This window comes from Aethalodelphis obliquidens, unplaced genomic scaffold (genome assembly GCF_003676395.1).
Source record: "Aethalodelphis obliquidens isolate GAN/ISIS:26980383/991018 unplaced genomic scaffold, ASM367639v1 scaffold15, whole genome shotgun sequence".
NCBI classification, from domain to species: domain Eukaryota; kingdom Metazoa; phylum Chordata; class Mammalia; order Artiodactyla; family Delphinidae; genus Aethalodelphis; species Aethalodelphis obliquidens.
In genome coordinates, this window is record NW_020837959.1 from 2955071 (window position 1) to 3027159 (window position 72089).

Sequence of the window (72089 nt, forward strand, 5' to 3'; positions counted from 1 at the left end):
CTAAATAGAGCCAAATGGATTTGGTGGCGGAAACGCTGGTCCGCGGCCCCTGGGAAACAGTGCTGAGCCCGCAGCAGCCCAGAGGCCGGCACTCAGCCACCACCGCAGATCCCACCGCGTCAGGGTGTCCTTGTTTCACTTGCACGCACTTGAGAACAGGAAATCAAAAGCAATCCTCCGTGCGGGGCCTCCCACAAGGATCTCAGCTTCCACCGGAGGGAGAGCTGTGCGTTTGAGACAGGCCAGAGAGACAAGGTCACCGGCAACCTGGCACTGAAGCCCTTAGATGCCCTCGGATATGAAATAAGATTCACAGTGGAGTGAATTGCGTGATGAGCTGGTGAAAGAACTGTGTTCTCCTTTTAAAGTCAAACGTGTTATTAAGAGAAGGAATCCAGAGAGAGAGGAGAGGCTGAATTCAAACGTAGTGACCTTTAGTTAGTAGGAGTTTACAGCCAGGTTGAGTTGGGAGGGATAAACACGAGGGAGTGCGGCCCAAAGGCAGGAGAGCCCGCGTGAGGCCTTCTCGGAGCCACCAGTAACGGAGCGGTGACAACTCCAGAGGTTGTCTTTGAAGAAACCCCAGATCTCCCAGTAGCTGACAAGGACCCCGCCCCTCAGGGCTCCTGCTTCCTGACTTCTATCCACGCAGATCTGATGACTTCACGCGCACATCGCTTGGTGCCGTGTAGATAGACTCCACTTCCTGTTAATTGAGAATGTTCTAGAATTGTAAGGAAGCCACTAATGCAGAGGGAAGTGGAGCCTTCTATAAAGGCCAGAAAATATCACCCTGAAAAGGTGAGGAAAGGAGGACAGTTATTTAAACTGCTGGGTCAGAGATTTCAACCCAGCGAGGTGGGACCCCATAGAGACGTACTGGGTGGGAACCTCTGGGGCCCAGCCTAGGGTGTCTATTTCCCTCTTCCACGGGGCCCTGACTGGTGAGCCTCAGGGGTTGGGAAGGACGGCCCTTGGCTATGAAACACCTCAGATCTAGTGAGTGACCTGTGGCCTCTGTTGATGACAGTAAGAATCTTGCGACGATTACGGATCATGAATGAAAAGTCAGAGAAATGCCAGTGTTCTGTATTGGGCGACACCATAAAAGATGAAAACAGTCTTTGTTATGGTGATGAGCCGGTGTTGTCATCCTCCTTATTAAGGTCAGGGGTGCCCTGTGAGCCAGACGGCGGCTTCCAGTTGTGGATGGGAACAGCGGAAGGTCTAGGGCGGGTAGGAACGCACAGCACACGGATGAGTGGAAGAGGCTATAACAAGGAGATCCAAGAGCTGGCTTTGCGCCTAGTTTATTTCCTGGTCATCCCCCCTCGCGCTCCTAAAAGTACCAAGCGTGACAGCGTTTACGCCTTGTGTTTTATAGCACTTTGTACACTCTGTGTTCCCTTTATACCCCCGTCTGCTTTAAACATTTGGGCCTACACACACAGCAGAGGAGGCGTGAGTGTGCAAGGCCACGTCCCAGCGTGGCCAGAGTGGCTCCCATCTTTATGGAGAGAGAAGCACTGAGATCTGGCCTCCTGCCTCCCGAGGGCCAAGGCAGAGGGAAGAGCGCCGAGCAGAACTGGGCTGAGGAGTACAGATGCATCGTGCCTCCACCCAGACCCACGGCGGCTACGGAGGCCGGGCAGTGGGCTCTACCCCCTTCTCATCCTAGCCTTCCGTGCCCTGTCCTAAGACACGTGCGAAGCCCTGTTCTCGTACGGATGAGAGGGCTGTGTGTGCAGGACGGTCCTTGAAGATCCGGTGGCTCGGCTCCTGGGAACACGGGGTCCCCGTCTCCTTCCCTTTGCAGCATCATGGGTGCTCTGCACGTATAGGAAGACAAAGGGGTAGATGAGAGACCCCTGGGGCTGCCCCCAGGCACCGGCCCTCCCCAGGCTCTCCCTCCCTCGGACCCCAGCCTCCCCGCTCAGCTAGACGCGGAGGGGACAACTCAGTCACAGGGAGGGGGGGCGGATACAGCATCAACCCCATGTTAAAACCAGATGGCCTGGCTGGTGACGGCAACAGGCTGGCCATGGGGCTCTGGCCGCTGCCCGGCCTCCCCCGCATGCCTGGGAGTGTCCCCTGTGCATCCCTTGGTGACAGTCACTGAGATGGTCCTAGAGGATTCAATGGCTCTGTGTTTAGCCTGAACGCCATCACTATTCAACCAGAGCAAGGATGCCCGACGCAGAGCCCACACCGCGGGCCCCTCATCCTGGCCGTGTTGGGTGCGTGGTTCCACTTGCCAGACAAGATGTGACTTTACCCCCTCGAAGGTGACGATTCCAGAGAGTCACTCAAAGCTCAGCAGGGACATCGGCGAGGTGGGGAAGGAGGAGGCTGTGGGCTCCCAGGAGGAGTGGAGGGAATTGTGCAGAAGGCCGGCGGCCGTGGAGCGTGACCCCTGGGAAGCTCCTCCCCTCTGTCAAGCTGCTGGTGTTGAAACGTGCTCACAGGACTTTCTACCAAGTTTTGCCGTGACAAAGGCTGTGTCTGTGAAAGCAGCCCTCAACACAGGTCTTGGGAGTCTGGGGCAGGCAGGCTGAGAGAGCAGCCTGTGAATGAGAAAGCTGGGTGTCCAGCTCCCTAATCAGAGGCTGTGGCCCCGGGAGAGGCCCCAGCATCGCTGCCTCGGGGTCCTCATCTGTGAGAGCCAGAGAATACGTGCCCCCTCCTAGGACCACTGTGATGCTTAAATAGCAGAATGACCGTAGCCACACTGTTTGTCTGTCTATGTTTTAATTTTCCTTTGAGTTGGAATGGACACACAACACTCTGCGAGTTTCAGGTGTGCAGCACGACAAGGCCACCTTTGCACGTGTCATGAGATGCTGGCTGCTGCCAGTCTAGTTAGCAGGTCACAGGTGCCTTGTCCTTCAACCTTCCGGGCCTCAGGTTTCCTCCTCCCTCGGGGGCACTAATTATACTCACTTCTCAGGATGCTGGCGACGGTCACATGAGATGTTGGAGCCGAGGGCTTAGCACCGAGCAAGCCCAGCCGCTCTGGTTATTTTTAGTGTTGCCATTATCCCTGTCCTGAGATCCCCTGGTCGCTTCTCATTGGAAGTTCATCTCGCCGGCCTCCCAAAGCAGACCTTTCCTGACCCGCTCTGGTCGTCAGTCAGCCTCTCCCTTCCTCCTGGTTGGCAGCCCAGGGATGTCATCTGTGGGTCTCACCGTCCTTTATTTAGGGCGCTGGCACACTGCAGGGCGTTTCGTCACCGTGCGCTGCGCTGGCAGCCTGGGGCACGCATGTGTCATCACAGATCACGCTCATGTGACCTGGGAACGGTCCATGCCAGCTGGGGGAGTGGGGACAGGATGACCCTATGCGGGTGCACAGGCTGCCAGGGGTCCGGGGACTTATTTTCATCCGAAGTTTTTTTTATCCTCCCTTTATGCATAAAGGAATCCCCTATAGAAAGTCTGAGTTTTTCAACGAGCAAAAACTACTTACATAAAAGTTGAAAGTACCACCCAAATAATGTTTTTTCCTGAAACTTTTGAGAACAAGTTGCCTCTGTGATGTCCTAAGATCCCTGAGCACTGTAGTCTGCGTCTTCTAAACATGCGAATATTCTCCACGTGACCTCAGCAGAGCCGGGAAAACCACACGTAACGGGGTGCATCACCAGTCCCCAGAGGGCACTCACGTTTGCCCTAAAAAGTGGTTGAAAACAAAAGGATCCGCTTCAGAACCTCGTGCTGCATTTAGTCGTCACGTTTCTTTTGTCTTCACCACCCTGAAGGAGCTCCTGGACCTGTCTTTGACTCTGGTGACCTTGACTGTGAGGGTTACCGGCGTTGTGGAGACTCTGGGGCTGCCTGCTGCCCCCTCGTGATGCTGGCAGCTCCTCCAGAGGCTAGCAGGAAGGACACAGGAGGGATGGTGACGGTCACTGACTGCCTGATGAGACGGTGTCTGCTGGCATCTTCACTCCTCTTCCCCTTCGTGACTAATACGAGTCGGGTGGGAACCACCTGAAAACTGTGCATAAGGGGCTTCCCCGGTGGTTGAGAGTCCGCCTGCCGATGCAGGGGACACGGGTTCGTGCCCCGGTCCGGGAAGATCCCATGTGCTGCGGAGTGGCTGGGCCCGTGAGCCGTGGCCGCTGAGCCTGCGCGTCCGGAGCCTGTGCTCCGCAAACGGGAGAGGCCACAGCAGTGAGAGGCCCGCGTACCGCAAACAAACAAAAAACAAACAAACAAACAAAAAACAAACGGTGCATAACCTGCTTCTTGTCCAACATTTACTTTGTTCATTTCCATGTTTGCCTCTATTGGTATGAACTCGTGGTTTCCATTTCACTCAATGGAGTATAATCTTTTATTATCATCACTTATCTTGATGCTCCAATGTGTCCAGCTTTGGGGGAATCTGAGCGTGGAGCCTACGTGCCAGCACTCTTTAGGCACGTACTCACCATCAGCATGAAGACAGGTTGTAGGCGGACCCTGGCCCTTCCCTGCCCTGGCCTCCAAGAAGCACTGGTTCCCCCGAGGGGAGGATGGGGTTTGGAAGCGAGCTCTGGAGTGGGAGCCGGTGTCAGCGGACAAAGCTGATCGGCACGTGCAGGCACCCACAGCTCCATCCGCGTTTGCTTCTACGCATCCTTACTCGTATTGAAGACCCCGAGTTCAAGCTGAGCGTCACAGGCTTGGCGTCACCTTTCGTCCTGAGTTTGTAACTCCCTGACGGTAAGCCTCCCTGGCCGCACTCTCCCACCGCAGCCGCCCCTCCCCTGCACGGGAACCGCCAGCTTCTGTTTGGCCTTCCGCCAGACTGCACCCCGACGTGGGCTTTCTGCCCACCTGTCAGCACCCTGTCTGGATTGCCCCCCACCTGTAAGCTCTCCTGGTGCCTGCCGCTCCCGCATGGATACACCCTCCATCCTGCTCAGTACCCAGGGTTCCAGCACCCGTGTGTGCCCCTCGTCTCGTCCCGCTGGGGTCTGCTGCCAAGGGTGCACCAACCCCCAAGGCTGCCCTTGGTCCCATTTCTCCCCCACCTCTCGCCCCAGTCCCCGTCTTGCTGGACCCTGGCACCGAGGCTGCACCACAGCCCCAGGGACCCCCCTACACCCGGCTCAGGCTCCAGTGAGCCTCACCAGGTGCCACCTTGCCCTCCTGCTCCTCTGTAGATCCTTCCACCCAGCATGGACATCCACCTGGCTCCAACCCACCGAGTGGCTTTAGGATTGAATTGATGGAGAAGGGAAGGGTACGGAAGAAACGAGAGACTCCCAAAACTGTTTTGGTAGTTTCAGCTCATTTCTAGAACAGTGTTACTAAAAACGCACCCTAAAAATTCACCTTGTTATGCTCTAGGTATTAATAGGCATGAAGCTTGGTAAGGATGAGACATCTCGTCACCCAGATCTGCCTGTCGGTCAGAAATGCCTCTGCTGGTGTAACTGGGGTGGGTGGGCAATGCCATGGGTCATGGATAGAAGCGCGGTGACCTCACCAGGAGCCTCCATGTGAAGAGTACATGCATCTGCAATCGGATGTACTCTTGTTGGATGGAGTCCCCTTGCTTCTTTCTAACCACTCCTGTTGACCCATTAGGTGTCTCTGGACATCCATCCGGGCAGGTGGAGGCAGTGTGACAGCTCTCACCCCAGGGTGGTCAGGGCCCAGGGCGATGCTCTCAAGATTCTTCCCGTGGCCTTGAGAAACGACTTGTCTAGAGGCTGGACCCTCTGAGCTGGGTGTGCTCCCTCTGGCTCGGATTTTGCATCTGCTAAAGACTTCAATATGCAGTAACTTGTTTAGTGAGTGCAGTGTTTACTCAGGAAATGCCAACCAGCCAGCAAAAAGGTTCCTGAGCCCAGTACCTATTAGCAAAGGGGCCTCATGCAGCCAGGGAGGGGAAACAGCCGTGGGAAAGGGACGGCTTCTCACGAGAGATTCGCTGAGGCATGGTTGCCTCTTTCTCTTCTCGAGTCACGTAAGTTCTCGACTTTTCCCACCTCATCTGTAGATGTTGACAGTTATTTAAGAGGGTATTTTCAGGGAGAACTTCCCTTAGATAAAACATTTATTATGTGATAAAGTAAGCATGTTCAAATCAAGTGGGAAATGACACTTTCATTTAATAGATAATGCTAGGACATCAGCTAATATTTGTAAAACACAGCAAAGCAACAAATAAACAGACAAAACTTAGATTCTTACCTCAAAGAAACTGCAAAAAATCCAGATGGATTAAAGAGTCAAATATAAAAAAGAAAAATATGAAGATCTAAACTAAAATACAGGTAGAAATATAACTAACCTTGGAAGGACGTTTTTCTAAGCGTGAATCAGTGGAAGAAACTACAGAAGGAATAGTCACAGATTTGACTTTGTAAAAATGAAATACAAAAGTTTACATGGACAAAACCCAAGAGCAGGAGTGAAACGAAAAGACAAACACAGACACAGGGTAAATATCTACAGCATTTTGGGCAAATGGTTCATGGCCTTCATTTGGGCAGATCTGTTGCCAGTCAGTAAAAAAAAAGATAATCGTTCCCAAAGAGAAAATTTCCAAGGCTAAGAACAACACAAATACAATAGGAAATGGCTTAAATGAACTTTGATCAACTACAGAAGGAGAGACAGATATTCCAAATTGATATGTCAGTCCTGGTGTAAGTAGAGTCTCAATTTGACATAGTTTGTTGTGACATATTCTGGTGTTACTTACAAACGAGGCTGAGAAAAAGTTGCAAGGAAACGATATGAAAGAAAAACTCTCAGATTTTGTCAGGAGTTTTGCCAACCCCCTAGCAGGCAGGGCGTGGTAACGCAGGAACCCCACCAACGAAATCTGAATTACATTTTGTTTCATGACCATACACAAGCTATTCTTGGGTAAAACGTATCATAAATTTTTCCAACTAGTTTGCTACCGTAAGTGTTCACTCCCTATCAAATAATCCATCTAATAAAAAAAGAATAAAAATGACAGTAGCTAACATTTACTGAGTGCATTCCAGGCACAGTGTAATATATACAGAATTTTATTCAACCATCACAATAAGTCTATGTCTTAGGCTTTATTATTATTATTATCCTCATTTTATAAATGAGGAAATGAAGCGTTGGTGCCCCAGATTTCATATATCAGTTAGTGTCAAAGACAAAATTCAAATCTAAGTTCCAAGTGCCCCCAAATCAGCGCCTTAATGTTACTCATCATCATCATCACCACCACCACCATCACCTTCTTCATCACCATCCCACCATCATCGCCATCACCTTCATCACCATCATCACCTTCATCACCATCATCATTACCTTCATCACCATCATCACCTTCATCATCATCATCAACATCATCATCATCACCACCATCTTCATCATCACCATCACCTTCATCACCACCACCGTCATCATCATCACCACCATCTTCATCATCACCATCACCTTCATCATCATCATCATCAACATCATCAATATCACCATCATCACCACCACCGTCATCATCATCATCATTACCTTCATCGTCATCATCATCTTCACCGTCATCATCACCACAGTTCTGGACCCAGTTCACATCGTCCCTGTATCCCAAATGCCCCCACCCCCGATCTTTGATATCCCCCCACTTTGGCTATTGAAAGATATTTTTCTCTGAAGGTGCATATCCAATGTTCCATCCCTACAAACCTTTTCTGTGGTTCCACATCCTCGATGTCAAGTGAATGATGTCTCCTCATTGGCCCTTGTATCAGTTCCCTAGGCCTGCTTAACAAAGTACCACAAACTGGTTAGCTTAACAGAAATGAATTCTCTCATAGTTCTGGAGGCCGGAAGTCCAGAATTAAGGTGTTAGCAGGGTTGGTTTCTTCTGGAGGATTCAGAGTGCGAGTTTGCCCCCGCCCATCTCCTAGCTTCTGCTGGCAATCCTTAGTGTTCTTTGGACCGTAGACACACCACTTAGTCTCGGCTGCCATCACGTGGAATTCTCCCTGTGCCTCTGCTTTTTCTTCTTATAAGGACCCCAGTCATTGGATCCACCCTAAGCCTGTATGACCTCATCTCAAAGTTACATCTGCAAAGACCCTTTTCCCATATAAGGTCACATTCTGAGATTCTGGATAGACATGAATTTTGGGGGGACTCTATTCCACCGAGCACAGGTCCCACTCAAATGTGGGGACTTCCATTATATCGGATCCTGCCCTGGATCCAAATACCCATGAACAGACCCATGATGGTACATCAAGAAATGCTCACTAATCAAAGGCAAAATGGAAAAAGATGACCAATCCTAGAGCTTTAGACAGAATGATTGATTGACTGATGGATCAGAGTAGCTTTTCTAACTATGCTCTCTTGGCAAGGACGGTTCTTTATTCTGAGATTACGTCCTGTTTGTCACATTAAAATTTTTTTTGAAATAAAAAGATTTTAGTATTTATCAGGAAGGGGGGTAGGGAATTGTCCTCATTCTGAAAACTGTCCTTCACTGGCAGCTCTAAATCTTCCTCTTATTCTTCTTTTTCTTTCTGGGCCTGTGAAACCCGAGTCAGGGAGCCGCAGCTTCGTAATAATTATTTGTATGTCTTTCTCCCTTCGCTTGATGAGAGCTCCTTGAAAGTGGGACTGGGATGTTATTTACTTTTATTTCTTCACTGTTCCACCTTTGTCTAGCTCATCATATCCACTGAGGGAAGGAATAGATGATGAGCAGGTATAGGAAGTGGGGAGGGGACGAGAGGACAGCCCCCTCTGGGTAGGACCAGTGGATGCTGGGCTGTTGGTCGGGACACAGTGCAGCGTGTGGCTTTGATCCAGTTTCTCCAGAGCCAGCAACTTGGGTCTGGCTGGTCACGACTGGCTCTCTGGTGGGAACTTTCATCTTCAGTAAAGTGCTCGGGTGACATTGCCTGGGTGCTGTTCTCCACCACGTGGGCCACCACGGGGCATCCAGCAGGAGCAAAATCACGACTACATGATGGTCATTTGTGCCAAAAAGTATTTTTCCTAAAAAGGTGAGTTTTTTTTAAGTACCTTTTTTAAGAAACCGTTGGTTGTACAAATAACTGTCATGTGGCCCTGGTCACCTTTAGGATGAATATTTCTCTCTTTCTTGACATTGGAAAGTAAGAGGGGAAAGAGAATGAGTGGAGGCTGAGTTAGCCTACCTGGAGGGGTAGGTACACCAGGGAACGGAAGTTCCACTGCGGCTGGTGGGGTTCCGGGGAGTGCTGGTCTGCAGCCGGGGGTGTACACACCTGGAGGAGGGGAGATGCTTCTGTGTCGGTGCGTGGTGCATCTTTTCGGAGAAAGGCTTTCAGAAGAGAAAGATTTTCCTGTTTTATAGCTTCTTTAACTTTTGAAACTTCCTCCTCTTTTCAGAGGCTCACTGGGAAATCTCAGACTCCTGTCCCCAGAGTGAGCCGTCTTCTGCCCTGTCTACCCCGAAGGCGCTGGGATACAGTTTCTAAAGCTCAAGATCATTCTTCTCATGAAAAAAACCACTTACATGCGACATAGAGAAAGCGCAAAATGCAGACAACCAAAAAGAAGGAAAAAACGACCCATAATTCCCCTGCCAGAGATAATCAGTTAAAACTCTGCTGGTCTGTATTCCAGAACTCTCGTTCACATTCTGCTTATTTTCCCAAAAAGACAATCGTACTTGGCCTGATTTCTTCTCACCACGTAACACCGTTTGAGGAATATCTTTTCTGTCAGCAAATAACTATGTCCACTCTTCCGGTGGCTCAGCGATGTTCAGTTGTCGAATATATCCTTATTTATTTAAGTGCTTCCCTATGATTATATCTGACTATTTTAATTAGCTCTGTAGGATCTCTCTTTTAAATCTTTGGTACACTCTTGACCTTTGTATTTGTGAGATATATATATATATATATATATATGTTTATATCTGCTGACTCACTCAGTGACTGTAAATTGTGTGTGTGTGTGTGTGTGTGTGTTTGTGTGTGTGTGTGTGTGTGTTTGTGTGTGTGTGTGTGTGTGCATATATATAATTTCAAAAATTTATAGTTTAGACCTGCCTGGAGGTCCAGCACTTAAAGCACTGCATGGTATGGATGTGTGGAAGCCATGGGAAGCACACATTGTACACACTTCCTATGTTTGTATCAAATAACTGGGCTACATACTAAAACTGAATGAATTCTGGGATACCTGCTCTTTCCAGACCCACCAAATACTGCGCAAACTACAGTCATGACCAGTGAAACTCAAAACTACAGCGTAGACCTACTAGAGAATGGACTTGAGGATACGGAGAGGGGGAAGGGGAAGCTGGGACGAAGTGAGAGAGTGGCATGGACATATGTACACTCCCAAACGTAAAATAGATAGCTAGTGGGAAGAAGCCGCAGAGCACAGGGAGGTCAGCTTGGTGCTTTGTGACCACCTAGAGGGGTGGGATAGGGAGGGTGGGAGGGAGACACAAGAGGGAGGAGATATGGGAACATATGTATATGTATAGCTGATTCACTTTGTTATAAAGCAGAAACTAACACACCATTGTAAAGCAATTATACTCCAAAAAATATGTTAAACAAAAAAAAAACCCCAAACAAAAAAAACTACAGCGCCCATTTGGGAACAAATAGGGTTGTTATTTGATATCTAAAATGGATTGATCTCTTGAAAAAAAAAAAAGCTGTGTATATTTATTGGATTTCCCACCATTGTCTCTGGAATTTGACTCTTTTGACTACGCCCTGAAAAGGTTAAATGCTAAGGATGTTTCGGAGCCTGGTCTCCTGAGACAGGTGAGGGGTATTCCTGAGCCTTGGCTGTCACTGTTTCAAAGCAGCAACGAGAAATTATGAGTTAGTCATCGAAACTGGATATGTTTATCTGCACCAACATTCACCAGGGACAAATACCAGATCCACTCGTAATTTTTTCCTACTGTTGGAAGGCATTACCAAAATCAAAATTGAGCTGGTGTGAGTGAGTTTGGAGATTATACATATATATATTTGTTTTAAAATGATGTTCTAAAATTATAGCTGAAGTGGATGGGCACTGGTCCCAGAGGACTGCATTCCCTCCTGTGACAGCACTTCTAGAGAGAAAATGTGTTTGCTCTGCTAAGATTTGCTTTTAGGATTTCTGAATTTGTAGCTTGCAAGAGCCCATCCAAAAGATGAACAGTGTTTAATCCAGTCAATCCCAGTAAGCAAATATATACGCTTACGTGTGCAGCATCGTGATATTGCCAACTTAGGCAGGTGCACATCAATACAAAAAGAAAAGCTTTTGTTTACGCTCTTTGATACAGGGTTTAAGATGAGAGAACAAAGAAAATGTACCAAGTTCTACCCCCATCCCCTGAATCTCCCGAGACTCTTTCCTCTGTCCAATTAAATAATTTCATCTTGACTATAAATGCTTTCATAGGGCTTGGTTCTTTTAAAAATACAAACCAAGACTCCGCATTGCAAATCTGAGACTCAGGACCCCGCAGAAAGGCAGCGTTTGGATTTTGACTGGGTGATGGCCTCCAGCATGGGCCGTGGTTCATAGGCTTGTCCAACCCTTGGATGGTGGACTCCACGGCCACCTGAGGACATATTCGATGACAAATGCTCTGCTTGTTCATTCATTCTGGTTGTCATGACAGCCATTTTTTCTTGTAGGCATTTCTTACAAAGATGGGACAGTGGGAAGGAGGGGGCAGAGGCAGAAGAAGGAAGATGTCAAGTAGGAAATAAACACTCAGGGGTTCAGTGAAACAGCGACAGGGAAGGGGGGCTACATAATATAAGAGGCAGCTCATCTCACAGAGACGCACTCCACGTTGTGGGTTCTTCTCAACTGTGGTTTTTACGTGGGGCAGGTTTTTCAGATCAAAACTAGCACAGACAGGACCGAATGGCCAAAGGAGTTTTACCACTTTCGGCATCACCAGCGGACCGACCGACTTCTTGTCCTGTCATCTGGTTTGGCAGAAGTCTCTCCAGATCCCCTTTAGCCCCCACGGTTTAAGAGAAAATGCAGAAGAGAAATTTTGAGTACATGGGAAGCAACCATCTCATTTCACCCCTTTGGGATTTTGGAGAAGTCCAGTGTACCCTGCGTGACTGTGGAGGCCTCCATGGTCACCTCCACTTCCTTCTTTTTGGTTTTGCACCTTTCCCGCCCTGTCCCACTGAGGATTCTTCTGTCTGATGCCCCGGTGGCTCTCTCCTCTCCCCACCAGGAGCTTTTGCAAGTTTTCTCTCTGATAAAACTTCCGGGCTGCTGATTCCTCCAGAGAATTTCAGATGGACAGCACAGTCCACATAAAGCCACTTGTTATTCATAAGGCCCAGACCCTGCCCTAAGCATTGCATTCTATTTCTCATCTTTTTCACAAAAACCACTGTATGTATCCCCCTGTTATAAAGAGGAAAGTCCTAGAGAGGTCAAAATTTACCCCAGTGACTTTTACATGGGGGCAGCCAAGATGCCAACTAAGACGGTAGACTCCAGACCTCTGTCTTAACCTGAACAGTTCCCATGCGTGAGCAGGTCTTCGACCTGTTGTGAGAAGTTAGTTCCCAGAAACAAGCCTGAAGGCCCCAGGGCGCCTCTCAGGAACCGACCTGGGATCCAAGGGTGTCAGGCTGTAGCCAGCAAGGGATTCTGCAAGTGGACTTCGGAGAGGACTGCCCAGGAGGCTCATTGTAGGAGGGCTTGTGATGCTCAGGTAATCCTAATACAGCTTTGCATACTCTCTTTGGAACGACTTTGGTTCCCATCCATTTACTCGCCATCCACGGTTTTCTCCTGTATCCATCGCTGCTTTGGAAAGATCCGTTGCGAAATCCCTCACTTGTCATCTGAAGGCATGCTATTGCTAAATTCAAGAGAAAGAGAAGGAAAAAAGGGAAATGAAGACAACCTTGGTTTAAAATTTAGCTCTTCCCCTGAAACTGGGAACAAGCGTGTTATTTATGTTGAAACTTCAGCCTGGCTTAGCTCACACAACACCATCTATCAAAATTCCTGGCTTGCAGAGTCATTCTGCCAGACTCAATTATGGAGTTAATTCCACCCTAACTGGAAACAGAGGTTTTGGTTCATTTCCTCTCCAGCATCTCTGGGGATGCCTTTGATCCGATTCCAGGGCATCCAAGTTCAAGCCAGTTTAGTCGGAATCAATGGGCATCTTCTGGCTCATCTTCTGTGAATGTAGAAACACACACACACACTCACACTCACATCCACCCCACACCCACACACAGGTACACATACTCACACATGTGCATGCATGCCCCCCCAAAGCACACACATGCACACTCAACCACACTCAAACACAGGTGTGCACGTGCACACACGCACACACGCACACACACACTCAGGCTCCCCTGGAACATCTGGTCGCACGTCTTTAAGAAGGTACATTCTTCTTCCTTCTCAACATTTGCAAGCCATATTATTTGGTTTTTTTTCTCACAAGCTGTTTTCATAGATTGCTGCCTTCATTCTCTCCCTGGTTGCAAAAGGTACATTTCGGAGTGCAGGAACCGACAAGAACAGAACACTGTGTCTTAAGTGAACTCACCACAGACTTTTTACAACATTGCTATCATCAGATCGCTTCCTCAGACTGAAAGAATTCCTGCCAGTTCTGATACGCAACTGAACTGTGGTTTTTACTCCTCTTGCGGAGAACACGAGGGGCAGTCTGACGGAGTGCACATCATTCTGTATCTATATGGTTGCATGTAGAAAATATGTTTGCAGAAATATATACAGTGTAACTCCAATATTCTCATTCATTAGCTTCAAGGTAATATTTGCAAAGTTTTCTACTTTTTGTTCAACTAGCTATGTTTGGTAAAACTGTATGAAAGTATCATTTTTTTGTAGGTGACAGTGATTGAATACCATCAATTTTATATGCCTCATTATTAAAGATAAGCTTCCATGCGTCGGAAATGTCAGATAGAAGGAGAGTCTGACTTTTGACATTATTGTAAGACGTGTGACAATTAGCTTGAGACAAAGCATAAAACTTTAAAAAGTATTCAGTGAATTAAGCTGAATTAAAATAAGAATATATGCAAACTTTCTACACAAGGACACTTATGTTTAATGACAAGCCATTTATATGGCACAAGCAAGCATGTACTTTATTTTTCATTTATTTTTTTGGCCGGGCCGTGAGGTGGGCGGGACCTTAATTCCGTCACCAGCGATCGAACCCGTGACCGCTGCAGTGGAAACACCAAGTCTTAACCACTGGACCGTCAGGGAATTCCCAAGCATGTACTTTAGTAGAATATACAAAAGTACAGTATATTTTGAGCAGATATTCACACTTAGGGAAAGGGCAATATATTTAACTTTATCACGTTCTTGAGATAGTCATAAAATATGACAATGTAGTCACACAAGGCAAAATATACTCCTGAACAGGAAAAGCTCTTTTGTAAGTTTCATATAGTATTTTCATCAGAGACCCAGAAAGATAGATTAAATAAGAACCACAGAAATAGCAGACACATAGTACTATAATTTAACGGGAAAAAACGGTAGTTTCATCTTTCTTGTGTGAAGATGAAGTATTTTGATTTTAAGTGTTACTCCATTTCCAGATTGCATGTGAGTTTTTCTTATAACTGGGAAGGTGTGTAGATTTTTTTTTATTTTTTTTTTTGCAGTACTCAGGCCTCTCACTGCTGTGGCCTCTCCCGTTGTGCAGCACAGGCTCCGGACGCGCAGGCTCAGCGGCCATGGCTCACGGGCCCAGCCGCTCCGCGGCATGTGGGAACTTCCCGGACCGGGGCACGAACCCGCGTCCCCTGCATCGGCAGGCGGACTCTCAACCACTGCGCCACCAGCGAAGCCCCTGTGTAGCCTTTTTAACCCTACTATTCAGCTAGCGGGCTGCTCCCAAGGTCAAGTTGTCTGAGGAAACACCCAGAGCTCACAGTCAATTGTTGGCATGGGTCAGTGGCTAAAGGACACAGGTTACTGATCCCCTGGGACAGAGGGATGCTAGGACTCAGCTTCTAGAACTGTGGTGAACAAACCTGAGATGCACCTTCGTCATTTCATTTCTGAGAAGGAAAGTCAAATTGTCACTTAGCTGGGCATTTTCTGACACTAATTCTGCACATTCACATCCCATGTCTTTGGGCTCCAGGTGGGGTGTTGACGGTCGTAGATTTTGGGTTCTGACCGCTTGAGTTCGAGGTCCTTGTTAGCTGTATGACTTGGGGTGAGTTATTTAGCCCGAAAATTAGTTTCCTCCTGTTGGAGTCCTGACAATCTCTTATCCTTAGGGCTGATGTGGGAGTTGAATGAGAAAACTCCTGTAAAGCTTTTAGCAGTGAGCACATCACCTGTGGAGTATTCGGTCAGTGTTTTCTGGGGAACACTGCCACCGAATTACTTTCCATGCTGGGACTTTTAACCCCATATCTCAGGCCTTTGGCAATAAGGAAACAGTTCGTTTCCGGCTTGGGAGCGAAAACGGTGACTCCAACTTTATGACAGGAAATACAATCCAAACAATACGATTTTTTTCCCCCAGACTCAAGTTTCCTCCTTGAGATCACTGTGGTAGCCTTTGCTGAATCTCTGCTGGCGCGTACAACACTGGTTTCCAAAGGCTGGACCCGTGAGAGCACCCGGTGCGTTCCAGTAATGCCTACTTTTTGAATGTCAGAATTATCTCACCCAAATCATTCAAGCCGGGGCTCCAGCCCACGACTCTATCACTTTCTCTCCAGCGGACACATCCCTAATGAGGTCAAAGGGAGCGTTTGGATGCCAGAACTCATTGGTCTGGCATGAGTGTCATAAATCTCAGAGTGGAAGGGCACATTCAATATTATTATTCTAATCCCTTCACTTTGCAGAGGATGAAACCACGACTGAGCAAGCGGAGGGAGAATAGGTACGGTTGTTTCCCTGAAACTTTGCAGAGTTTAACTACTACGGTCTGAACCTTAGAGGAGCAGGACCGGGTAACAAACTCCTCTTAACAGCTGTAATCTCCTTACCCTGATGTGCCCTTACTGTGAGGGTGGACGTTCACTGAGGAGAAAAGGGAGGAGGAAGCTTCCTTCTCTGTACAGTTGTTCAAATAAAAACATCAAACCCCAAGACGTGGCAGGGTCCCCGTATGCAGGCGCTCCTTGCCATCTTGCGCATCGTCTTGGAGTTTGTCTGACCGGCTCAAGGGCAGGTTGGAGCGCCGCTGCTCTGGTAGCTCCCTGTGCGTGATTTCATACCCACTTTTGCCTTTTGGAGTGTCTGGCTTCCAGTCACCCAGAACCCCGTCTGCGTGTGGCATGATCTTTCTGGCAGGAGTGTAAACAACTTCCCTCTGCTGTGCTGTCGCAAAGCAGCATATATCCAGCCTGGTCCCCCAGCCTCAGTCGTTTGGATTTAGTCTAGGTTAATGTTTTCATGGCGCTCAGATCTGGAAGGCAGCCAACAGAGGAACTATACAACCCATGCCAACAGCAGACGTTCAAGGATGTTTTTTACCTCCTTCTCTCATCAATACTTTAAGGAAGCATTCATTTCATACTTCTTTTTCTTTTTTAAACTTCCTCTGGGAAGGTTAAAAAGGAAAGGTCTTATTAGTGCTTAGCCTCTGAATTCGTTGTTACCTGCACATCCAGACCTCCGATGACATGCCCACAATGCACTTGCCATCTGTGTCAGGAAGATTTTTACAGGTTCCAACATTCAGCTTGGATAAAATGACCAAAATCAGGGAAGCCAGCTGAGGTTTATCCATAGGTGCCTAAAAGAGGCTTCTTGTTTATTCAATAAACATTTAAACCAAAGAAGGTTTAAATGTTTATTGAATAAATGAATGACTGATCTCCATAGCCACCTCGCTGCTGTGATTGGAGACAGACTTAATTCACACTCTGCATGCTTATTTCAAATATCTGTCTGCAGAGAATTTTTCTTTAAATACACATTTTTATCTTGGAATAATTTTAGATTTTCAGAAAAGTGGCATGCATCGTTCGGAGAACTTCCCTAATGTTAATATCCTGTGTAACCATGGCATGTTTGTTAAGACCCTGACATTAACATTGCTGTAATACTCTAGACTTTATCAGCTTTTACCATTTTTTAAACTAATGTTCCTCTTCTCTTCCAGGATTTAATTCAGGATACCATATTTTGTTTAGAAGAGGTTGGGTGTTTTGTTTTTTTTGTTTCCTCCCTCATAAAATTAAACGAGCAAAACTTCCCCCCTAAGAAAATAGCAGTTGATGAGTTTTATTAGGGGTTGGCCGGATTATTCTACAAAGGGCCAGATAGTAAAGTGAGGCTTTGTATCCATGTGCCTTTGCTGTTGCAGCGCAAAAGCAGTCACAGACTATAGGTAAACAAATGAGCATAGCTGTGTTCCAATAAAACTTTATTTGCAAAACATGAGGTGGCCCTATCTGAGTTTCAGGCAACAGTGAGCTATGATTTAACATCCAGCCTGGTGTAATAGTCCCTAAAACCTACCTTATCTCATTGTTGCCGAAGTGTTTAGGGTCCTCCTATGTCCTGGAGCGAGTGGGCCCTGTGCTGAACAGCTAAACAGACCCCTCTCTCCTGTGGTCCAGACTGAAGGTGGCAGAATTCTCTTTACTGAAGGATTCTCTGTCTACTTTTATCTACACCCGGAAATCCTCTCCCATAATAGCAACAGAACAATCATTATACAAATTTAAATGGCCAATTCCTGATTATTGTCATGCCCTAAGGGTATGAGTTAATACCTGCTTGGGCTGGGGGATGCTTTTGAACAAACGGTCTGGTGAATCTAGCTAATCAATTCCATTTAACTGAAATTTATTTCTGTAAAATTCATTTACCTTTCATGTAGTTATGTTTGGAGGTTACTTCTTTGAGAAGCGTGCTATTCATTCTGAGCTGTTAATCTTTCTTTTTTTTTTTTTTTTGAATATATTCTTTGGGGCCCTTTTATTCTTATTCTTTGGAGCACTTTTAGGTTCACAGAAGAATTGAGCTGGAGGTACGGAGCGTCCCCATATGCCCCCTGCTCGCACAAATGCACGGATTCCCCCACTGTGCCCACTGTGATGGCTGGGCCACGGGTGCCCAGATCTTTGCTCACACAGTATTCCGGGTGTGTCTACGAGGGCGTATTGGGTGGGATTACCATTTGAATTGGTAGACTGAGTCAAGCATGTTGCCCTCCCCCATGTTGGTGGGCCTCACCCAATCAGTTGAAGGCCTGAAAAGAACAATGGCTGACCTTCCCCAAGTAAGAGAGAATGCCTCCTGCCTGACTGGTTTTTAATTGGGACATTGGCTTTTCCTGCGTTCAAGCTGGCTGGCCTTTGGAGTGGAACTTACAGCATCTGCTCTCCTGGGTCTCCAGTGTCAACTGCAGATTTTTATAATCATACCTCCATAAACACGGGAGCCAATTCCTTACGATAAATCTCTTTATGCATCCACATCCTATTGGTCTTGTTTCTCTGGAGAACCCCAACTAATACATCCACCATCAACAACCCCCGCCAGAATGGTACAGCTGATGGACCTCCGTTGACACATCATCACCCAGAGTCCATACTTCACAGGCGGGTTCACTCTTGTGTTGTGAACACCAAGAGTTGGGGTTTGGACAAACGTATAATGACATAGAACCATTCACTCCCTTCAAAATCCTCTGCACTCTATGCATTCATCCCTTTCTCTCCGCCTCCTTTCAACCCTGACAACCACGGATCTTTCTAGCGTTTGCCTTTCTCCAGAATTTCATCATTGGAATCGTGCAGTATAGAGCAGTTTCAGATTTTGCTTAGTAATATGCATTTAGGTTTCCTTCAAGTCTTTCTGTACCTTAACAATGCTCTTCTTTTTAGAGCTGAATAATATTCCATTGTCGGGATCTACCAAGTTTATTTATTCATCCTCCTACTGAAGGACATCTTGGTTGCTTCCAAGTTTTGGCGATTATGAATAAAGCTGCTATAAACATCCATGTGCAGGTTTTTGTGTGGACATAAGTTTTCAACTCCTTTGGATAAATACCAAGGAGTGTGATAGCTGGATCATATGGTAAGAGTATGTTTAGTTTTGTAGGAAACCGACAAACTGTTTTCCAAAGTGGACCATTTTGTGTCTCCACCAGCGATGAGCCCCTGTTGCTCCGCGTCTCCACCGGCATTTGGTTTTGTCTATATTCTGGATTTTGGTCACGCTAATAGGTATGTAGTGACATCTCATTATCGTCTTAATTTGCATTTCCCTAATGACCTATGATGTTTATGTATTTTCATATGCTTACTTGCTATCTTCATATATTCTTTGGTGAGGTGTCTGTTCAGATATGTTGTCTATTTTTAAAGCTGGGTTGTTCATTTTCTTATTGTGGAGTTGTAAGAGTTCTTTGCATATTTTGGGTACCATTCCTTGGTCAGATGTGTCATTGGCAAATACTTCCCCGCAATCTTCTGTGGCTTGTCTCTTCCTCTCGACGGTGTCCTTTGCAGAGCAGTGGTTTTTAATTTTAATGAAGTCCAGCTTATTCATTGTTTCTTTCTTGGTACATGTTTTTAGGGATGTCGTCACCAAACCCAAACTCATCTAGATTTGCTCCTAGGTTACCTTCTAGGAGTTTATGGTTTTGCATTTTACACTTATTTCTATCATCTATTTTGAGTTAATTTTTGTGAAGGGTGTAAGGTCTGTGTCTAGACCTCTGTTTTTGCATGTGGATGTCCAGTTGTTTCAACACCATTTGTTGAAGAGACTATCCTTTCTCCACTGATTTGCCTTTGCCTTTGGCTTTATTTGTATGGGTCTATTTCTGAGCTATGTATTCTGTTCATTGATCTATTTTGTCTGTCCTTTTGCCAATACCACACTGTCATAATTGCTGTAGTTCTATAGTAAATCTTGAAGTTGGGTAGTATCAGTGCCCTGACTTTTTTCTTCTTAAATATTGGGATGCTGTTCTGGGTTTATTAATTTTTTAAAATTTTGTAAGATTTTGAGATATGGATTCTTCAGACCTATCTCTTTTTTGTGTGTTATAAGTAAAAATACATATGGCTTTTAATTAATACACATAAATTCCTTGGAAATCGTTACTTCTTTTCTAGGCCCTAAGCCCTCCCTCTATTTTGAGCTTCCTTGGAATTCACTTAGAGCTCGATTTTGTTTCATTTTTCCTGTCAGGGAACCATGTGCACAATGCTGTTATTTGGTTGTTTTAAAAAAGTCTCTGTAAGCTTTTAACGCCCCAGTTAGCATCTGTAGGAGCCATAGTTTGGGGTCTCCATAGCTGTGGAAAATGTATTTTTCAGAGTTACAAGGTGTGGTTTCAGTAAAAAAACAAACAATAGTAAAAAGGAATTTCTAAGAACATTCTTTCACCTATGAGTAATCTCTTTTTATTTTGTGCTTGACCTGTCTAAAAGGAATTGATCCTCCTAGGAATACCCCCAGGTTTCACGGGACCCCGAGGAAATTGCAGTTTATGACAGAGCTAAAAAAAATTGGTGAGCGTTGGTATTACAGAAGAAGGAATTGACAGCTTCGCTTTGTGATTGCAGACTGCTTGATTTCTCCTTCCCCTGCCTTGTCTGTGGAGTTTCTTGGGCCCAGAAATGTGACTGGGAAAATCACGCAGACTAGAGAACGTCATTGCTAGTGGTTTAACACATCCTCGTCTGGAGTAGAGTTTGATAGAGTGATTGGTACAGTCATTATTGGAAAGAAAACTGGAGATTGTCCATTTGGGGATTAATGTTTCATTTTAAATCAGTGATTTTTAGCCTAGTTATTTTTGAACACTTTGGGAATCTCCTGGCGGTTATGGATTGGGTCCCTAGAAAAATACACAGTTACACAAAATTTTGCTTCCAGTTTTTAAGAGATTCAAAGACTGTCTGCACCTCAGAATGTGAGCCCATCTTTTAAAATCTTACTTTTGAACTTATTTGAAGGGTGTATATCATATATACCACATAAATTTTTCTAAGTTGTGTTTCCTGGATGGATACTCTGTTTACTATAACAGTTTTGCTTCAATGCTATAAACCAAGAGTGAGCCAACTGTGGCCCCTGGGTCTGATATGGGCACCCATCTGTTTTTGTAAATAAAGTTTTATTGGAACATGGCCCCGACCATTTGTGTATGCATTGTCTACTGCTGCTTTCATGCTACAAAAGCAACGTGAATAGTTGGGAGCGAGGCTGCGGGGCCTGAAAAGCAGAAATTATTTACTATTTGGACCTTTTTGGAGAAACCTCACTGACTCCTGCTACCAAGAGTGAAATCTTGGGAAATGGAATTTATGGGTTTTCATTTAATTCACATCGATAGTTAGCTATATTTGAAATATTCTCCGAATCACAGGAGCTTAATATTTCTGTAGCAGGATGCTTAACGAGGCTTTCCCTGTTATCTCAGAATCTGGACCAAGCTTCCAAGCTGAGACAATGATCGCTCATCCCCCAGGGTGAGAACAAGACCCCCCCCAGCCTCACCCCTGCTCCACCAGAGACCTGCAGTGGCTCCACTCAACCTTCCCTACACCCCCTGCTCTTGAACACACTGTCTAGTAAATAATGAGTGACGCTCTAAAGGTCGCCATTGTTTCATATTAACGGGGTATCGTGTGTGTTTACCTTCCTCACCTTTCTGCTGAGAGAATCCAATAAGAGTATGTACCGTAGCACCCAACCCTGACTCTTACCCGATGCTGCTGCTTCTACTTCTTGTATAAAAAGTAGAAACTCACTAGGGGAAAACGTAGGGTGGTTCTGAGAGTTGCTTTCACTCTTTTCTTCAGCCAGCATTCATTGGGCGGCTTCCCTGTGCACTACTCTGAAAGTGGCACCAGAAGTAGAAAGACAGATCAGACAGCGGGATGCCGTGCAGCCAGTGGCCGAGCCTGGACCTCCCTTCAATCTTCCATGAGGAAGTACGCTTGAAGTTGAACCTGGGTGTTGACAGGGAGCCCTGTGATGTGGGAGGGGAGAGGGTCCCAGGCTGAGGGGTTTGCCAGCGTATTCGGGGGTGGGGATAGGGGATGCGCACACTGGGACCCAGAGGATGCCCAGGGTACCGGGCGGATGCAAGGAAAGTTTGAGTGTTGTGCTGATCTGAACGGTTCCCCAGAAATTCATGTCCTTCTGGAACTGTGAGCTTGGAAATAGGGTCTTGCTGATGTGATCAAGTTAAGAGGATGTGGATTAGGTTGTGCCCGAATCCAATGACTGCATCCTCGTAAGAAGAGGGAAATTTGGACACAGACACATGAAAGGAAGGTGGCCACGTTTCAATGAGCACCAAGGATGGCTAGCAACCCCCGGAAGCGGGAAGAAGCGAGGAAGGTTCCTCCTCTCCAGGTTTCAAAGGGAGCCCGGCCCTGCCTTCACCTTGACTGTGGACGTCTAGCCTGCAGGACTGAAAGAATACACCTGTGTCCTCGTGACCGCCTACTTTGCGGGACTTTGTGTGGCTGGGCAGCAGCTGCGCCCTCAGGGCCCCGTGTGTCATGGGACGGCTCTCCTAGCGGTGTGCTCGTATGCTCTGATTTGCGTTCTGCGAAGGTCTCCCGCTGCTGGGCGTTGAGGGGCTGTGAGCACAGTAGGAAGAGGCGAGGAGACCTGGCAGCCGGCCACTGCCATGCCCAGGTGGGAGGGCCAGGGGCTCTGTCCACATGGTGGCAGCGGGACAGATGTGCCGTCGAGCCTGCAGACAGGAGCGAGTGGGCTCGCTACGGGCTGGCAGACTGCGGGGGCACAAGCGTGAAGCCAGGAAACGAGGTTGCCAAGGTCATCTGGGGAGTCCTGGGAGAGCTGCGGGTGGGAGCGGGGCTAGTGGAGAGAAGGGGATGGTGATGGCGGTGGAGACAGGTGAGCAGAAGGGAGGGGCTTCCTGGGGTTCTGGCTTTAGATACTGCATAGAGGGAGGTGCCGGTTACTGAGCCGAAAGGCTGGGGTGACCCCAGGATGGAGGAGAGAGAGAGAGAGAGAGAGAAAGCGCGTTTTGCCCTCGACTTGTCAATTTCACGTCTGGAAAAGTCCGGGAGGAGGTGTTGTCACTCCTACCTCACTCACTTCTCCATTTCCACTCTAATTTTTTCTTTTTTTTAGTTTACCTTAGTTACTTTAGATTAACATTTTTCTGTGGTCCATCTTGCTTATTTACTGAGTTATACCCTCTTTTATCATGCTTTGCTTTATTGCACTTCAAAGATATTGCTTTTTTTTTTTTTTTTTTTTCAAATTGAGGCTTTGGGGCAACCTGCATGGAGCAAACCTATTGGCACCATTTTTCAAATAGCATTTGCTCACTTGGTGTCTCTGTGTCCCCTTTTGGTGATTCTTGCGATATTTCAAACTTTTTCATTATTATTATTGTATTTGTTATGGCACTCTGTGGTCAGCGACCTTTGATGGTACTAGTACGCCTCGGGGAAGGCTCAGAAGATGGTTAGCATGTTTTAGCAATAAAGTTTTTTTTTAATTAAAAAAAACAACGTATTTTTTTTTTTTTAGACATAATGTTATTGCACACCTGATAGACTACAGTCTAGTGTAAACATAACTTTAAAATGCCCTGGGGAGCTTCCCTGGTGGCGCAGTGGTTGGGAGTCCGCCTGCCGATGCAGGGGATGCGGGTTCGTGCCCTGGTCCGGGAGGATCCCACATGTCGCGGAGCGGCTGGGCCCGTGAACCATGGCCGTTGAGCCTGCGTGTCCAGAGCCTGTGCTCTGCAAAAGGAGAGGCCACAATAGTGAGAGGCCCGCGTACCGCAAAAAAAAAAAAAAAGAAAAAAAAACAAAGCCCTGGAAACCAAAAAAATTCTTGTTTTATTGTGATGTCCGCTTTATGGCAATGGTCTGGAACCAAACTCCCAGTATTTTGAGGTGTGCCTGTTTTCAGGTTTTGTTTTTCCAGGCTGGGGAACATCTTTTTCTCATTCTTAGCCCTGGAGAAGACAAGCACGTGGTGATATTCATGGAGACATAGCATTGGACGCAGAGCTTCTAGCTTTGGGAGAGGTGGGACCTTTGCCCTCAGAAGATCCCCCCTAAGGTAAGTCGGCAAATCACTCAGTGAAATGGCCCAGCTGCAGAGGGCAGGGCTGATCAGACCTTCGGGTTCAGGCTGTCCAGGGTCCTGCTGGCGCTACGGCATAGCGGCTTCTCTGCACCTCTGCCGGGGCCAGGCCTCACCCTCCTCCAGGCCCTGCCCACATACTCATGCTCACTGTTACTGCTGGGGACCACTGGTCACCTGCTACTGCTCTGTCCTGGATGGGTCAGGGCCTGTATCCCACCAGCATCCCAATTCCTGGGTAGCTTTCCGAACAGGAAGTGGAAATGGCTTCCTCTTTTCTTCACTGTGCATTTTTAGTGCAATGCATAGCTAATTTAATTTAATTTCTTAGTTTCTTATAGTTCTCTGTCTCTAGGAACTTTGGGAAAATTTACCTGAGTCTTGTTTTGGGGGATATTTGAAGGATCTAACCTGCTGTACCCCAATGCCCGCTCCCCTGAGATGTCAGTCCAGCCCCAGTACAAGCCTCATCTGGGGAGCATCCCGTGCTCTGGGCCTTCAAAGGGTGCAAATAAGACGCACTGCTTTCTGTTGCAAAAATCTTAACTTCAGCTTATAGCCTGATAGAGCATCAAAGATGTTTGCCATTTCGTGCTTGAGTACCACTGTATCTCTGGACATCCAACACCTGACCATTCTTCTGGTCAAGACAGGATTTCAGCGAAGGACCTTATCACCAGGACGAACCTTCCTGAGCTCTCCGGGTGCCTACAAATATGTATCAACTCTCTTGTCACAATCAATAGTCTTCTATGTAGAGACAATAAGGAAAATGTATACTTCTTAATGCATTGATTTTCTCCAGCAATTTACTGATCACATAAAATGAAGTCGAGCAAAACGGGCTACATTTGACAATCATTTTTAATGTCTTTGTGCAATCTTCCTTTTTTTTTTTTTTAAAAAAAGGGGGCATATTTTAGTGCTAAAGCATTTTGCGAGTTGCTAGGCACCAGTTCGTATGTTGGTGTAACACAACGCAGAAGTTTTGACAGGACAATTGTCCTCCGGAGGCAATCATTATCCATGTGGAGCAAACAGTCTGGGAATGCCAGAAATCAGGGGGCTTCTCATTTTTTGACCTAGAAGGGCTGATCCAGACTCGTTTATAGACCTGAGCTGGATGAGTTAACATGAGTAGTAAATAGCGTTCAGAAGCATTTAGCCTGCTAGCAATTACATAAGCAAAACCACTGAATCAAAACAAACAAATAAAAATATTGTTTTGGTGTGTGTGGGACCGTACTGCACAATTTGAGCTCCTTGCACTGACCCTATAATTAGTTGTGACTGCCCCTGACGTGGAGGTACCTGGATGGGGTGGGAGGAAATGGTTTCACCAACAGAAAATTGCCATATTTGCAGGACCTAACTTGACCTCATTTCCCAGAGAGGAGCTCATTTGGACAAACTACATCCACCATGTGCAAAATCTGAATTGGCAAATGCAGTGAAACTAACAAAAACGTAACAATCCACGGAGAGAGAAAGTCCAAATCCATTTCACAACATGAAGAGGTGAGAAGAAGCCAGTGGTTGTCAGTGTGAAAAACAATGAACTGGGGAAAAACACATGGGACTCCAGCCCCCTCGCCTCAGCCTCGGTCAGACCGCGTGTCCCTTTTGAATGTGACACGAGCACAGAAATACGAACGTGAAATACGGCAAATTGGTGCCTGTGTTTCTTCCGAACGGCACAGACTTTTTGTTAGGATGGGAATCAGTCTATGAAAAGAAATCAATCTGTCAATATGTTCTTGTTTTTCTCCACCGGCAAGAAACTCAGCTTATTTTGAAAAGCCGAAAGGAACGCAGGCTGCCTTTTAGAATTAAATGCCCCCAGGAAGCTTAGCCTTTGGAGGTCACATTTTCTTAAAAGACAAGGAGAGCTCCTTAGCTTGCCTGGTCATGAGGAGGTGGAGAAAGCAAGCCTGCGTTGATGAGATGAGCTTCCTCTGGTACCTTGGAAACCGCCCTGCTGCCCTCTGTGGAGGGTGGGTCAGGCAGGGGATCCACAGGGGCCCGCGTGGGTGGGAGGGACATAATTCTGCACCAGAAGAGATACCTTGGGGATGCAGGCCAACAGAGGTCAGAGCATCTCCTTAGCTCTCTTTCAAGGAGCTCTGTGATTGATAAATTGACTACTTGAAAATTACCAAGACCCCCTCCCCTGCCCCGAGAGTTTGGGGAGTAGAAACAGGACAGGGTACTCTAACTCCCATGCAGTGGTTTATTGAGAAAAAAATGTAGCCTTCATCTGCCTTCTGTCTGTAATTCCCTCTCCCCATGAGCTCCTTTCCACCCTGGGCTTCTCATCCTGAAGGAAGGAAAAAAAGGATTTATATCAAGTTGTAGGGTATTCTCGCCAAACCTAGTAGATTCAATTGTTCAAAGCGCCTGGGTTTGTGTAAAAAAAAAAAAAAAAAAAAAACCAAACAAACATGAAAAGCAAAACCCTAAAACCTCCAGCAAATTTGAAATACACAGTCAATGAGTGACAATATTTATCTTTTGGAAAAGACCTTTAAATAAAGACTCAGGAAAAACAAAAGAAAAATAATCGTTTGGTATATTTCCCCAACATATTGGCTTTTTAATTGTCAGTGTATGCATTTTTGCTTCCGCCAAGAAATCTGCATCCCTGCTTCATCCTGACAATTGAGCCTCACCAGGCAAGTCTGTTACTATGGCAAACGCTTTTATCGGAAGACGAATGTAAATGAGAGGAACTCACAAAATGTACGGCGAAAACAGAAAGGCAGGAAAACATTCTTCGTTCTTGGGTCCGAGCCTTTGAAAGGAGGCGGCGACAATGAAATATTTAACAATTACTTATTGGGTGAGCAACCTTACTGTAGGAACCGTAGGAGGTACAAGGCAAAAATGGATCTGTTTCCTGGTCTCAAGGACCTTACATTCCATCCGGGAATGCTGATGTAATCACAACAGACAGATGAGCCCCTTAACGTAATACACATGTGATGGACTGAGAAATAAATTATTTAGGCAACGGGTGCTACAGGAACCCAGATAAGGGAGCTACGATGGGCAACGTTTGCTCAAGAAAGGCCTCCTTGGGGAAGGGGTCTGTAGACTTTGTTTTTTAATGGTGGATGGTGTTGGATGGGTCAGAGAGAGTAAGGGTTATGGAAAAGTTCAAATGTATACTTGAGGGTTTAGGGGTTGACTAAAATGGGGAAGCTGTGAAGGAAAAAGTTGGGATCCCAGATTTAAAAGGTAAATGAGTCTACATTCTGGGGGGCTCCTTTTGAAATGCTAAGGGAGTTGGACGTTATCCTATAGGCAAGGAATAGACACTCAAGATATTCGATGGGTTCTGGTTTCCCAGTTCTTTCAAAATAATGACAACTGTTGAATGATGACCCTTGGGCCACCTTCCCCCACTGGGGTCAGGCACGGTGAGTCCTAATTCAGCAGTTCATCAGCTCACCATCCAGTTTTGCTCTAGTTTCTATTCTGAGGTTGGCAAACACTTCCCTGGAGTGTATTGTACTCTCTGTTTCCAGGCTACCCCTCGCGTAGCTCAGCCTCTCCAGAGTTTAGGCTTTCTGCCAACAAGCCCCAATCTGTCCCTAAATCAACACTCGGTGTCTGCTGCAGCATCTCCCCAAAGGTTGCTGCCCCCCTGCTTGAACCTGCTGGTTTCTAGGGTTACAGGCTCATGCCGGGCTCACTGCCGTGGGCAGGGCCGGGCTTCTGGGGGAATGGCTTGCACACTTCACATGCACTTGACCTGCCTTCCAACAATCTTCTGGCTGCTGCCCAGCTCTCCAGACTCACATTTCCAAGTGCTAGAAAGGTCCCAGCTCCATCACCCTTCCCTAACTGGATGCTTAGACCTAGTGGATACACTGTCTCCAGCAGGAATGTTGGCTCAGCTCTTCCCCACTCAACCTATCTCCTAGCTAAGCAGACGTGGGCAAGGAGTAAGATCTACAAAGCAGTGCCCTAGAGCGTTAAAATTGCCATTGTGTAAAATATATCAAAAGAGTAAAAAAAAAAAGGAAGAAAACTAGTTAAGAGAGTTTCAGTGTCCCATGTGGTGAAAAGATCTGGGCTAGGGAGGTGACACTAGACTAGAAAGGAAGGGTTAGATATGAGATAGATGGGAAAATGGACCAGGGTCGGTGACTCCTTGACCCTAAAGAACAAACAGAGGGGAGTCCAAGGTGCCTGAAGAGTTTCTGGTGTGGGAGATGGAGAGGATGAGGGTGCCGTTAGCAGAAATAAGGAAACAGAAGGGACATTTACCATCCCTATTTAGGGATGGGTGGGTTGAATTTAAATACTCAAGTAAAAATGGAAATTTTCCTCAATGTCTTGGAGGGAGAAACGTTGCTAGTGGGTGAATTTGCTAGTGAAGAAAAAAAAAAAGGAACAAACTGGTAAGAGATAAAGGAATTAGCTTAGGGAAATGTTCATATTTAAGAAGAAGTTAGAGAGAGGAAGAGGAAGAAAAGTCAATAAAGAGATAGAGAAGTGAGAGCCAAAGAGGTCACGATTGAACCAAGGCAATTCGGGGTCACAGAAGTCAAATATAGCTCAAAATTTCAAAAGAAATACACTAGTCATGTCACATGATCTTGAGGAGTCGCGGTGAATGGGGAATAAATACATAACTGGGAGAGAGGAATTCACGGCTCCTCATTGGTGCAATTTCTCTCTAGTGGTGGCAACAGAGCCAGACTCAGCTAGCCAGGAAGCCAATAATTATAAATAATTCTAGAAGTTTGCAGCTAGATTTGGGTATGAATAAGCAGTGATCGTTGAGAAATTTGGCAACAACAGGAATGAGGGCTTCTGCACACTGTGGGCGAAGCATTTCCAGAGACTGAAAAGATGCAGGATAAAGAGGTAGTTGTTTAGAAAAGGGGAAGGAGATGGGGTGCAGTTCTCACGCCTCTAAGACGGTTTTGTAAATAAGTTAGAGACAAAATCACTTACCTGGGAGGGGTACGGAGGACTGGGAACTTGAACTGAGGACAAATGATAGGGAGGGTCATTAATAGCTTATGAGTTAAGGAGAAAAGGCAAGAACAAGACATACAGGAAGTCACAGTGCAGTCGTAAGGGCCAATTAAAAGTAGAGAACATGCAGTTTTAGTGAGTTCAAACAGCTCTGTGAGAACAAGGCAGTGGAGCCCAACTGTGGGATGAAGGAAAGCAATGAACCTGACCCAGAGGTCAAGTTCACTGGTAGTCACGGCTGAAGTTCAAGGGCGAAGAAAATCCAGGTTAGTGTAAGTTGAAGTAGTATCATGGGGTTTAGGTCTTCAATATATGAGTCTGAGAGGGACATGGTTCTGTCCCTCCCAGCTTCTTATCCTTTCCTGTTTAGTCTGGGCAAAGGGCAAAGTCCAACTTCAGAGAATCCTACCGCAGTTGCTTCAGTGCATTCCTGAGTGAGGCCGTGGCATCCCTCTAGGAAAGGGGATGCTAGGACACAGTGATGTGGAGGGTGGACACGGCAAGCAAAAGAATCCTTCCTCCAGGGGAGAAGCAGCGACAGACTTGGGCGGGAGCAGTAATGAGGATGAAATGTCACCAGTACAACCCTGAACCTGGTTTATAACCTCGGGAATAAATGGCGACCGAGGATTTGTTTGCACAGCAGAGGGGAGCTTGAGATGTGTGGATATTTACAACTTTCTGAATGTGTAATTCCTTCAGGGACAGCAAAATAACCCACTATTTTCCAACGCTATTAAATATTGATAAGTAGGAGATGGCCTCTCTCTAAAAGCGGAGATTTTTAAAAGGAGATTTCTGCGTCGTGGGCCACAGATTTGAGTGAATCCCTGACCAGTGAGAATGAGAACATTTAAAATGACACTCTTCCCTGGTCCAGCGCTTTTTTCCTATGTATTCTAAGGGCCTAATCTTCCTGTGCTTGTGTCTTCATGCAGCTATGTTGAAATAAGTGGCATTTAGCTGTTCAGCGTGATGAAGTGCTAAACGTGGTTTGTGCCAGTTTTAATTGCCGCTACAGATGACAGCAAGGCTCTGTCCCTTGGCCTGAACTTGGACTGCAGCTTGGCTGTTTCTGCGGTTTGGTCATTCTTGCTACGGCTGCGGATCACTGCAGGATTGACTTGATTGGTATTGACCGTGAAGAGAGCTCCAGGGAACGGTTGGGCTGGACCAAAGTCTAGTTCAGATGTTCAGTTGAGCTACAACCATCGTCTAAATGTATGTTTTAAAATACACATTCCAAACAAAAAAGAACGACGAAGGAGAAAGCATCGTGAAGAAAATCTCTATGGTTTCTTTCTAAGCAAATCAAACGAGGCAGTAGAACGTCAACACTCTTGAGCAGGCGGGTGTTCCTTGAGTGAAGAGCACAGAACTGAGAATCCTCCTTCCTTCCTGCCTTGCTGGAACAAGCATTTATTGACCCATCTTGACCATTTCCTCTCTCTTGAGTAAGCCACCCGAGCTGGTGTGAGCTATGGACGGCCAGGCCTCGCTCACATCTCCCCTGTGTCCACCACCGTGAACTTCCTCTCACTGTCTTCACGGCTCTGACCTCAGTCTCCCCCTTGACCACATCCCTTTAAGCTTTTTCCCATTCACCTTTTCCTTTCCCAGCTCTCATTCACTAACTCAGAATCATCCTCCTTCCTCCCTCTTCCTTGCCAGGTATCCCACCTACAATGGACCCCGGATTCTTGGAACCGAAGATCTGTGTCTTCTAGTCTATGCCCTCTAGAGACACAAAAATGCACTTACGCTGTGCGGGCCACTGGCTTTCCAGGCTCCTCCTTCATACCGTCCGGGGAGCGAGTCTCCACAGCCACGCCTACACCATTCTCTGTTCCTTCACTCCGGTGCTGGCAACGCTATCGATCAAGTTACAGAAGCTCTTGGGAAAACCTGTTGGTAGCACGTTATAAATGCAAAATGACAGCGTTAGCTTATGTGCTCTCTTTTCCTAACTAAACCAAGTCTTGATTCGCTAAGATCTTCTACTTTAGTAGTTAGATCACTTCCGCTTTGGGCAGTGGGGGTAAAATGATAGCAATTCTATAGGGAACTTAGAGGCACGTATTATGGCATCATCAGCAACGTTCTCCAGGGTTCGAGTTCCGTGATCTTGGGTATGAAAAATACATAAGGCCTGTGACGTTCCTCAAGTTCCAAAGCTGTGCAAAATTTCCAGTTTAAATATACAAGATCACAAACTTTTAAATCTTTCTAGAGAGTGCTGCTTTACATCGCTAGTGTGCCCTTGAGATCGGTTGCTGTCATTCACCAGTCTCATGAGTAAGCGTTCGGTGCCAACATAATACACATGGATGGGGGTCATCAGATGGCCCTACGTTGCAGAGAAACTTGGTAAAGCATCAATCAGAGGGTTCTGCACACGAAGACCCACCTGTCTCCACGCTCTCCACCCCACATCCCTGGTTCTCACACAAGGAGTAACCACATACCTGCGCCAGAATGGAATTCTCAGGCACTGAGGGCAGTGCTGTCAAGGGATTCTTGAGGGTCATCACACAGTTTTGGAAATTGGACCCTGAGGGCATCCTGCCCCCCAAAACGATCTTCCGCTCCATCAATTCACTTCCATCTGGGAAGAGGGCAGAGAGGAGCCCAGACAGGGAACGTCAGAGCTTAGAGCCTAGCAGAGAGGTTGAAGATTAAACACGCCATGAAAATGTGATAAATGTAGCAAAGGGTAAACAATGCAATGGAAGTGCCATCACTGAGGTCCCTAAACCAGCTGAAGGGGTCAGAGAAAGCCCTGGCCGGGAAGGGGCTTCTAAGTGGAGGACCCAGGAGTGAACGTAGGTGGCGAGCAGCTGCAGAGACACAGGCCGTAGGTGAAAGTGGCGGTGGCTGGCTCCAGCTGGGACAGTGGTGCTGGCTAAAGAGACCACAGACTTGTGTTATGGTGCATGTGTCCAGCTGAGGTTGTGGCCGTGGGTTTCCTGTGGTACCAAGGTACCCAGTTGTGGGACATCCTCTAGCATCATTCAGTATCTTCAGTACAGGTGCAGATAAGATGGAAATTTGGATTCACTTCCCCCAGATCATTTTCTAGGCAGATCTGACGGATTGAAACCGGGGCAAGGAGTTTAGCCTATTGGGAAGAGAGCAGCTGAAGTTATTGACAAGAGAATATAAGCTGGAAAGTGGGAACGTGAACAGGGAGAGAGATGATGGTGAGGGGAGAAGTGGAGCTGTAACTGGACTGATAGGATGGAGGAGGGTGAAGGGAAGTTGTTCTCAGGGAGTAAAATGTCTCATTTTAGTGGCAGAGCAATTTCAGGGGGTAACAAGTGGAAATGAGTAAAGAAACCACATAGTCAAAGTCCTGATGGCTTGTCTGCACAGACACTGAATCTTATGGGGGCTGTGAGATTTGTTGGTGAGGAAGACTATGAGCCAGTTAGCAAGACCCTCAGCAAAACTCTTCAGAAGAGTCATGGAGGCAAGTCTCAGAGTTGGGGGATGTTCCCATGGCAACTACGTTCCAAGTGCTATCCTGGGGGCTTCAATAGACTAAAAAAAAGACAGATATAGTCCCACCCTCACAGGGCTTCTATTCTTGTGGGAAAAGATGGACAATACTCAACATGCCAATAAAATAAGGAAAACAGGGAAAAGTAGCAGCACTTTCACAGAGAACTTGAATACAGTGATGTGATTGCAAGGGCCTGAAGAGGGACCAGTGAGTCTGAGACCTCTGTGGCACGAAGGAGCTGGAACGGGTGAGGCTCCCATGCAGAGAACTTGCCCATCCCCTGGCGGGCTGGACTGCCCTCCTTAAACCGTGGAAGGCTTGGATTGCTTCAATTTTCTCTTTGATGTAAGGACGTAAGCACTTCCCTGACCAGGATTGCTGGATGCCTCATACTGGCCCAGTGCCCCTTGTTGGCCTGGGTCCCCCACAGGCCGAGGATCCCAGCAGCCAGGCTGGTTTTCACACTCAGTGGAAGCAGAGGGGCATGGCCTCTCTCTCCGTATCATCATCCTTCGTTAAAATGAGGTAGACAACACGCTTGGAATAAAACCAGCCGTTCCAACCTGCGTGACCTGACCACTTACAGATATCTAAAAAGACCCTTCCTGGAAGTTAAAAAATGTGAAGGTGTAGATTTCATTTATCATCCCCTTAAGAGCTATCTTTCTAAAAATGAAATCCAACTTTGTCCCATCCCTCCTGATCATGGGATCAAGTCCCCACCCCATGGCGTGACATCTAAAACTTCCAGGCTGGTCCCATCAATCTTCCAACCACTTCTCCCTGTGCATTCTGACCCCCATGTTTGACTTTTTGTAGATCAAAAATAGTCAAGTTACCAATTTCATATTAGCAACCACATGGTTTTCCCTTCTTGTCTATATTTTTTTCTTTAATAGAAATAAATTTATCTGGGCCAGTGGCTGCCAATTAGACAGATTACATTTTGCAAGTGTGCTCAAATGACTAAGTCTGGCCAATGAGATGCAAGCAGATGTATTGACCGACAGCCTCTAAGAATCTTACTTAAAAGATAGCTTGTTCATGTCCTTTGATATTTCTTTATAGTCCCTCTATCCTGCTGCCTGGAATGCATTTAAGATTGCTGGAGCTCTAGCAACTCTTTTGGAACATGAGGAGAAGGGCTCTACCTTAGACATTATGGAGTGGTAAGCTGGAAGTAGGTGAGTCTCTAAGGTCTCTGGTGGTTAAGCTACCACATCAGCCCTGGACAGATAGAGAATTTTTATTTTTTTAAGTTAATGTTATTTTCAGTGGAACCAACTCCTAACTGACGCATAATGAATTTGAATATTTCTTTATTTGTTTGTTTTCTCCCTAGACTGAGTTTCTCAAAGGCAGGGGCTTTATTTTTAAATCTTTGTGTCCTCAAGCATCCATGAACAAGCACTGAGCATGGCATATATTTTATGCTCAATAATCTTTGTCGAGTAAAATATTTTGTTGTTGTTTTGAACAGAGTGATTCAGGAATAGCTCACGTGAATGAAAGACAATATTTAAGTGTTCAATACTATTTAAGTTAAAGACAAACAGTCTCTCTTGAAGAATACCTGTAAGCAAATAGAAAAATAGATGAAAATGCAAGGCATAGACATTTTTCACACCAGGCGATGTCAGTACATATCAAAGCATAACAATATCTGCTTAGATTTTGTTAAGCTCACCTAATGCAATTCTCTCACTCTGAGACTCAGAGGATTGGGGCCAATGAATAATAAACAAGGGAAATGGTCAACAGACACTTCTGGTGAAAGATGGAGGAATAGGAATGACAATTGGCAAGACACGTGACTCCCTCCAATAATTGACTTTGATGAGGCTTACATGTAAATAAAAGCTACAGACCCAGCCTCGATGGGAATCTATAATGTCTGAGTTTAGGTAATGCCAGCAACCAGTCTTTCCAAAATTGAAAACGTTAGAAACTCTAAAGCTTCCTTCTGTGAATTATGGCTTCCTGTTAACTGCCAGGAACATTACAAACTCTGCACAGAGCAGACTATAAAGTTATTATAAATCAGAAATCAAGCACACAGCTCCTCAGTAACCAAATATTATTGGACGCTGCAGGCTGCACCCAGTTCAGTTCAGTCTACCCATCATGGGCATAATAATGAGATTGTAGCAGCCCCGTCTTCATCCAGTATGAAAAGTTTATTAGTTCAACTAAAACTACCAACATCATCAATTTATGAATCTAAACACACGATTAGAGTGAAGGAGCCCTAGTAGATATTAGGCTCAGTGTCTAAATCAGCAATATTGTACAACCCCAGTGAAGTCGGATGTACAGTAGGGGATCAGTTTTGCTCCTGCAAATGAAATCACTAGCAATCAAATATAATTTAGGAGCACAAAAGACAGATGGCAGGCATGAGAGATCTAATTCCCCTCCTCTGATCAAGGAAGAGACAGGCATTCAATTATTGTTCCATTCACCGGGAAACAACTTGTTAAAGAAAAGCTGTTTGCACTAGTTAAGAGACTGAAATGTAAAGGCGACAGTGTCAGAGTCACACGGCAGAAATGGAAATGGATGGAGTGAGAGAGCCTGAGATTCTGATTTGCTACATTCTCCTTCCTGGCTGGCTGGGCTTGGGTTTGGGCGAGCCATTGGGCTTCTCCTGGGCTCAGTGTTTTCCTGTGTTAAATCAGACAATAATGGTAATAAAGCTATCAACTTGCAGCCCCCCATTGGTTTCCTAGGGCTGCTGTAGCAAAGTACCGATTCTGCAAGTTGGGCAGCTCAAAACAACAGAATTTTGTTGTCCCACAGTCCTGGAGGCTGCAAGTCCAGCATCAAGGTCTCAGCAGCCCCACGTCCCTTTGAATGCGTGAGGGGAGGGTGGAGTGTCCCCGCCTCACCGCGGCGTCCCCCAAGGTCCTTGGTGTTCCCGGCTCATAGAGGCACCTCTCCAGTTGGTGTCCCATCTTCACCTTGTCTGCCTCTGTGTCCCTCTGCATCCTCTCTTCTTCCTATAGAGACGCTTGGATTTAGGTCCAGTATGACCTCATCTTAATTTACCTAATTGCATCTGCAAAGACCCTATTTCCAAATAAGGTCACATCTTGCAGTTCTGGATGGATGTGAATTTGGGGAACACATCGCGTGTGTTGCCCTCAGGAATCCGGGTAGTCACCTGCACATGAGCTGCGAGGACCTTTGCGATACTGGACATTTGTAGCCACCGATTTCTGCCCATCCTTTCGGCCTTGGCAGAGCTGACAGATGGCAAATGTCACCGGGACAAAGCAGTCGGTGGAACGGAGCCTCCCTCAGCGCCCTTCCTTCTTTCTGGAATCTCAGACCCTCCGGTTCTGGCTGCCTTGGTTGCTCTTTGAATGATTTGACACTGATGTTTCGTTTCTGTTTTGGTGCTTTAGTCAGCTTTTTTTTTGCAATACGCGGGCCTCTCACTGTTGTGGCCTCTCCCGTTGCGGAGCACAGGCTCCGGATGCGCAGGCTCAGCGGCCACGGCTCACGGGCCCAGCCGCTCCGCGGCATGAGGCATCTTCCCGGACCGGGGCACGAACCCGCGTCTCCTGCACCGGCAGGCCGACTCTCAACCACTGCGCCACCAGGGAAGCCCTAGTCAGCTTTTATGGTTGTTCTTGGAAAGGTTGTGCTTTCAACAAGCTCCTCTCCTGGCTGGGAGCAGAGTCCTTATCTTTGCAGCCTGTCCTGTCATCTGTCTAACTTGTAGCAGGAGATAAAGAGGTACGTCATTAAGTTTACATACGACATCTCCTCCGGCTACCATAATCTCGGGACTATTTCTAATCTACTAGATCTGGCAAAATAGCGCTGGTACCTTCAAAAGTTTTTTCATCATATTCCACTGTCTGGATGTGCCCCCTTCTCCCAACCAACCCTGTGAAGTCATTAATGTAGATATTACATCCCCATTTCAAATACAGATAAATTATGATGCAGAAAGTTAAATCACCGTGCCAGGGCTTCTATGAATCAATGAAAGAACAAATCACCCACGCTTCCCAACTTCAAGCACCTTGCTGGGGGAGGGGTTGTTAAATGACATCATCAGACGGACATTTCCACAGATCTTAATACAAGTTTTACGTGAAATTAGATATTCACACATTTTTCTCCTGTAGCATTCTACGTCTGTATGTTTCCACTTAGTTTAGGAAGCACATAACAAATTAGATAATATTAGTCTATTTGGTTAACTTTCGGAAGCTCCAGCTTCCATTGGGAATGATCATTTATTCCTCTCCATAATTCAATTGATTTTTGGGCACTTTTCTCTTTTACGGTCTGGGTAACCCAAGTCTTCTGGGCTAATGTTTCTATCTTGAGCCTACCTTTCTTGTGATATTTGTGAATGTAGTCACAGCAAATTGACAGCCAGTCATTTGACCTTTCTGCCTCAGTTATTCAGTTTGCAAAATAGTGATAATTAAGCCTTATTTAGAAAAGAAGAAAGAGAGGGAGGGAGGAAGGGAATACACCAAATATTCAATTTTATCAGATATGCGGAAGCGGTCACATCATGTTAAATGTAAAAAAACTTTATATATACATGATGCTACTATGTGAAAACACCTATAGGGACTAACATGTTAAAAACGGTATGTACTCATCATACGAGTGCATTTTAAAGACAGGAAAAAAAAGGTCTTTGATATTTAATGACACTTTTCCTGTTGTGATCAGAAAAGAATGGTAGTATTCAAAACTGGGCGGATGGACCTCGCGGTTCATGAATGTTGGGTGTGAGCAACATCTCACGTGATCTGTGCCACGGGCGGATTAAGCGGTCCAAACATAGAGGATGAATAGAATCATTAACGCACAAAATCAGGTAACATAGGAGAAAACCCAAACCACACTCCATTTTGGTTATCATATTTTTCTGAAGGATGGGCTGGGACCTTGATTTACACAAGTACTCAGATATTTATTAGTCACCTACTGTATACACAACGTAAGGCCTTTCCTTTCTGGTTTCTTCCTTAGGTTCATGCCTTGATTGATCAAATTCCCTTACCAGCAGACTACTGTTTCTGTTGTTACCTGTCTGCCAAGCTCCTTTATAACCCAAATGAAAAGTTGATAATGTTTTATTTACATTGTGACTTTTTAAGATCGTGTCTGTTTAATTTTACTGAAAGCACACATAGTTTTGTGGTGTACTTCTCCTTTAAATTTTATTCTTAGTGATCGTCTCTCTGTAATGGAGATCCAAATAATGCGTTGGCTTTTTTTTTTTTTTCTTTTTTTAAGAGGGCTGCTTCCTTACTAATAGCCAATGAGCTAGGTTTATCCCCCGTTTTATCGATTTTGTATATTGAATTATGGAATGTGCTAGTAACAAAGATATAAAATGAATGAGAAACATAAAATCCATTGAAGACAATGAGAAAGTTGGACTTTTGGTAGGCACACACTGGTTTTGGATTAACATGCAAATAGTAACCAGGAAAAATTACAGATTCTTATTGAATTCAATACCAAATTGTGTGGTGAGATTTCAGGGCTGTAGAGATTGGGGGGCAAAAATAAAGAACTCTGTGTTTTCTCAGATAAGAATGTCTTACTACTGGGAATAGAATGAAATTGGTATTTAGGTGAAAGCATTTGATTTGGTAGATATTGTGAAGGATAGCGATAAGAATGCAGGTGAAGGAATTTGAGCAATAAAATGGCTTTGAGAAAGATAGTGATGTCTGGGTGTGACAGTACTTGCTTTTAAAGGTCCTCTTTTGAAAATTGTTACAGGAAACCTCTTAGCAGAGAGGTCTAGTCATGATGGACCCCTGCCTACCAGAGTGAGGTGTTAGATTTGCCTGGTTAACACCAGAGAGTGAAGTTTTTTTATTATATCAATATTTTCTGGTAGGTAATACCTGTTTTACTGCAGAGAATTTCAAAAACACATACAAGCATAATGGAGAAAACAGAAGTCACTTGTAATCTTACCATTAGAAAGAAGAACTGGGCTTCCCTGGTGGCGCAGTGGTTGAGAGTCCGCCTGCCGATGCAGGGGACAAGGGTTCGTGCCCCGGTCCGGGAAGATCCCACATGCCGCGGAGCGGCTGCACCCGTGAGCCATGGCCGCTGAGCCTGCGCGTCCGGAGCCTGTGCCCCGCAAAGGGAGGGGACAAAAAAGTGAGAGGCCCGCGTACTAAAAAAAAAAAAAAAAAAAAAAAGTTATAATATTGACAAAACACTGGTGAATTAACAAAGGTGTAAATAAAGCCCAGATGCAACTATCAGGAATGCAGTGGGGAGATATAACCATAGTTGCTGCAAACATTAAAAAGATGATAAAACAAAAAAGAATAACTTCATAACAATACATTTGAACATTTATTTTAAAAGGAAAAAAATCTTAAAAATATATAACTTGCCTGAACTGACTAAAGAGAAAATAGAAAACTTGAATAGTCCTATACATTTAAAGAGATTGAAACAGTAGTAAAAACAAATTTTCCCAAACAGAAACTAGTAGCCTAAATGGTTACACAAGAATGATCTATCAGGCATAACATTTGGAAAATAACAAATATCTCCAATGTTACACAAACATTTCCAGATAGAACATGAAGATATACTTCATTATTTATTTTATGAGCATAGCCAGTGGAACAATCCAGGCTTTGTGGAACCTTTCGCATACCAAATTTTGGAGAATTTTTATAAGAAAATAATATAAAATTATAAATATAGAATTATTTAGCAGGCATTTGATGTTCTGTGCAAGTGAGAATCCCCAAAGCTCTAGCTTCATTACCATCTTGGTAAATCTTCCTTTGAGGCTAATGAAGCTTGGATTGGTACCAGAAGCTGACAAGTATAGTGAGATAAAGAAAAACTGAAAGCCGATCTAATACACAAACACAGATTAGGAAATAACAAAATTGTACTCTGTCTTATCCAACAATATCTTTAGTGAGATACATCATGATAAACTTGGGTTTATTTATCTCATGTGTGCAGAATTGATAAAAATTAGTCAACATAATTTCCATCAAATAGTAATATAATTTCTATTACCAGGTTAGGGAAAAACATACAATTATCTCAATAGACGTAGAAAAAGTATATGATTAAAAAGTTAACATCCATTTGTATTAAAAACCATTTATATATTTTTTAAAAGCATCTCTTAGCCAACTGGAGATAAAATGGAACTTCCATTACTTCATGAACCACATCAAAATATAGCCTTCATATCCTATAATGGAAGAGAATGTAAAAAAAGAATATTTGTATATATATGTAAAACCGAATCACTTTATTGTACAGCTGAAACTAACACATTATAAATCAACTGTATTTCAATAAAAATTAAAAAATAAAAAGTAAAGACCACAGCTGAAAAAAAACTCAACTCTACTATCTAAAAAAAAAAAGCCTTCAGCCAATATAATATCTTTTTTTTTATTCAAACAGAAAGTCACAAAAATTATAATCATCCTCATCAGTTCACTCAGTCCCATGTAACTAATGTTTTTTTCATCTCAGCCAATATAATATTTAATGACATAATTGAAAGCTTTCTTTTAAGACTGAGATCCAGGCAAGGATGTCTGTATTACCACTTTTATTCACTTGTGTATCGAGGGTTTTACATAGTGTAGCAAGGCCAGAAAAATGAGACATAAGAATTGGAAAGGATGAAATGGAAGTGTGATAGTTTCAATTTTCCATTTTATATGATTATGTAAATAGACTATTCAAGGGCTCTACAGATAAATACTTAGAATTAACGAAAAACTTGGTTAAGTTGATGGAGCCTAGGTAGAATTGCATGTCTATGTGCCAACAATAATGAATTAGAAAATGCAATAACAACACGTCACAGACTTAGAGAACAAACTCACGGTTACCAGGAGGGGAAGGGTTGGGGGAAGAGATAATTAGGGAGTGTGGGATTGCCATGTACACACTGCTACATTTAAAATGGATCACCAACAAGGACCTGCTGTAGAGCACAGGGAACTCCGCTCAATATTATGTAACAATCTAAATGGGAAAAGAACTTGAAAAAGAATAGATACATGTATACGTGTAACTGAATCACTGTGCTGTACACCTGAAAGTATCACAACATTGCTCATTAACTATACTCCAATATAAAATTAAAAAGTTAAATAAAAAAGAGCACAAAATATAAAGCATTTTCATACAAAATTTGTGCAAGTATAAACTATGTAGAAAATAATAAAAATTTTACCAAGAAATATCAAAGAAAACCCATATAAAAAGAAGGATCTAAACATTTATCTTGTTAGAGGACTCATTAAAATATTTTAATTCTCTCATAATTGATTGACATATTTAGTATAGTCACAAGCAAAATCCCATTACTCTTTCTCTTTCTTTCTTTCTTTTTTTTTTTTTTAGGAGCTTCACAGCTTCCATACACAATGTGTTTTGAAGCACAAAGACTTTGAATAAGAAAAAACACACTTGAAGAAAACAAGATGACCTATTCAAAAGCTACAGTAATTAGGAGAGTGTACTGTGAGTTTTGGGATAGGAATAGAAACCAATAAAAGAGCACAGCAAGTTAACAAACAGACTGTGTGGTCTTTTGATACATGACACAAATGGTATTGCAAATATGTGCAGGAAAGTTTTGACTTTTCAACTAATGGTACAATTGAGTACCCATTTGGAAAAAGAAGGAAAGGAATAAAAAGAAACATGTACCCTACCCTACCTCATCAAGCATAAAACTCAGGTGCAAGTCGCTGAGTACCTAAAGGGGAAAATTATAAAATCGTTTGAAGGTAATATAGGAGAAGTCTTTATGACCTCGTAGTGAGAGGGGATCTCTTAAGCATGAAAAGCACTAACTGTCAAAGAAAGTATAAATAGATTTGACAATATTAAAGTTATCAGCACCTGTTCATCAAAAGACACTATTAAGAAAGTGACAGATGAGTCATACTCTAATAGAAGATATTTACAATATAGCTAAACAACAAAAAACTAGTACCCAGAACACATAAATCAGTAAGAAAACAAACAAACAGGGACTTCCCTGGCCGTCTAGTGGCTAAGACTCTGCAGGGGGCACAGGTTAGATCCCTGGTTGGGGAACTAAGATCCCACAAGCTGCATGGTACGTCGAAAAATAATAATAATAATAATAAAGAAAACAAACAACAGACGACCTAGTAGACAAATGGACAAAAACCTGAATAGGAACTTCACACACACACAGACACACACACACACCTCCAAATGGCCAACAAACGTATTAAAGTAGGATTGATATTAAAATTAATCAGAGAAATGAAAATTAAAACCAAAATGAGATGCCATTACTCACCAAGCACATTGGCAAAAAAAAAAGTCAGAGAAGATACTGTTATTGAGGGGGTGGGTGGGGAAGAGATCTCAAACGCAACGTTTTTGGAAAGCAGGTTGGCATTATCTAACACATTTAAAGATGTTCCTACCTTTTGACCCGAAAGTTCTACTCCTAAATACATATCTAGAAGAAGGATTGCATTTGTGCATGCAGATACACATCGGAAAAAACATACAAAGTAGTATTTTTTATAAAAGCAAAACTTGGAAATAACTTTCATGTTCACCAACTATAAGTGGATATAGTAAAATTTGTCCAAGTATGTACCATGGAAGTCTATAAGGCAATGAAAATGAACAGACTACACCTGTTTCCAACAAGATGGATGAACTCCACAAATGCAAGTTTGGGGCGTGGGAATTCACAAAAGAATATGTTATGGACTGAACTGTGTCCCCCAAGTTCATGTGTGAACGCCGCAACCCCCAATGTACCTGTTTGGAGATAAGGCCTTTAAAGAGATAATTGAGGTTGAGTGAGGGCAGAGGGGTGGGTCCTGAGCCAGTAGGATTGGTGTCTTTATAGGAAGAGGAAGGGACACCAGGGAACCTCGGCACAGAGGAAAAGTCCACGTGAGGACCCGGGCAGAAGGCAGCCCTCTCTAACCGCAGGAAGAACCAGACCTGCCAACACCTTGATCCTGGACTTGCAATCTCCAGAACTCTGAGAAAAAAAAATTCTGTCTTTTGGGTCTGCGCTATTTGTTATGGCAACCTTACCGACTCATACAGAATACATACTTTAAATAAACGATTCCATTTATGTAAGTTTCAAGAGCAGGCAAAATTAAATTATGTTGCTTAAGAATATACAGGAAGATATAAAGGAAAGCAAGGAAATGATTTCCCTGAAAAGTCCAGATAATGGAGGGAGCTGAATACGACGTGGGAAGAGTCCAGAGAGGATGTTTGGGGGCTGACAGTGAGTGAGCCCGTTCTGGACCTGGATGGCGGTTATACGTGTTTCTCTGTGTGATTCCTTACACCGTACATGTGTTTTACGTAGTATTCCATATAAGTGATAAATTGCACAATTAAAAGAAAAATGCAAGGGACTGGTAGGTAGATAATTTAAGGTGCTGTTTATTCTGTGTAACGAGCCAAGGATCAGACTGTGAAGACAGGACTGCAGACGCTAGAGGGGCTGCTCCTTATTTCAACCTTGTAGGTAGTAGGCACAAGGACGTGCATCCCATCCCTGCTATTTATGATATCCATACAGTTTATTCAGTACCTACTCAATAGTTTAGAAAAGCAATTTTTTTTTAAAAGGTAAAAAGAATAGTGATATCCAGCCATCTCAGATATTCAACTATTATTTCAATTACAGAGGAGCCTAAGTGACAGGATTGCTAGAAAAAATACAGGATACCCAGTTAAATTTGGAATTCAGATAAACAATGAAACAAAGAAAAAATTTGTGTTGTTTGTGCTAAACATTGCCTGAGGTCTACTCACACTAAACAATTGTTCACTGTTCATAGAGAAATTCATACCAAGCTAGGTGTCCACGATATTTTTACTTAGAGACTCTGACAACCCTACTTAATATCCGTGTCTGAACAACTGCCTGGGAATATCCCCTTCCATATCTTTATTTCAGCGCAAAGCATCAGTACCCAGCCTAAGATTTATTTCCCTTTTTCACATCATCGATTCTTCTCTCTCTTAGCAAAGGGCTGTTGTACACATTTCTTCTTTCCTTGGGTATCCCCACCTACATGTGTCCAAGAACAAGCTCATTATCTTATCTCTAAAACAAGACAATGCTTTGCCACCGAACTTCCTTATTTATGTCAAGGGTGCCCCCTTAGGTTTCCCTGTTGCAAGCGACAGAAACTCAGTTGGACCAGATGTAGTCAAGTGACAGTTTATGGCCTCACGTGATGGACCCGCCTGAAGGGCAAAGGCAATAGGGACCCAGGGACGATGGAGCCGGGGCTTGAGCTGCATCAGTATCTCTTCTCATCCCTGCATCAGCACCGCTTCTCGTCCCTGCCCGCCCCGTAGGACAGCCTCATTCTTACTGGGCTTGCAGGGCTCCCACACGGGCAGCCTGGGTTTGACTGTGGCTCTGCTACTTCACAGCATAGCCCTTGCACAAGTTACTGAGCCTTTCTGGGCTTCCATTTCCTCATCTATAACCCCCATCCTAAGCCCGGTTCTCTAGAAGCAGAGCCTGGGGTAGGGGTTAGGATACATTTTGTTGACTGAGGGGATATTCTCGGGAGAAAAGGAGGCAGGGAAGGAAACCAGCCTTGGGCAAGGAAGTCTGTGGTCTCAGCTAGAGTCTGTGTTCCCTCTGATTCCACGGGGAGCTCTGCAGAAGGAGCTGCAGTACAGAGTTGTCTCAGTTCGAGGCAAGGAACTAGCCTGTGGTAGTTGGCTGCAGGCCGTCTCTTTGGGAGGTGGAGGTGGGTAGGAATAGCCTTCTGGGAACAGTGGCTCCCAATGGGTCAAGGCCACTGGAGGTGGAGGGTGCATCCCTGACATGTAGTGGTGAGGGGCCCGGGAAGGACGCCGAGAGCTTCCCATGCTACGGATGAGAGTAGGACATGGCTCACGGGTCTGCAGTCAGGAGTGAAGGAATGGATACAGGAGATGTGCTTAGGTTGTTGTCTGGCCTACAACAGGAACTCCGTGCATGTTACATTAAGATTGGAACTATTTTTTATTTTTACTAGTATCTCATGAGAGAGATTATTTCTGGAAAAAAAAAATAGAAAAAAAAATACATATGACCCGGCAATCCCAATCCTGGGCATATATCCAGAGAAAATCATACTTAGAAAAGACACATGCACCCCGATGTTCACTGCAGCACTATTTACAACAGCCAGGACATGGAAACAACCTAAATGTCCATCAACAGAGGAATGGATAAAGAAGATGTGGCACATATATACAAGGGAATACGACTCAGCCATGAAAAAGAATGAAATAATGCCAATTGCAGCAACATGGATGGACCTAGAGATTATTATACTGAGTGAAGTAAGTCAGACAGAGAAAGACAAATATCATATGATATCACTTATATGTGGAATCTAAAAAATAATACAAATGAACTTACTTATAAAACAGAAATAGACTCACAGACATAGAAACAGATAGTCAACAAGGACCTATACCGATAGCACAGGGAACTCTACTCAATATTCTTTAATAACCTATACGGGAAAAGAATCTGAAAAGGAATGGATATATGTGTATGTATAACTGAATCACTTTGCTGTACACCTGAAACTAACACAATGTTGTAAATCAACTATACTCCAATATAAAATAAAAATTAAATAAAAAAAGACGTTGTAAGTGCAGAAACATGGAAGTACGATATTTATAATACTATAACCATGTTTATTGTAAAAACATCAAAAAAGAAAGAAAGAAAGAAAAAAAATACAGATACCAACCTTTTCCTAGGGGTCCAGGAGCCAAAGTTTGAAGACAATCGTTGGTTCCACCTTCTCTGCCTATCAACCAGTCCTAAGGCTGGATCTGGACTTGTGGATCTGGGCCCCCCTGTGGTGTGTCCAGGCCCATACCGCTGAAAACATCCACCGACAGATTTGCTGTCAACAATGTCCCTTCGTACACACATCCTCAGCCGTGTGATGTTTCCCTTCCCCCTCTCTCTTTCTCTCTGTTTTTTTCTTTCCTAGGTAGGACTTGATATATGTTTTAAACATTTATTTTTACCCAAATAAGAACTGCATGTTTAAATAAAGTCGAATAGCAGTATAACAAGCTCCAGATGTATAACAAACTCCAGCAACCCCCTGCCCCATCACTTCCTGCATCCCTCCATCCACTCTGGTCCTTATAGCCGTCTTCCCTATGTACCTTCTCCATGTGTTTGTAACCTTGATTCTTCCTTCATTAATTTAAGGCATGACCTGTTTTCCTTCTGTTATGATGAATGAGCTCCCCTGAGCTCCTTCAGCTCTCACATTCTCACACTGACGTCGTATCATGATGTCTGCAGAGGTCAGGAAGCCCTGTTTACATGGGCACGTGTGCGCTGTTCTTTGCAGAGCCAGGTAGTGTACTATGATTGCATTTCCTTTCTTATATTACCCTTTAAAGTAGAGAGGCATGCTTTATTTTTAACCTCATCTGTCTTGAATTCTATCCCCAGGCCCCCGAATGTCTTAAAATGTCACCATTCTTTCCTTGCACTTTGCTCTTTTGACTGACTTTAGAACCCTAAATTGAAGATTATTTTCTCTCAGAATTTTAACCACATGCATCACTCCACTTTCCTTAGTATCCAACATTGCCGTTGGGAAGCCCCATGCCTTCCGCCTTCTATTTCTGAGCATGTGTCTGTTTCTGTTGAGTTCTGTGCGTAGACTTCACCTGCACAAGCGTGTTATAAAGTGTTGCAGGGGCTGAGTGATCACGGAAGATACCTTGCGCCCTCCTTGCACACATTCACAGCAATGTGAACCTGTTGACAACAGACTCACGCTAAGGTGTCCCTCTACGTCCTTCTCTACTCTGAAGCTCTCCCTTGTTTTTCCTGTGTCCTCCTTAGCATGCATTGCATTTCCCTGGGAGTCACTTTTTAGTGAACGCCTCCAGCTCGTTGGTTAGGCTGTCCTCATTCAGAGCTCACACTCTAGGCTTCTATGTTTTGCCAGAGTGTACATAACTTTTAGTTTTTGCTCAAGAATCTGGGGTTGGGGATCCGTGGTCCTACCCTTTTTTGGTACCATTTCTGAAATTCCAAATATTCAACAAGGACAACCTGTATGACCATCTTTTGATGGTTAGTTTTTAAACAGAGTTTTCAACTCCAAATCCAAGGTCACTTTTGTTCTAAGTCAGGGTTCAAGTTAGGGACCAAAGAGACCGTTCTATACATTCCTACTCGATCGCTGGCCGTCTCTCCTTGGCTTTCTGTTCCAGTGACAGTCCCAACCTGCACAGATGGATTTTGCAAGTGGGATTTTGTGCAACACTGTATCGAATGTATTATAGTCATCATTCTAGACATGCATCAACTACGTTGCTTTCATCTGTAAAGCTTGTAATTCTATCACGCAAGCAATCAAATTGTCTATGGAATGATTAGTGCCCTACGAACACCTGGTGATTATGGCTCCTGGTTCTATTACCCATGGATGCTTTCCGATTCCCCCTCTCCCTCCTCCATTATTTACTGGAGATTCAGGATGTGCACAAATAATTCAAATGTATTATGTCTCACTGATTATTTTATAACGCCATTGGGTAGGAAGATGGTACAGTATTTCATAGATGAAGAAGGTAAAACAAAGAAATGTGTGGGTTGAAGTACAATTTTCCAAGCGTAATTTTTTTTTTTGTTTGGCTTTTTTTGCGGTACGCGGGCCTCTCACTGTTGTGGCCTCCCCCGTTGCGGAGCACAGGCTCCGGACGCGCAGGCTCAGCGGCCATGGCTCACGGGCCCAGCCGCTCCGCGGCATGTGGGATCCTCCCGGACAGGGGCACGAGCCCACGTCCCCTGCATCGGCAGGCGGGCTCTCAACCACTGCGCCACCAGGGAAGCCCCAAGTGTAATTTTTATCTTAAAAGCCCTCATATTCCCTGGAACTGAAAACTTGGTGTGATAGAGTCCACCTTGCCTATCATTTTCTTGGAGGTCCCCCAAGCCCTTCTGATTTAGCGTGGTTGCAAACGACCCCCACACTTGATCTGCCTACAGAAAACCGCAGCTTTGTCAGTATAGCTCTTCTCAATATACCCACTAAGCTTGCAGCCCCAATTTTTCACACTTTCTCCATTTTGTAGAATTTGGCAACACATCCGAATATTGTAATTTACATGATCACTGAATCAGAATGTATCATTGTGCATGGAAGACATGCAGCCCTCAGTTCAAACTAAAGAAGATGGAGCCGCGTTACAAAGAGGATGGTCCCAGGAGGCCAGCTCCGCCCTGGGGCGAGGGTGCTCCAAGCATGTGTATCCACTCTCTCCCTGACAGATGAGTAGGCAGTTGTACCCTGGGGATAAGAAAAGAAAAAAAGACGAGGGAAATGGGGGAGAGAAGCGCCCGAAATCTTTTCTGGCTTGAGTGGGAAGTGGTAAGCAGGGTGTGTACATGGAAGTTGCCGTCTTCGTGCTATGATCTCAGAGTGCCTTTCATGTAAACGAGCTCTTTCCTGCTGAGGGCAGTAGAAATTGGTATGAACGGTTAGGAACAGAGGGTTGAGCTGTAGAGTAAATGAGGTTTTGAAATGTCAGGTTTAGAGGTGAAAGATCAAATTGCAGTCAGAGCAATTTTAGAAAACTAAGGGCACAATTGCTTTATGACATTGTATTTTGTTGAAAAATGAAGGAGAGAGTGGGCTGGCTATTTTGAGACTCTGCAGAGATTCTTAAGATGCTGGGGGGCTGGGGGATGTTACCCAGACCTACTGGCAAAGGCAGCTCCTCAGGCAATGGGATCAGAGAAAAGGAAGCACGAGCAGCTTGCCTGCCGGGCTCAGGTCTTGCAAAGAGACCGGGTCTTGTCTGTGTCTGCGGAGTGGGTGGAGCATATGCTCAGGACCCGGTGCTCCCTGGCAAACAGAAGTTAAAAGGATGTTTAATCACAGTGTTTGTACATTTGATGACAAACAATTGCAGAAATCACAGAGTAGTTTTATAACTAGAATTTACAGGTATGTATTTGATCTCATTTGCTTTTTTCTTATAGAATGATGTCATTCAATCGATCTCCTCTACACATTAGCCACCAAACACACATGCACTTCATGTATGGAAGACGGAGAAGAGAGGTCCCCAAAACACTGGATTGGAGAGATACCATGAATAAATACCTCGTACATGGATACCAGTATGGTTGTATCCCAAACTCTGCCATTTGTGGGGTTTTATTGGCGCCCTAACGGCAACTGATGGGTTACATAAACACTTCATGTATTTATAGTACAATGCTCTGCACCAAACATGCTACGTTAACTGTGGGGTGAAACCTTTCCAGCTGTACGCGCTCCACTGCCTATACTCTGCCCATAACTTAAGCCATGTGCTTCTTAGCGTGGATAAAGTGTAACATATTTATTCTAAAAAACGAGTAAGACTTGCCCCAGTTTAGTCCAATTCAGCTGCTACAAGTTAAAGATTGTGACATGGAATGTTCCTGATTGATACTTTCCCATCCATGAAAGCAACAACCTTAAGAAGTTAGAAGCCGTCTTCCGGGAGAAGGGCTGAGTACAGACCTCTGTGACTGTCCAGAGGGAAGGTGGGCAAAGGGGGCCTTCCAGGGCTTGGAAATGGGGTCTCCTGCTCTTAGGGTGAAATAATGGGTGTCACTGGGAATGGAAGGACTAGTGTCATTGGGGTTGGGCAGTGGTTAGTTTCTTCTATGTCCGTCTTCGGGTGTCACATACTGGACCGGATGTGACATCCATGTGGAGGATGGGAAGGTGGGGTTGTCTCCCATCCACCTCCACGAATTAGCACAGCAAAGTGAAAACGGTGCGACTTACCTTGAAGTTAAACAGCTGTGAATTGTAATCCCAGCTCTGCCTCTATGTTGCTTGAGGGCTTTTTTAACCTGTGGGGATCCTGGGTTTCCTTCTGTGGAGCAGAGCGGTTCTGGTCACCTTGCAAGATCACCAAGTGTATCCACCGTGTATATGGCGCAACTGGCAGAGAGGCCACTCTAGGGACAGTAGGAATGGTTACTTCCTTTATCACAGCCGGTAACTAAACAAAGAAGCGTTAGATTTGCTGGGTCTCTTCTGCTTTGCCTTTGATCTGTAGCACTAAGTGCAAACTATACTAAACAGCGAAGAAATGAAAATAGCTTTGCAGAGCTGAGTAAGTTTGCCTTTCCTGTAAAACCACTGAATCAAGAGGCTATCGACCAGCTCTGATGACACGTGACCCCTGACTCCTAAATGAACAGGATCTGCGGCATATTGTTCTCAAGATTTCAGTTCTTTGGCCAAGGTCAAGTGGGAAAGGCAGAAGATATTTCTTTAGTGGAAGGAAAAGGGGGGAAATTTAAGTAAGTACATCTGCGTTATTAGGTCATGGATCAGGGTCTAAAACCTTCTCCGCTGAAGTTTTCTTCCATTTCATTACTGTTCAGGATGAGAATGACTGTTATTAGCTGATGGATGTTTACTTTGCATCTAGGACTCAGTTTGTAGATCTTAGTATGAGATGTTCGCTGGTGACATTGGGGTAGTTTTAATCTATAGAAATGTGTATACTAGGAACAGAAGAGCATCCCTGCTAGGCTTGCTCGAGTCCTTGTGGGTTTACAGCCAGATGGAGGCGGATCTCACGGACACCAGAACAGCTAGAGTCCAGGGAACCAGAAAGGGAGAAGCAAGAAGTTTCTCTCTCCACTCCTGCCCCTCCCCAGGCTCTCAGGGTCTCTCCTCTACCCCGTCTATCAGCACTCCCTGCCGGCCACACCCTCGCTCCTACCTGGCCTGACCGGAAACAGGACCCTGGTGCCCGGTGAACACGCTAAGTGCTGACGTTCTTTCTATAAAGGTGCCGCAAACACTGAACTAGGGAATCCTGAACCTTCGCTCCCAGGGAAATACAGGACTAGGTAGGTCCCGCGAGCCTTGTGTCGGCACATTTTCATCACCTGATCGATAGAGAGCGTCGTTTTGTGTGTGTTTCTGTTTAAAGACACCTTGTTCTGTCTGCATTGTTGATTAACTAACACTGACCTCAGGACCATCAGTGCCGGAACCCAGGCCTGCAGCAAAGCTCATGTAACACACTGTTGTCTCTGAGAGGCACGTCCCAGCCTTCCTGAAATGCCAGCGTGATGCCTGGGGACAAATCTAACCAGAGCGTGGCCTTTGAGCTCAGGTGGGCACGTGAAGCTCAGGTGACCGGAGACTGTGCTGCTCCGCCTGTGTCCATGAACTACCAGGAGAGCACTGCTATAGTGCTGACCTTGGGTTTACAAGTGAGTTTTAGCGAGTAGGCAGATCTGCAAGTACAGAATCCGTGAATAATGGGGGTCTACTGTCTATGACTTTGCAGCTCCTGAGGACTCAGGCTCTGTACGTTGACACCAGATGGTGGGAGGGAGTCTGATTTGCTGGGATGGGGCTACCTCCTGTTCTCCTCAGCTGGGGGAGGCAGACCCTGATGGGGGCAGTGGACTCGGGGGCAGAGGGGCTGCTATAGGTGGAGCTAAGCTTCAGCAGGGAGTGTGGCTCAGCAGGGGGAAGGGACTGGAAGGTCGGGCACGTGGGCTCCTGGCAGGGTCCTTCATCTCACTGGCATCGCTGCAAAGAGGTACTTAGCACTCCAAACACTGAACGAATGTTACAGGCCAGAGTGCAAGGACTACATTTCGGAATTGACTGCATGTCCTCGCTTCCCCACGCCCCATAAGCTGTCCTGGGAGCCCACGGCAAGCCCTGGGTGGAGGGGCTCCCGTAGCTCACAAGCAGGCGGGTACAAATACTTCGCTCAACTCCCCAAAACCCCATGTCCTTCAGGCGACAATGCCTTGCCTCTCAGGATTCCTGTGACGATCAACGGAGAGACCCACCCCTCCCAACTGTGCATCAAACACGACAGGGCGGTTTGGAGACTTGGGCACGTGCCCGTGACTGTGCCACGGTTGCCTGTAGCGGTGGCTGAATAGACAAAGTACTGAGATGCTTCCACCCCGAGTCTAGATCGGGGGTGCTCTGACAGGCAGAGACTGGCCAGGTGATGCTGTGTCTGGTCCCGCCCTCTTTCGCTGGGCGTGACTGATGCCCACCAGAATCCACCCCCCAAATCTGAGGGGGGTGATGAATGGGTCACCACTTAACCACGGACCAACGAAAGCAACCTCTTAGCCAACGAAAGACGAGACTTTCAGTGGAAGGCGAAGTGTCAGAAATCTCCCCACCTTTCCCGTACGTCTTTTTATTTCCTACCTAAATAAAGAGACTTCTGAATTTTCAGAATCTTTTTCTTTCTGGCTGTGAAGGTAGCAATGGAAGGAGTGGCCTTTCCAAGGATTCGCCCAGCTCTCAGCTCTGATTTACACACGTGGACAAGGACACAAACACACACACACAGGTCTGAAGTCAAATGCGCGGCAGCCAGCCGCTTGCGGAGAGGTGGACGGTCTGAGGCGAGAGGCCCTGAGGGGTCCACCTGGTCACTGAGGTCCTGGCGAGGTGGCAGTGTTTCCAGTGCAATTTTGTCCCCGCTGAGAAGCCCATGTGAGCTCATAGATAAGAGGAATAACTGGACACAGAACCTGGCAGGATCGTGTGAACCTTGTTGGTTTGAGTCAAACGCTGGCCTCCCCGAGATCTCAGGGAGGACGGCAAAGGGGATCAAAGAGCTCAACTCAGAGCTTCTCAGAGCCGTGTAGGTGGCCCCGATGGCTGTACCGCCCTCAGGGATGGAGGTGGTCCTCCGACTCGGGGGAGTTGATTGTCCACCGCTTGTGCTTGACCATCGCCTGCCCAAGGGTTGAACAATAGACCAACATGTCATGAATGCCAAGAGGACCCGTTTGCAGGGAGCTAAAGCTGTGAGAATGCCCAGCTCCCGGACCCCAGCAGACCTTTCCCTCTCCTGGGAGACCAGCCTGGCACCCGTATTTCCAGCTATTTCCACTTCTCCTTCACTCCTGTTCATCCTGGGAACAAGAGTGGTTTAGCCCCCACGTGTTTTTTTTTTTATGACTCAAAAATTTTACTACTACATGTATACTGAACAATAATTTATACACATACCACCAAAGCTCAAGTTCTAGTATTTATATACCAGTGCTATTCTCAATAGACACAAACTGAAAATCACTCATATTGTAATACACATTGGAAAAAATTAATTAATAGTTAAGTATTTACACTGTGGAATCCTGTGCAACAGTGGCAACGCATGACAACAACAACAGGCAACCATATAGGCGTGTTCACAGACAACAGAAACTATAAAAGCCCAATCAAAAGTGACTTTACTGTGCCGTTACATTTATATAAAGTACAAAATACAGGGAACGTGACCTTTTTGTTAGATACCAGACAATATTCAACCTTAAGGGGAGTCACTGGAATGGGACCAGGGGGCCGCTGAGTGTCTGGCAATTCTCTGTGTCTGCATCTAGAAGCTATGTATACAGTGTATTCAGATTCTGAATTTTCTGAAATTTGTCATTTCCCTACAAACCGTGTTTGTTTTTTGCTATGAACAGATTTTTTAATCTTATTTTATTTATTTATTTATTTATTTTTTACATCTTTATTGGAGTATAATTGCTTTACAATGGTGTGTTAGTTTCTGCTTATAACAAAGTGAATCAGTTATACATATACATATGTCCCCATATCTCTTCCCTCTTGCGTCTCCCTCCCTCCCACCCTCCCTATGCCACCCCTCCAGGCGGTCACAAAGCACCGAGCTGATCTCCCTGTGCTATGCGGCTGCTTCCCACTAGCTATCTACCTTACGTTTGGTAGTGTATATATGTCCATGCCTCTCTCTCACTTTGTCACAGCTTACCCTTCACCCTCCCCATATCCTCAAGTCCATTCTCTAGTAGGTCTGTGTCTTTATTCCTGTCTTACCCCTAGGTTCTTCATGACATTATTTTTTCTTAAATTCCATATATATGTGTTAGCCTACGGTATTTGTCTTTCTCTTTCTGACTTACTTCACTCTGTATGACAGACTCTAGGTCCATCCACCTCATTACAAATAGCTTAATTTCGTTTCCTTTTATGGCTGAGTAATATTCCATTGTATATATGTGCCACATCTTCTTTATACATTCATCCGATGATGGACACTTAGGTTGTTTCCATCTCCGTAGCCCCCCCGTTTTAAACTTCCCTTCCAGAATGACTACCCATCTGAAATAAGAGGAAAAATTTTGTTTTTCTCTCAGAAAGCAAAACTCATACTGGGACTCCCACAATCCTCCCTGGGCACCTCTCTGACTGCCAGTCCTCTGCCCACAGCAGGTCGGCATGAGCCAGGATGGTCAGCACGGCTGGGTATGGAAAGGTTCTGTAGCCTGGAAAGCACCATCTTCTTGTTCAGGAGGCTGGTAGCAAGCAAGTTCCTCGCTCCTGGTGGGTTAGTATCTGAGGGGGATGCCCATGAGGGCCAACCCTGGGCATGCTGAGTTAAGAGACTGAAAAACAGAGACAAGGGATACTGATGGGGCTGAGAGAACCCATGACAAGACATCCTCCCATCTGAGACCAGGCTCTGCCCCCGGCATCTTGAGACTGACCCTTCACTTCCACTGTCTCCATCTGTCTTCCCTCTTCCTCCCCTGCATCACTGGGGAATGACCCTCCCGTGAGGACGGGGTTCAGAGGGATTTGACTGACATCTGCATCCTTCTCGCCGCTCTGCTTCTGTGCTGGACCAGTCAACTATTCGGAACATCACCCTGGTCTGCTACGCAACATGGCCTTGGAGGGAAGAGGTATGTGTTTCACACAACACCTCATCCAAAGAGTATTGCTCGCAGCCAGAAAGCTGGCCATAGAGAGACAATATTAGGGACATCCGAGGAGATGAGAGTGACACCAAACAGGACCCTGTGGGGCTCCTGGGTACAAAAGCCTTGCTGTGTCCCGCCTTTCTTGATTACAGGAAATGGGCTTCATTCAGCCTCCGTGACCTTCTCTGAGTTCCAACTGGCACGTTCAAACCGTTGCTAATCAGGGAAGGGAGGGGATGCAGAGACTAGGGAGGAGCAGTCAGGAAACAATAGTGCAGCCTTGGGGCAGGGTCCTGGTTCCCCCTCAAGGGATACACAGAACAATACCTTTGAGCTTTTTGCAGATACCGAAACCCCTACCAGGTGGGAGAAGTCAAGGGCATGCTGCCCACAAGCACGGAGACCCCAGACCGGTTGGAACCAGAAGGTTGATGACGCCGACTCCCAATTACCTCCCCATCAACCCATCAGAAGAATGTCCACGAGCTGATCATATCCTCTTTGAACCATTCCTATAAAACTTTTCACTACCCCCTCCAGGTCGGGACACAGTTTTGAGGGCATTAGCCCACTGTGGCCTCCTCTGCCTGGCAAAGCAATAAAGCTATTCTTTTCCACTTCACCCAAAACTCTGTCTCTGAGAATTAATTCGGTGTCGGGTACAGAGGCCGGATTCAGCTTCAAGAGCATGGCGTTGCCTTCATTGAGATGCCATCTCCACTTGCCCCTACCATCCAGCATATGGAACTGTCCTTGGGATGATGAGAGCTGAACAGGACTGAGGTACAAGGACCTGGCAAGAAAGGCTGTCACGGGGAGCAGGGAATGATTTATAAATCCTTCTTAGAGCGGAGAGCCGTCTTCCTATCAGTTTTACAGCCAAGTCCTCAGCTCTCACAGACGGACCTGTGATATCTGCATGATCACAGCTCTCGGCTTTTGTCCCTTGCACTTTTGTAATGTAGGAAAGAGAGAGATTAATTGTATGGTGAAACTCTTCCACAATTTGCTGAACCTTTGCATTCCTGACATTAATCTTTCCCCAAGTGTCCTATCATTAACTTGAAAAATCAACCGGGCAAAACCGTAGAGTAGATTCATGTAAATGGAAACACATAAATAGCGCACAGGATGGAGATGGGGCAGGGCTGTCTGGCTGCCTGAGAATGTGTAGCAAGATGATACATGAAGCTTTCTTCCAGAATGCTTCATCCGTGGAACGTGTCATTTATCCATCACCCAGCACTAGTGAGTTAGAGTCGTTTCTTCTGGGCATAGACCTGGTAAGAGCATGAAAAACATTCTCCATTGTCAAGTTGTTTTCAAATTATGCAAATAAAAAATGACTTCTCTGCCTTCGTCTGCAAAAGAAAATCTCTTTTCCTTCTCCACTTGTGGAATTCAGTAAGCAGCTGCCCTTACCTAGATTTTATTCTATGTGAAAAGAAAATAAGCACAGGACACCTCCTGAAGATTTTCCTATACAATAAATGCTCTCATAGTGCCAACTTTGATTAGTCTTATAAAGTTGGCTGGAGCGCTCTATCGATGTATTAATTTAGCAAGTTTCGAATCTGCTTTTTTGCGATCAGACTCTTCCACACATGAATTTGTTCTTACGTAAATAGAGCTCTTGGTTTGTGTTCACAAAATTATGATGAGCCAGATAGAAAAATGGGGCCAGTTTCCAGGGAGGAGAAAATGGCCCTCGGGTGAGGGCTCACCCCAGAGGCAGCCCTGGGTGACATGCAGGCTCTGTGACCCTGAACTGGCCACTTCTTTCAGCTGCAAACTGTGATCTAAGTTTTTTTTGCTACAAAATTTGACATTAAATGCTGGCAGTTTGAGAATGAAAAGTATGCACCATTGTTTCACCAACTATTCAATGCTTTGAACTCACCCTCGGGCATCTGCCCCCAACTGCATCTCCCCAGCACAGTATCCTGGTCCACCGGCCACCTGACAGAGGCCATACATAAGTCGTATCAAACCTGTAATGTTTGTGCTTGAAACAGAAATTACAAGTGGCATTTACAATGAAAAGTGACTCTCACTGATTAGATTTTTTTCCTTTGTAAATAGTAAGTGATTATATGGATCAAGAAAGTCAAAACTTAGCAAAGGGTTGCATCTAGGTGAAAAGGCATGGAGGTTTATTTTCAATCATTCTTTCAATTAGCGTTTATTGAGAGCCTCTAGGGTGCCTATCTCAGCACCGAATGAGGCAAACAGCCACGAAGCTTATAATTTCGACAGTCCCAGACAAATACTTGGATAATAAGAGAATGTAATTACATATAAACAGGTCACATGCAGAGTTTCCCGGGGCCCAACCCTCTTCTCTGTCGTTTGCTAATGTCTGTTGCTGGGCAGAACAAAAGAATAATTAGCAATTTCATGATTAGGGATTTGTTTGGACTTTGATTACCAACTAAATTAATAATTTATTTTTATAGGCTAGATGTTCAGCTTAAAGTCACATGAGTTTGCATGCAAGGTAAATACTTCTGAATTTTCACACTTTTTTGGGGTATAATATCAGGGAGCCAGATAGGACTAAAATTTGGTGGAAACATCATTAACCTACACTAATCACTTCCTTAAACTAAAAGAGATAATTAATACTTACATAGCATTTATTAAGTGCCAGGCGTTGTTCTAAGATACACCAACCGCCCCTCACAAACACACACATATAATTCATTTATTTCTCTCAAGCAACCCTATGAAGGGCATACAACCACATGTGCATAAATAAATGAAGGGCAACAGAATGTGTCACCTGAAAATACGCTACTTTGGCATAAGGAGTATTTTGAGCTAAAGGCACTTGGAAAAGAGCAGGTGCAAAGGGTGCTCTGTTTCTCCCCTTCCTTCCTGAAAGCAGGAGGTAAAAATCGCATGTGGAAGATGTCCTCCTTGTACCGGGAGGAGAGAAATAGTCTTCTCACCAGAGTTGGAAGTGGAGGTGGAGAAATCTGTACAAACCGACCTTTTCAGAATAACTCATCTTCCTTTGGCTCTCCGTGCGTTTTGGTTACTTTTCCACAACGGTCTCTCTTTGTTCGCCCTGATATATGGGCACTGAGGTTTGCCCCTTCTTTGGGTCTTCATTTTTCTGTAGGGGCTCCCGTGGATCTGTAAAAGTCTGTATGCTTTTCTCCTGTTAATCTGTCTTCTGTCAGTTTAATTCTTGGGCCCAGCTGGAGCCCCTAAGAGGATAAAGTTTTGCCTCTCCTACCCTGACAAGTTTGAGGGCGCAGCCCAGTGGAAGTGTTAATAGAATTCTTTCTCTTGCAGGGGACTTAAGGGATGGTGGTGGCCAACAGTCACATGTTTATCAAATACCTACCATAGGGCAGATAATGGGCAAAGATGGTTAAGACCTGATCCTTGGCCCAAGGCTTCCCTTCTAGAGAGAGGTGGGCTTGAAAACAGGTGAGTGCACAGGGCAGTGGGTTGTCAAGCTGGAGACCTCTGAGAGTGGGGTGGGCGTGCAGTCCTGCCTGGATCCCTCACAGAGGACCCGACACTCTGGATTCTTGGGTTGTCTTCTTCTAGAAGGTAATCTGTGTGGGTTGAAGGCATGTCTAAAGAGTCCCCCAGTTCTAAGCATGTACTTGAGGCAATTCGGTGTTTTTAGCTGTGGTCTTTTACCAAGAAGAACCGTGATCTCTGTTATAAGCGACTATGACAGGGCATTGCCAGGCTTGTTCCTTCTAATGGAAAGCTCTAGGTTAGCACCAGGAGGCAGAGAATGGGGGCAATGTCCTTCAGGTAAAAGTAGAAGAAACTAGAGGTCTCTGGAGATAGACTGAAACCTCCTTCCACTAGCCCCCTGCTCTGTTCATGAAAACATCCATCAGCAACAGACCCTGACATTGACCCAATATCTAGAGTAATGAGAGTACAAAAAGTGACAACCAAGGGGAAATTAGTACTTTCGAGAATTGTATAATCTCGTGATTTTAGCAGCTGTTTCACAGTACTTAGCAAATATTTCTGAAGTGCTAGAACATGCCGGGGCCTGCAAAGCACTTCGTGACATCAGTGTATTGGAAATCAGACCCTATGGATGGTGTGGTCCACCACTGTGTACTTGCACGTGTGTGCACACACATATGTGTGTGCCTGTGCATGCATGTGTACGTTTGAATGTGTGTGTGTATGTGTATGACTTAACAGTCTCAAATAGCAACACGTGATGTCTACGTCCCAACATAATTTACCTAAAACCTTTCACCTAATCTCGTAAGGTCAGGCTCACTTTCACATACACACTGGTATCTACAGTTACGCACTTCCTATGGTTGTCTACTTATGTTGGCGCCATTATGCGTAACTCTTTCCCTAAAGCACGTTATACATTCTCATGATAACTTTTTAATAGATGTTCAAGCATTTGCAGGTCACTTGTAATATTTCTTAACTTTAAAAAAGGGAGTAAACTGAACACGTTATTCAAATCATGAATTTCTGAAGACACATGGAGTTGGTTGTTCCTGGCCATAATCCTGAATCATGCTTTGCATCTTAATTTTGTCTAAGGAATGTGCCTAATGGAAATATTTGGCCATTAACCCCATAGAACCTTTATCAGATACCTGGTCATTTGCCTCATACAAGATCAATAGCAATCATAAGGAAAGTCAAATTTTCCAATTAGAATATATGTCGTCTTTATGAAATGGAGACAAGTCGTGCATTCTTCAGCTTCACAGCCCTGAAGAGTACTGATTCCTGCCCCCCTGCACGCTGTGTTCTTTGTCTGCATTAGGGGAGATCCACTGATGGTCCTGAAGTGATCATCCTTCCTGCACCAGGGAAGTTCGAGAGAATGACTCTGTCACAGAGACTGTACACAGTGCTATAAGGAATTCCCTTCCTAGAATCCTGGAATCCTGCCCTGCAGGGTGGCCCAGGGATTTGAGAAGATGTCAGCATTGAAAAAAGGGTACCGTTTCTCACCTCTTTTAAATAAGATGTGCTTCCGTCACATTTTTTGAAATGAATTCTGAGAAATTAAGACATATTCTTCACATGCCAGTACAAAAATCTTCCTGAGACAAATGTTGGTGAAGATGTGGAGAAATTGGAATTCTCCTTCCATTGCGGTGGGAACGGAAAATGGTGCGGCCACTTTGGAAAACAGTTTGGCATTTCCTCAAAATGTTACATAGGCCCTTTGACCCAGCAATTCTACCCCTAGGTATACACCCAAGAGAATTGGAAACTGTTAGGTGAAAACTGCCTAGGCAAAAACTTTACACAAATGTTCTTATCAGCACTATTCAGAATAGCCAAATTGGAAATAACCCAAATGTTCACCGACAGATGGATGGATAAACAAAACGTGGTATATTTGCACAAGGGAGTAGTCGATATTTTATAGAAAGAATGAAGCCCTGATACATGCTACTACATGGATGAACCTTGAAAACATTATGCTGAGTGAAAGAAGCAGTAGCAACAGGCCACATATTGTGCGATTCCATTTATACGATATGTTCGGAGAAGGCGAATCTGTGGACACAGAAAGTAGATTAGTGGTTGCCAGGAGATTGGGAGGACTTTGGAGGGAAATGGGTTGAGACTGTAATGTTTTATTTTGGCATGATGACAATTACAGCGTGATAATGATTTCACAACTCCACAACTATACTAAAAAGCACTGAATTGTATACTTTAAGAGTGAAGTTAGAGGTTGTGAATTATATATCAATAAAGCAGTTATCACCAATCTTTTTGAGTTGCTTTCCAGAGTCCAAGCCTGTGTGTCTGTAAATTCCTGTCAATGATCACGATTTAACTGGCTGCTTTGAGATGTATTATAGCCTGAAGATAAAATAAAACATAAAAAAAAATTTTTAAAAGACAACAAAGCAATAAGAAGTGATTTTTTCCCCCCCACATGTGTTGGAATTCCATGTTTTCAAACATCGGAAGGGAATCATCCATCAATGAATCAGAATGATAATAGATGTGTTTTTGCAGTGCTTTCGCAGATGGTCTTATTCAAACACATTCCGGGTGATGATAGATACAGAAACTTACAGAGTTAGAGTGTACTTGTGAGACCCTGGGTCGGGGATGAGACCAGAGAGCAAGTTCTCCGAGGGGCATTTCTTATTTGTTTTTACCTTTTCCAGGGCAAGGATTACATGTTAGTTGAAGGAAGGATTAAACGGGTTATCGCTTTCTGAGGGGGCACCTTCAACCAGCAATAAAATAAATATCCTTTTATCTCTGAGATAATACAATCTTAAAGAATCGCCCATTTCAGAATGTGGTAGGCACTTGGTAAATGTTTCATGAAGGCCTGTAGGAAGTAATAAACCTGTGAACAGATAAGTGTGGCGTCTGTACCGGTGGCTGTCAGAGCAGAGCCCCAGTGCACTTCTAAAATTAGCTTCTCCTTTGCCTTCAATGTAATGGATTGGAATTTTGAAACATTTTTAAGAAATGAAAGGATCCACAAATATTTGTGGTCTGGTTTAGGTGCAGAGAATGTATCAAAATGTTCTCTTGTTTGCTAATTGCATCATCAGTGATGCTAAGAGCTTCAAACTCGATGGCATGGATGGCATGCTGCAGCCCTCCAAACCAAAAGCAAGAACAATGTTTCCTGAAAGTATCCTGCAGAGTCATTATCTGGGAGTAAAACCTGGTTCCCAGTTATATCATGAGGTTAGAAAATGCTTTTATAGGAAGTACAGTTACATTGAGTCAACATGGGACTTTTCACCAGTCTTTAACTGTTGGTTTTCCCTTACAAGCCCAGGAAAAACAAGATTCCCTAAAAATATATGTACTTTAAAATTTCCCCAAAAGGGAAGCATATGTCGTGTGCAGGGGGTGATAGAAACCAAGGGGAATGTGGTTTCTGACTATCATCCTATGCTCTTCATTATTTGAGATCCCTGTGACGTTTCGAGTCACTTGCCTTTTTGAAAATATTTTTAAGCAAAAATCAGCAGTCTTCCCTCATGGTATTGAACTGGTCAAGTTTATAGTTATTAGAATCTGATCGCTTATTGATTTAAAGAACATGAAGGTCATCATTGAACTTTCTCTAAAATAACCAACAAACAATGAGTCAGTTCACACTAGCCGTTGGCTGCACCAGCATCTATTTACGAGGTCAGAGCTCATAGCCCAGGAGGGCAGAAATGTCGGTCAGATCAATAGATGTTTAAACATTCTGAGAATTCCTTATGGGTTTATTTACATGGATTTGTACACTCCGAGATCAGGTAAGTATGTCAGACTTCTCATGGGGAAACTCTTGAGTTAAACTTAGGTATGAAAGTATTATAATATTAGTCCATATCATAGAGCGTTTTACAGGTAGAAAACTCTACAGTGTGCTAATTCTCTTACTTCTAGAGTTTAAACGGTTGTTGTAGATTTGCCTGATTTTGCGGTACCTTCTTCTCATCCTTTCAGAGCTCATCCTAACTCATAGTAGATGCGAGACCCCCATCACCTCCATTCTCAGTGATGTCTCCACCTGATCTAGTTATGAGCTCCCGTCCAGCCAAACTCTCTAATTCTCGACGCTCTGATTTCGCTGCCTCTACTTCCACATCCTGGCATTTTTCCTCCCATCAAAATCTCATGAGCCATTCCGCCACCCCAAATCTATGTCTTTTGTAAAACGGTCTCTGAATAACAGATTACAAGTATATCACCCTCCCCCGAACTGTGAGCCACTATTCTCAGTATCGGACACGTGGCAAGCACGTTAACAACTTTGTTTTGAAGTTAAAGGTGGCATGTTGTACCCAGAGCGAGATGATACATTCCTGGAATTCACAGACCATCCTAGTGGATTTCTGCACGTGATTTCACTTCGCACAGGGCAGCCTTGCAGTGACTGTTTGTGGACTGCCTGAGTGGAGGAGAGGATGGGAACACTGAGGCAGTTCCTCAACTACGAGGTGTCTGAGGGTGAATGATTAAACCAACGCAGGACACATTCCATTTTTCCTTTCGACCCGTGTTGTTGTTTTGGAAGTTGATGTCCTCCAGTCACTAGGTGGTCAGATGTATAGATATACTCCCTTGAGATGTACCCACAGAGAACTTTGATCGTCACACACAGAGCAAAGATGAGGACAGGTCTGAAACCAGCTCCCTTGTTTTTTGCAAAGTGGCATACTTTATGTAACACCCCTTGGTCACAAAGTGGCCATCCATTGCTCAAAACAGTGTTTAAAATTTCACTCCAGAATGCTTCCAAGGAAGCCAGGATGAATGTATTTATCTTGGGGTGACAGTAAATTTGAATTTGCAAGTGAAATTGTAATTTTGGTTTCCCTTACGTAGCAGGATGTGATAGCAACCAAGCCACAGGATTTCCGTAAGTACCATAAACACATTTAACCAGGTAGATTGTTTTCAAAAGGTTCCAACACAGACCACTTGGGTACAAAGGGTCAAACGCAGTCCAAACAAATGCATGACAGTAATAGGTACAAAGGGCTCGTGTCCTTGGTAAATGATTAATCATAAGCTATCATAAATAAAAATGTTCTATACATTTGATAAACAGGTTTGTAAAAGAGCACGGGAAACACAGAAGAAAGGCACGTTTTTCAAAATTAAATGTTAGTCATAAGAGAGAGCTGGGTGCTATCTGGGGGCTTTTATATCTTTGAGGGGTTTTTGTTTGATACTTGGAGTCGGACTGGGGTGGCTGTGTCTACACCTGCAAGTTAGTAACATATATACATCCGTCACTGAAAGGCACCCTTAGCATTCTTATGTATTTCTTTCATTCTCTTCTGTTCTCCATTCAGTAGATTATTTCATGCACGCCCACTCCCAGAAGCCACCGAGGGAACATCGCTTTTCTTTCCGTACATCTTCTCCTTGTGGGAATGAGAGGGCAATTAGCCATGGCTGCTACTGAGGTGGAAAGGCTGTTATACCCAGTGTGCAAAAATAAAAACAAAACCCTTTGTCGCATCTTCAGAGTAGCCTAAGAATAAGAGTGACTATTAAAAAAGGAGAACAACTTTTGCTTTTTTTCACGGATGTGCTGAATGACATAGCCAAATGCATGTGGTCTGCTTGGAAGATTACACAAATATTTTCCAGTAATTTTCCTGTAGGTTGGAGCACTTCTGAAGCTTAATTTTAGGAATTATCATTGAGGACCACTTTACAAGTCATGTAAGAAAACCATTTCTTTCCTTTGCATGAGAGTCAACCAAAGTATAGCTACGGTCAACCTTCTTGGTGTGGAAAGGGGGAAGGAAGCCCACGGTGGACACAAAACTGATGGCAACAGAGAAATCCGTGGGCCAACCAGAAGGCAGGCAGTCTTCCATGACTCACGGAACAGGTTATGAAAACGCAAAGGAAGTGGGCCTTGTGATGACAGGGCTTTCAAGTGGTCACATGTCAATGGCAATGCTTGAGAAATGGTCCCTTAGCCTTGTCACTGGGGGACAAGACAGAAGGAGCCCTTCTTTCTTTCCCACCACATCCCCTTCTTCCCAACCATGGTCCTCGAGTCTTGCCTCTGTGGACAGTGAAAACAACAACGAACACACAAAAAACACATTAATTCCAGGAGTCTTTGGTCATGAAGTGTCCGGTACCTGGTTGAAGCATGGGGAAAAAAAGGAATAAAGAAACGGGAAGGCAGAAAATACGGACCCACATGTCTCCTAAAGGACATTCTTTCCTTTATGTGAATAATAGTTTTTTAAAAGAATTCTAGAACCTATATTCTCTTCTCCTCCTGCCAAGAGTACAGGGTCTGAAGTCTCCATAAATGGAATTGCCCATGGGAAGTGCTTTTCTTCCATGATGTACCACAGCTCTTCAGATGGGTGTGCACCTAGGCCTGGTGTCCTGAGGTCCCGCTCCTGCACTGACTCCCACGTACCCCTGGACTCTGGGGTCCCTACTAGCGACTGCTCTTGGTTCCCTTCTGCCCCCCTGGACTGGATCATGGCAGCCAAAGCCCAGGGGTTTTGAATGGATATTACAGATTCTCTGATTCTGTTACCTTTTTATGCTGGAATTGTCGATACAGCATTCTTTTGCGAGGTTCTCCAATCCCCCAGGACTCTTCCCTTTGGAGAGAAATCTCAGCCCCCTAAAGTGATGTAAGTATTAAAGGAGACAACGCACAGAACTCGTGTAGTGTGGGGCTGGGGCATCGCACGAACTCGTCTGATGTCTTATGCCACCTTCAGAAAGCTCAGACAAGCCTTGCCTGGTCACGGTAGTTCCTGACCTGAAAGTGGATCCCTGTAACTTCACTGCAAACTACAAAACCATGATGAGCCTTGAAGGTCCCTCTTATCAACTTCCTGCCTTTTCAAACATCCTTGTTTTCAACTGTTCTTCATAAGGTATGATTCTTCTCTCCTAGTAGGTTCCAGTCTATTTCTTACCTACCACACTAATATTTTAAAATTACCATTTTGATGGATATATTAGTTTTTATGTACATCAACCATCAAGTTGTACACCTTAAACATACAATTTTTTTTTTTTTTTTTTTTTTTTTTTTTTTTTGCGGTACGCAGGCCTCTCACTGTTGTGGCCTCTCCCGTTGCGGAGCAGAGGCTCCGGACACGCAGGCGCAGCGGCCATGGCTCACGGGCCCAGCCGCTCCGTGGCATGTGGGATCTTCCCAGACCAGGGCACGAACCCGTGTCCCCTGCATCGGCAGGCAGACTCTCAACCACTGCGCCACCAGGGAAGCCCTGAACATACAATTTTTAATTGTCAACTATACTTGAATAAATCCAGGAAAAATATTATATATATATACATATCATAGTGCTATAGTTTACTTTTTAAAAAACTTACGCTTCCCTTTTTAAAATGCTCTCAAGTGACGTTTTAAATGATTCTAGTTAATGACGGTGATAGAGAAGGGAGCCTTCTACGCTGTTGGCAGGAATGTAAGTTGGCGCAGCCGCTCTGGAGAAGAGTGTGGAGGCTCCTTAAAGAACTAAGCTGACCTATGACCCAGCAGTCCCACCCCCGGGCATATACCCAGGAAAGACGAAAACCCTAATTTGAAAAGACACTTGCACCCCAATGTCCATAGCAACACTATTTACACTAGAAAAGACATGGAAGCCACCTAAATGTCCATCGACAGATGAATGGATAAAGAAGATGTGGTGTGTGTGTATATATATGTGTGTATATATATATATATATATATATATATATATATATACATATATATATATATAAAACCTATAATGGAAAAGAAGAATCTGAAAAAGAACATACATGTATGTATCACTGAATCACTTGCTGTATACCTGAAACATTGTAAATCAACTATACTTCAATAAAAATAAATAATAAATAAATAAATATAAATAAATAAATGATGGTGCTAGGTGTGAACTCTCGTTATAGACCACATGCTGTACCAAACCTATTCCATTCACATCCATCCTCTGCTAATCATCATCATTTTATAATTGAAAACCACGACCAAGCCACGCTGCATACAGGCTCAAAACTGACCCAAGTTCATTGGAGACGAGGTGGACAAAGCCAAGATTCAAACCCAGGTCTGACCCGTTCCAGAGCCTGGGCTCTTCTCTGCATTCTGGTCTACATTTCCGCTTCTCTGTTTTATTCTGCTTAAGGCTAAAAGGTCTTTTATTGCCTGGTAACATTTTGTAAGTCCAGCTCTTCAGAATGTTAGCCTCGTGGCCATGTTCCAGAGGTCTGCCTTTCTTTCCTACACTTGTCTTCGGTTATATTCCATTTTGCAAAATCATGTCCATGAAGTACCAGGAATCTGAGCCTGTAGATCATCTATCTGGCTGATACCTGTCAGTCAATTTCATGTTTCAGACACATTCCATGTTTCGTCGTTTGAATCAGGGTTGCCTTTCAAGTCTCGTTTCTTGGGATCTACTTACCTTTCCATCAGAAATGTTGAACTGCCTTACTGATGCTCCGATTACACGTGCGACTTTGGAGGGCCTTTGCTTTTCTTTTTTTTTTTGTCTCTGCACCCCCCCAGGGCACCCAGTTCTTTCTCTTTATCAACGAGTAGTCACTGTCAATGTCTCTTCTAAAATTGGGGTGATGACTCATCAGTATGAGGAGAGAGGACCAGCTGGCCGCATCCTCTGCGTTCAGCCTGACAGTTCTAAAGAGTTGAATTCTCCAACCACCTCTCTATTTTGCTTCTGTGTAAAACTTAAAAGCTATACCAGGATCACAGCCTTGAGTTTTCTCTTCTCTTTCATCCAGTGAGTGATTTGTGATGTGCTCTCTGACATATTAATACGGCCTTTGATCTTCACCGAGATCCTCTCCCACACGCCCAACCCTTGAGCTTGCAGTGTTTCTCAAAGCACAGCTCCATCTTTTTTATGGGCGTATCCATCTGTTACGGCTGTTGTCACAAAGGACCACAAACTGGGAAGCTTAAAATCACAGAAATTTATTGCCTCATAGTTCTGGAGGCCAGAAGACCCAAATCAAGATGCTGGGAGGGCCATGTTCCCTCTGAAACTTAGGTAGAAGAACCCTTCCTTGCCTCTTTCGGCTTCAGTGGGAGCTGTTCCTAGACATTCCTTGGCTCTCAGATGCATTGATCTCTGTCTCTGTCTTCACATGACACTTCAGGTGCGTCCCTCTCTTCTATTTATGAGTCATGTTGGATTAGGGGCCCACCCTAATGATCTCATCTCAAGATGATCCGCATCTGCAAAGATTCTATTTCCAAATAAGGTCACATTTACAGGTGCTGGGAGTTTGAAGATTTCAACCTAGCCTTTCCGAGGACACCATTCAACCCATAAGAGTGTGTAAACCTGCTTTTTTTAAGAGTGTATACTCTTTGTCACCAAACTCTAGTCATAAATCCCACTGGGTCCAAAGCTCAATGTCATTTGTAAGATTACATTTACCACCTTAAATGATAGCCTCAAATTCACATTATTTATTATGCATTGGGTGTTGGCCAATAGACATACAAGTCCACACTCTTGTTTTGCTCTTTCTTTTACTCCTACGTAAGTATTTGAAGACATTAGCACCCCAGCATCCACATCCTTCTGCCTTGCACTGAGCACCCACCACGCGCCAGGCTGGGTACCAGAAGCCGGAGGAGCAACGAGACCAGATCCGTTGCTGCCCCTTCCAGCACGGAGCTTAACCTCAGTAGCAGAGATGACACCGAACACAACTGAAGGGGAAGTGGAGGGAGCCCCGTCCTCTCCTCACCAGACCTGGACCATAGATAAGCCACCTAACTTCTCTGTGCCTCAGTTTCCTCATCTGTTAAAAGGGGATAATGTGAGTAAAAATTTCATAGGGTTTTTGGAAGGACTGACTGCATGAATCCACATGAGATTCCTAGAACAGGGCCAGTGCATAGCCAGTGGTCTCCAAGTGCTAGTTATTATTAGGTAGAGAGGTCTAACTTCACCCGGGAGTAGGAAGCCCTCCCTGCAGAAGTCAGGGGAGCTAGACCTGCAGGCCCTGCCAGGAAAGACAGCAGAGGGGGGACCATACTTTTCAGGGCAGCTTCTGACAGAGAGGAAGTGAAGCTGAGCGTCTCCTCCTCACTCGTGAGTTCTGTTTGAGCACCCTGCTTGCTGCCTCTCCTTAACCAGCATGGCCCCTCGTAGAGGAGCTGACTGTCAGGCAGACACTACCTTCCCATGCATCTCTAGCAAAAAGACCACCCAGCTCAACGCCAAGCCACCTTCTGATTCTTTTTTTTTTTTAATAAATTTATTTATTTTTTCCTGCATTGGGTCTTCACTGCTGCACGTGGGTGGGCTTTCTCTAGTTGTGGCGAGTGGGGGCTACTCTTTGATGCAGTGCACAGGCTTCTCATTGCGGTGGCTTCTCTTGTTGCAGAGCATGGGCTCTAGGCGCACGGGCTCAGTAGTTGTGGCACGCGGGCTCAGTAGTTGTGACTTGCGGGCTCAGTAGTTGTGGCTCGTGGGCTCAGTAGTTGTGGCCCACGGGCTCAGTAGTTGTGGTGCACAGGGTTAGTTGCTCCGCGGCACGTGGGATCTTCCCAGACCAGGGCGCAAATCCGCGTCCCCTCCATTGGCGGGTGGATTCCTAAGCACTGCGCCACCAGGGAAGCCCCCAAGAGCTGATCCTTGTTTCAGCAAGCTGCACTACTTTGTCACTGGAACACCCGACAAGAGGCTGCCTCCCATGTGGCCTCCAGCCACAAGTACTCCACAATCCTGCCTGGAGAGAACGTCTGGGCATCTTACCAACACTGCCCTCTGGAGACAACGTTTCCCGGGACACACGTTGCTAAGCTCTTCTCTGGAACCCCTGCTCTTTTCCCGTCTTGCATGATGGACAATGTCCAGAACATAGTGGCTGGAACTTTAGCACCCTAGGACTTTCACTGTTTTGAGGACCCAGCCTCTGATGGGACTCTTCCATCTTCGCGATGTTCACACAGGTCAGTGTTGGGATCGTCTTTATGTCAGGAGCCCTCAACTTGATAGGATGTATCTGAGGACATCCTCCTGAAACACCACAAGTATTTCCTACCTGATCTTACTCCTACGTGACTTCAGTCCAGGGGTCTGCACTCCTTTTTCCTTAAAGGGCCAGGGAGGAAGTTTTAGGCTTTCAGGTCCTGTGGTCTTTGTCACACCTGCACAGCTCTGCTGTTGTAGCTCAGAAACAGCCAGAGGCAATGTGTAAATGAATGGGGAAGCCATGTTCCAATAACATTTTATTCATACAGAGGTTCAGCAAGTAGGATTTGCCTGTGGGCCGTAGAATGGCCCCTCCCGCCTGAGCCGATAATATTTCCTCTGGGGAGTCAAAGTTGTTATATCCAATATGGAACCATCGTGGGTTCGTGATTCAGCTCAACACAATGAAAACCAGAATCTCTTTCCTACTAAAATGAGCTCCTTCCCTGGATTTCCCTACGTGTGGCAATGGTAGCGACATTTTCCAACTCATACACATTTAAAAACATGAGGTTAAATATTTGATTCGTCCTTTCTGCTAACTGCCACGTATCTCGCATCTGCACGCTTCCATTTTCATAGCTGTCACAGTGCGCAGCATCTGTATTCATCCTCTTGCCTTCGGGACTGACCCATTTGCCTTCACTTTCTCTCTGCACCTCATCCGTAACATGGCTTTGGGGTTAATCATTCCTAAAATTTGCTTTCATCCATCCTCTCCTGTCCAGTCTTCAAAACCTACCAAACTCTGAACTCAGTCTGCCTCTCCCCTTGTCTCATTCCCCACATAACTCCACTGATGCTGTTTTTTAATTTTTGAATCACTTTGTTGAGGTATGATTGACATGTGAAAAGCTGTAGGTATTTAATGTATGAAACTCAGTGGGTTTGGGGATAAATATATACCAGTGAAACCATCACCAAAGCCACAGACATCTCCATCACCCCAAAGTTTCCTCCTGTCCCCATTATTATTATTATTGCTAGTGTGTGTGTCTGTGTGCGTAAATAACACTGAACATAAGATCTACCGTCTTAGCAAATTCTAAGTATACTGTGCAGTACTGCTAGCTGCAGGCACTGCGCTGAGTAGTAAACCTCCTGCCTCACTCATCCTGCGTAACCACAGCTTCGTACCCTTTGACCTTCATCTCTCCAATTCCCCCTCCCCACAATCCCTGGCAACCATCATTCTACCATCTGTTCCATGGGAAGCGTTCTCCATCTGAACACTTATGTCACCATTTGGGGTTCTTAACCTGCATATTTAGTTCTCCATTTCTTCCACCCTCATTGCAGGTATTTTTCCAGTCTCGAGGTGAGATGTTTTATCCGTAGGTAACATCGTATGTAAACCATAGAATCATTTTAATGGCTATACTTTGAAGATCAGTTTTCAAGAAAATAAAGTATACTGCCGATACTCGGTGGCTTGAAAATATTTTTAAATTACTCTTGACTATAAAGAGAAAGCAAGCAAACTCTTTCTCTCTTGAAATGGAATACAGTTTCCAATGCGCCTCTTCAGAATCACACCTGTGTGGACCGGAAGGAAATGCTGATTCTGATTTAGCTTCTGTAGGAACATTCAAATGGTTGAATTGAATTCAGCATAATAAAACCAAAATGAACAGATAAATGCCAAACTGCATGCTCTCAGTTTGTGGGTGACTCTAAAGTGGGTAGTACTTGTGTTTATTTCTTGTTCTTTACACACGTGTGGTCTGTTTCTCTGTGGGGCTTGGGATTATGTCTGGTACAAACCCCCGATGGGACTCTGTCCATTAAGAAAGTCAGCTCAAAAGGACAGTGACAGAGGCATTTAGACGTTCAAGCACATCCACAAATTAGGCAGCGTTCTCTCTGCAGAAGCTGGTCATGGGTGCCAGCCAGTCTCCAGCCCAGGGGAGACCGCCTCAGATGCTGGCTTTCAAGTTCCTTGACTTAAAGAAAAACCAAGCAAAAAAAACCAATCAAACTCCCTCACATTTCAAAAGGTAGCCCTGGGCTTCCCTGGTGGTGCAGTGGTTGAGAGTCCGCCTGCCGATGCGGGGGACGCGGGTTCGTGTCCCGGCCCGGGAAGATCCCACATGCCGCGGAGCGGCTGGGCCCGTGAGCCACAGCCGCTGAGCCTGCGCGTCCGGAGCCTGTGCTCCGCAACGGGAGAGGCCACAACAGTGAGAGGCCCGTGTACCGCAAAAAAAAAAAAAAAAAAAAAAAGCTAGCCCTCTTCCTTCTGTTTCTTTTCTAAACAATTGAATATGGTGCCTGTCAACACTTGTTAAGATTCAGAGACATCACTTGAGTTAATCTCCCAATTTTAATCTACTTCCTTTCTTTCAAACACACCTCAAGTCTAAGTGCATCTGTTGCAATGCCTTCGTGATCCTTCATTCTCTCCCCATTACGTGAAAGAAGAAAGACACAACTCAACTTGTCTCATTGACACCAGTCTACAGCTTGCCATCACTTTCCCATGTGAGTCAGAACACAAAACTTTCTCTCTCTTGAAATGGAATACAGTTTCCAGTGTGCCTCTTCTTTCTGTCCTGTGGAGGAAATGTCCATAACTATGTATTCATAGAAGGACACACTCCCAATCAGCTCTGAAGATGGACCGGAGAGCCAGACTAGGACATGGCATCGGGCTTCTGGGGCAGCTCCTCTGGAGAAGGGGAAACTCTTGTCTGCAATGCTGACAGTCTGGACATTTGCCACCTCCGAAGCGGGCCAGTTGGGAAAAGGACTAGTCAAGTGTGTATCTGTTATTGTTGAAGGGGGTCCACTATTGAATATAAACGGAGAGACCTTTTTTTGGATCCCAAGTAGGTCATTACAGCCATTCAAACTGGGGTGATGGATAAATGGCAAATCACTGTTTCCAGACATGACGAGCTAGGAAATGACCTCTGAAAGGCGTCAGAGTCATCGAAAATCAGTAAGCCGACGCCAGAAATGCCACCCATTTTTGTTTGCTTTTCACATATCCATGATAAAAGTGTTAATCTGGTAAGAGAGATCTGTGGGTACCACACCTTGGGCTCACACACCGACGTATTCTAGCACTGAAAGATGATACTATGGACGCCGAGTAATTCATGGGGACCGGAGTGGCTGGACCTGTCAGGTGAGGCACCTGGCAGCCCTAATGGACTACAGGTGCGTAACGAATGTCCTTTGGGCAGCGGTCACGGCTACTGTTTGCATTAGGTTGTCGCGGTGACTCTGACGCTCACATTTTTGGCAGCAAATTCACTTTTCT